This window comes from Heptranchias perlo, chromosome 14 (genome assembly GCF_035084215.1).
Source record: "Heptranchias perlo isolate sHepPer1 chromosome 14, sHepPer1.hap1, whole genome shotgun sequence".
Lineage (NCBI taxonomy): Eukaryota > Metazoa > Chordata > Chondrichthyes > Hexanchiformes > Hexanchidae > Heptranchias > Heptranchias perlo.
The window spans coordinates 40,599,204-40,671,292 of NC_090338.1; the positions used below are offsets into that span (position 1 = coordinate 40,599,204).

The following is a 72,089-nucleotide window of genomic DNA, read 5'->3' on the forward strand; positions in this document are numbered from 1 at the left end:
TGCCGGTCCGGTGTGGGGGGGGGGGGGAGGCAGTACAATTGGCACTGTGACAGGATCACAGACTCATCTCCATAATTTGATAATTTTATGGAAATTATTCTGGCCAACCAGGAAATGGTTATGTAGCAAACATAAATCCAAAGTGAGGCGTTCCCTGTGGTTGCCTCGGAATATTTAATGAGGCCAGCTTGAGGTGATGATGTCTGAAATGTACTTTGCGTAAAGTGCCCTTAATTTACTTTGTTCAGTAGTTTACAATATCTGTACATTGAGGTCATAATGCATTTAGAAAGGAAACTGAATAACATGAGTTTAAGCATTAGTTTATTTAGTTTGGTGGGAGTTATTATTTCAGTGTGTTGTATCCCACAGTCGTCTGGTAAGGAAATTACATCATTTTCCTGAGCTAGTCTAGAAAAGAAATTGCATTACAACACTGGTCAGGCTATTTTTACCTAAAAGATCGTTTGCAGTGTTTTTTTTTAAGTGTGTCTGTACTCTTTTGATTGTCTACATAACATTAGTGACTACAGTTCTAAAATAATGCATTGTATCGGAAGTCCTTTTCCTCTATTACTCCCTTTGTGGATACCCATCACAGAACTTGAAAGTGGGCAAATAGAGACTTCTCATACTGCTGGAGATCAACATCGAGAGCTAGTAAAGGAATCCATTTTGTAAAAGAATCCATTTTATATTAAGCTTTATAGTTAAAAGCTTAAAATGAAAAGCCTCAAATGTAGGTGACAGTGTAGTTTCTGTACAGAGGTCAGAAGCAGCCTGCTTTCTAGGTCAGGCTACATGTTGACATTTAGGCCTAACTCTTATCACTTTTTTACATGCCCGGATACTAAGTTATATTGTATAGCCCCTTTTATGCCTTGTTAGCCTTCTGAACCAACCTTGCTAACCAAAACCCTGAAAATCAGTATTTGCTGTTAACCTTCGGGACCACAGGATATCTGTTTAGGTAGCCTGGAACATCTTGATAAGGACCGGTACAGTGTGTGTAAGGGCCATGGAATGCAGAATGCATCGGGAGTAATGCTTGGAAAAGAGTATAAATGGGGTAAGATCGTGGCCATGAGTTAGAAAAAGGAAGAGAGAGGAGAGAAGATTGAGCTCAACTGACTGTAACGTATGTTGTTCTACAGCAAAGCACAGCTTGTAATCTCGGGGTTGGCTGTGAGTATATGTTCATTTAACCCTTAATAAACTTGTAAGTGTTTGATTCTTGCATTCAGAACTCTTATTTCTGGTAAATAGACCAGGACTGAAGTTCTCTCTATTATTACAAAAACACATTCTAACAATACGATTTTGACTCAGTGGATAGACATTCTATTCCTTTCTACAATAGTTTGGCTCATTTTGGGAGCTCATTGCAGTCACAGGTTAAACCTGTGTTCATTACATAGAATAACATGAATGTACCGCACAGAAACAGGCCATTTGGCCCAACAGGTCCATGCTGGTTTTTATGCTTTATACGAGCCTCCTCCCACCCTTCTTCATCTAACCCCATCAACATACCCTTCTTTCTCCCACACGTGTTTATCTAGCTTCCCCTTAAATGCATCTACGCTAGTCGCCTCAACTACTCCTTGTGGTAGCGAGTTCCACATTCTACCCACTCTCTGGGTAAAGAAGTTTCTCTTGAATTCCCTATTAGATTTATTAGTTACTATCTTATATTTATGCCCCAAGTTCTGGTTTCCCCGCAAGTGGAAACATCTTCTCTACTTCTACCCTATCAAGCCCTTTCATAATCTTAAAGACCTCGATCAGGTCACCCCTTGGTCTTCTCTTTTCTAGAGAAAATTGCCCCAGCCTGTTCATTCTTTCCTGCTAGGTATAACCTCTCAGTTTTGGTATCATCCTAGTAAATCTTTTTTGCACCTTCTCCAGTTCCTCTATCTCCTTTTTATAATATGGAGACCAGAACTGTTCACAGTACTCCAAGTGTGGTCTAACCAAGGTTCTATTCAAGTTTAACATAACTTCCCTGCTTTTCAATTCTATCCCTCTAGAAATGAACCCCAGTTTGCTTTTTTTCCTGGCCTTATTAACCTACATCACTACTTTTAGTGATTTGTGCATCTGTACCGCCAGATCTCTCTGTTCCTCTACCCTATTTAGACTCTTATTTTCTAAGGAGTATGTGGCCTCCTTATTCTTCCTACCAAAATATACCACCTCACATTTATCTATATTGAAATTAATTTGCCAATTACACACCCATTCTGCCTACCTTATCGAAGGCCTTTTGAAAATCCAAATATATTACATCTACTACATTACCCTTTCTGTTACTTCTTCAAAGAATTCAATAAGTTTGGTCAAGCATGACCTTCCCTTTTGAAATCCATGCTGATTATTCTTTATTATATTTTCAGTTTCTAGATATTTTTCTATTTCATCTTTGAGTAAGGATTCCATTACCTTTCCTACACCCGACGTTAAGCTAATTGGTCTAAAGTTTCCTGAATAGTTTCAGCTCCCTTTTTAAATAAATCACATTAGCTGTCCACCAGTCCTCTGGCACTATACCTTTTTCTAATGATTTTTTATATATATGTAATAGTGCCTATGCTATCTCTTCCGTAACTTCTTTTAACATGCATGGATGCAATCCACCTGGACCAGGGGTCTTAGCCCCTCTAAGTTTGATTAGTTTATTCACTAGTTAATACTATGTATTGGTTCTCCCGGATGTAGGGTCAACAATGTAGTTGAGGTTCAGAGCCACTGGGACCGCTGTTCCTGAAGTGTTGCATGCACCTCCGCTTATGACCAAATGAACCGGCCTCACACGATGGTGCAATCTCAGTTCATAATATTTTTTAATCATTCCCAGAACGTAGCACATGATGTGCTCGGTGCCGCATGTGGCTTGAAGTCTAGAATGTCGGGTGCTAGCTGCCAGAGAAAGGCTGTTGGCTGACAGTAATGTGCTGCCATTTTTAAAAAATGTGGTGAGGCAATCTCTTTACAGTCACTAGAAGTCTCCTGAAGGTGATCTGTAAAGTAAAGAAGGGCCTATGACAAAAAGATGATCACCGTGCACCAATAATTTTAATTTTTGAAGCGGACTTTCCCGAAGACCCTGTTGGGAATGGATGGTCAGTTACTGGAGTGCTGTCAGCCTCTTCAGCTGCATTATGGTGAAGCCCCTTAATTTGCGTAGTATTTGGGGCCTTAATGAGTTGGTGCACAGGCTCCTAGTGGTCTAGGCACTACCCACCTGCACTTTCCTGCGCTCAATGCATTGTGCAAAGAGTAAGCTTCAGGCCTCCACGTCCAATAATATAGGGCTCTAGTGCCTGAAGTACTACTGTGCTTTGGGCACCACAAGCTACATTTATTACATAGAATTACATAGAGTCTATAGCAGAGAAACAGGCCATTCGGCCCAACTGGTCTACGCCGGCATTTGTGCTCCACACGAGTCTCCTCCCACCCCTCTTCATCTAACCCTATCAGCATACCCTTCTATTCCTTTCTCCTTCATGTGCTTATCTAGCTTCTCCTTATATGCATCCATACTATTCGCCTCAACTACTCCTTGTGGTAGCGCATTCCACATTCTTACCACTCTTTGGGTAAAGAAGTTTCTCCTGAATTTCCTATTGGATTTATTAGTGACTATCTTATATTTAAGACTTCTAGACATATTCATGAGCTGTGTATCGTCACCACATTACTCCTACAGCAATTAATTTTATAGATGAATGTATGTTTTCTTAATCATTCTTTACAGCTTTAGAAATATTTCTAGTTATAAGGTTTCAAAATGCATAAATATGAGCAACTACAGAGTATATTTTCCAATCATTTAGCTCAGCATTTGCCAAAATCCCCTATGACTGATCTCACACAATTTCATAGTGAGCTCCCAGTCCACATCGGATTTTTGTTGGGAGCTCTCCATCAGTTCGGGCTAGGAAATTGTGCACGACTACATCTGCTATTTAAAGGGGCTGTACTTCTTGTTGGCTGGTGAGGAAATTGCTAGCTGAAAAGGTTTGCTGGTGAAAAGTAGGAATAGCTGGAGAATATCACAGAACACCTTCCTTTTCTGTTGCTGTGATGGAAGTGCAGTTGCAGAAGGTTTTGGAAAAGGAGAGCAATGGAGCAAATGCAGAAAAAGTTTAATGGCCTCAGGAAATTTGCCAAGGTAAGGCTAGCCAGCTTTTCTCTGTTCTAATTAAATGGGTAAATCATATGTACCTCAAAGAGCTACCTCTCAGCCTATTATACCATGACTGAGAATTGATGCCAAGCCTTCAAAAAATTTACAGTCCCAATTTTGACAGCACGGAGCGTCTCTCAGGATGAGCTAGGTCATGAAATCAAGCACACAGGCTAGCATGCCCAATTCACAATGCAACATATTTCATAATCAAAGCAAAATGTTCATCTGGATCTGTGCTTTTGGCTAGCGCAAGCTTCATTAAACATTCAAAAATTATTTAAATTGGTCCCATATCAGATACTATGCTTTCCTCACTGCCCGTGCTGTTTGTCCATTTGAAACAGATGCAGCAGCACGTGGATGGCCTGACCTGTAGAAAGGTCTCACTTGTTCATTGTTGGTTGGAAAGTTAATTTTTATGTTTCATTATATTGCTCAATCTGCATTAATTTTGGTTGCTGTTTGGACCATATTTTTTTGCATTGCTAGACTTTTAATTCCAAATCTGTTTCTTATAACCATCTTTCTTGCAGCTGCTATTTGCTTGCAGCAACCAAAGTGGCCAGGATAGAAATGCTGATCCAAAGGATGCAGAAGTAGTTGTTCTTGGTCATTGCCACAGCCTGCAGGCATAATGGTATGTGTACCCAGTCCATTTCCAGTGCCTGTTGATTTTCCTGGAATGCTTTCTTTCACCTTATACAACTTTACCCATAAAATACTTGCTGGGAATTTCCTCGGACGTTCTCCTGATAGGTCGCGTAACGTAACTCCAGCAGAAACCCCATTTATGCATTTATCTGGAGTTTAGAATTTTAAAAAATCAGTAGAAAAAGTAAATAAAACCAGCACTATAAGGAAATAAAAAACTGATTTTTAAAAAAAATCGCAAAACTCAGCTGCCCCTTTAAGAATTCAATTACATATGGATCTTTCCGTATGTCCACCCCAGAGAAGTAAACATGGATGATAATTTGTGCTTTGCTTAAATTAAATGCATTTTAAGATTTAAATTAAGCTTTCACAAATATCGGTGGAAGCTAGCCTGAAGTTGTGCATTTCAAGCACTGAAATCCCTCAGTGCTTGAAATGCACAACTTCCATTGGTTAGACAAGGGCTGAGCACTACATGCTGTGCTACAGGTCATGTAGAATGGAAAATATACTCAGATTGTTTCCCCCTTTTGTCCCCTCCTGAAGCTAGTGACTGAAGTGGGAACCTTGGCTATTTTTGTTTACGCTCCCTGGATTATAGTGACACTGAGGCCAATTGCAGTAACTGCTCTGCGCTCTGGCTAAGATTAGATAACTGTCTTAAAGATTTTATCTGTGGTTGGTAGCTTCCCTCAAGAAATTGAGTAAAGTGGTTCGGACTTTGATAGGGCAAATTGTCTATAGAGGGAATGAGCTTATAACGTACAGGGTGGATAAAGGGGAACCAGTGGACGTAGTGTATTTAGACTTCCAGAAGGCATTCGACAAGGTGCCACATAAAAGATTATTGCTCAAGATAAAGAATCACTGGATTGGGGGTAATATTCTGGCATGAGTGGAGGATTGGTTATCTAACAGGAAGCAGAAAGTTGGGATAAATGGTTCATTCTCGGACTGGCAACCAGTAGCCAGTGGTGTTCCGCAGGGGTCGGTGCTGGGTCCCCAACTCTTTACAATCTATATTAACGATTTGGAGGAGGGGACCGAGTGTAACATATCAAAGTTTGCAGATGATACAAAGATGGGAGGGAAAGTAGAGAGTGAGGAGGAAATAAAAAACCTACAGGGGGATATAGACAGGCTGGGTGAGTGGGCAGAGATTTGGCAGATGCAATACAATATTGGAAAATATGAGGTTATGCACTTTGGCAGGAAAAATCAGAGAGCAAGTTATTATCTTAATGGCGAGAAACTGGAAAGTACTGCAGTACAAAGGGATCTGGGGGTCCTAGTGCAAGAAAATCAAAAAGTTAGTATGCAGGTGCAGCAGGTGATCAAGAAGGCCAACGGAATGTTGGTGTTTATTGCTCGGGGGATAGAATATAAAAACAAGGAGGTATTGCTGCAGTTATATAAGGTATTGGTGAGACCACACCTGGAATACTGCATACAGTTTTGGTGTCCATACTTAAGAAAAGACATACTTGCTCTTGAGGCAGTACAAAGAAGGTTCACTCGGCTAATCCCGGGGATGAGGGGGTGGACATATGAGGAGAGGTTGAGTAGATTGGGATTGTACTCATTGGAGTTCAGAAGAATGAGAGGCGATCTTATTGAAACATATAAGATTGTGAAGGGGCTTGATCGGGTGGATGCGGTAAGGATGTTCCCAAGGATGGGTGAAACTAGAACGAGGGGGCATAATCTTAGAATAAGGGGCTGTTCTTTCAAAACTGAGATGAGGAGAAACTTCTTCACTCAGAGGATAGTAGGTCTGTGGAATTTGCTGCCCCAGGAAGCTGTGGAAGCTACATCATTAAATAAATTTAAATCAGAAATAGACAGTTTCCTAGAAGTAAAGGGAATTAGGGGTTACGGGGAGCAGGTAGGAAATTGGACATAAAGCTGAGTTCGGATCGGTCAAGGCCCTGTGGGTGGCGGAGCGGGCCCAGGGGCTGAGTGGCCGGGTCCTGTTCCTACTTCTTGTGTTCTTTAGATTTGAGGTTAGGATCAGATCAGCCATGAACTTATTGAATGGCGGAGCAGGCTCGAGGGGCCGATTGGCCTACTCCTGCTCCTATTTCTTATGTTCTTATGATCTTAAAATACCAAATGGCTTCTTTTTCCATATTTTCTGTTATTATACATAACTGAAATTCAGATTATCTGACTTGAAAAGTATAAAGCTGAATGGAATGACTGGAAAATTCTCAGGCTGTGTCAGAAGATGAATTGCAATGATCTCTCTCAACTGGCACAAAATGACTGGTTGGCAAAGACGTGTGAAGAAGTATTTGATCTTTTGGGAGAATGGCCAGTGGAGCGCATGAGCTGACCGCCTGGGAGGTGCAGCAAGAGACCTGGACTATATGAGGCCTGGACCTCATTTACAAAGAACGGGCGAGCCGCTTGCCCCAAATGGGCATCCCGATGCAGCTTGCTGGATTTGGGCCAGGGCAATATCAGGCAGCCCAAAGAGTGCCCGGCTGGCAGCAAGGTAACCACATAACTAACATCATTTTTCTCTGCTGCTCCTCCTGGCCCCACAAAAATATCTTTTTCCACCTACCTTTGAGGGCCTTTGCTTCTTGGCCGACAGATTCTACTGAGTGGAGTGTCCACGGCGGGCGCTTCACCCAGTAGGCCGTAAAAATGGTTTTGGGGTCATGTCTATTTAATAGGACCTCGATTTAAATGTATTCACGAGGCTCCTGCCTGAGTCAGGCAGGCACCTCAGATGCCTATTAAACCAGCAGCTGGAATATGGCTGCAGGGCACAATGTGAAAGGTAAGTGTACCGCTTTGATTTTAATTCCCATACCATCTGCTTTTCACCAGGCGGATGGAGTTAAAATCCCCCCTTTGAAAGGCCATTGTAAACCAGCACATTAATACTAGCTGGCGTAGTTTTGTGATGTATTCAGAAAAGCCCTGTAGTGGATATCTTATGTGCTGGCGTCCTATAATTAGTTGCCAACTTTTGGAATATATTGGAATAAGCTCTGAGGCAGATTGCACACATAACTCTCTGTTGTCTGGTGCAGTGCAGTGCAACTGAAGGAGTAGATGGTCTTTGATATGTACATAATGGAGCAGAAAACTGAAGTAAAGTGAGTAAAAAAAGGGAGAGACAGACAAGGACAAGTTCTGAGAATGAACATCAGAAAGTATCTAGAGATAGGAACATAGGAACAGGAACAGGAGTAGGCCATTCAGCCCCTCGTGCCTGCTCCGCCATTTGATAATATCATGGCTGATCTGTGATCTAACTCCATATACCTGCCTTTGGCCCATATCCCTTAATACCTTTGGTTGCCAAAAAGCTATCTATCTCAGATTTAAATTGAGCTAGTATCAATTGCAGTTTGCGGAAGAGAGTTCCAAACTTCTACAACCCTTTGTGTGTAGAAATGTTTTCTAATCTCGCTCCTGGAAGGTCTGGCTCTAATTAAGGAGTTTTCAGCAAGAGAGAGAAGCATAGAAAAAACAGTCACATCCAATAGATGGAAATAAAGCAGAGTGTCAATTATAACTTACTTTCCTGACAATATAATATATATTTTAAAAACTTTTTCCTGTAGTTATGTTGTGTATTCTGTTTCAGAATAGACTTAAAAAAAAACAAATAATGCACGGAAAAATTTGGAACAGGCTCTTACAAACATGGAATAGACATTTTACTTATATGCTATTGATAATTTTAAAAAGGAGCTGGCCTTCAACTAATAAAGAAATGGTGCCAAATCATTGTGAAGTTTTAGATGTAAGATTCCCACACCCTGTGAATCAGAACAGAGGATTAGATAAGCAAATGGTCCATGGTGTTAATTCCCATGTGAGTTCATGCTACTTCCTCCTATTCTTTGAAAGGAAACACCAGAAATAATCAGTGCAGACCCATGCATTTATACACCTTTTCCACTTGCAAACCAAACCAAGACTCAGGGAAGTACATTTCAGTCAAGCTTTCTGCATAGAAAAATGGCAACTTTAAAAGTTACTGTCTTCCTGCTTTTCAGCTTGTTTCACATTTTAAAAGGTAGGAGTGTTTTATTCATAGCTTCTTTTGATCCTGTTGTTAGTAAAAAGGAAATTCTAAAAGTGTTGTAAGTTAGTTTTCTGACAACCTATTTTAATTAACTACAATACTGCTTCTGTGCCTATCCATGTGTTTTAAAAGGTCCACATACTACAGCTCGGTAGGGTATTGACTGGAAACAAAAGGAAATATTCAGCCTTCCCCACCAGCATTATATTTTTTTCTACAAACAAATCCATGTTTATAACTTGTTCTTCATTTCTTACATCTCAAACTAGGGTTAGAGAAAGAGAAAAGAATTAGTTTTAAGTTTGTCCCTTCAAAAAATGTTCATTAAAAAAAAATATTTTTTTTCTTGTGTTCCCCTCAGACAACTGTGATTTTCTGTTTAAAAATCACATATGAACAATAGTTATTGCAATTTTACTCAGATACTTAAAATAAAAAATGTTTTCTTTCACTGAAAATAGCTATCTCAGTACGCTATGGTTTATGTTTCTCAGTTCACTGGAAATTACAGTTTCATACATAGTTACAAGGCAGTTGTAGTGATTATTGTCCTGTGTTTGTGCTTGAAATGCCTTTCAAAAGGCACATAAAAGGTTGTTACGCAAGACGAGGGCTCATGGGGTTGGGGGTAACATATTAGCATGGATAGAGGATTGGTTAACGGACAGAAAACAGAGAGTAGGGATAAATGGGTCATTTTCAGGTTGGCAGGCTGTCATTAGTGTGGTATCACAAGGATCGGTGCTTGGGCCTCAGCTATTTACAATCTATATTAATGACTTGGATGAAGGGACTGAGTGTAATGTATCCAAGTTTGCTGATGATACAAAGCTAGGTGGGAAAGTAAGCAGTGAGGAGGACACAAAGAGTCTGCAATGGGATATAGACAGGTTACGTGAGATGGCAAGAAGGTGGCAGATGGATTATAATGTGGGGAAATGTGAGGTTATTCACTTTGGTAGGAAGAATAGAAAAACAGAATATTTTTTAAATGATGAGAAACTATTAAATGTTGGTGTCCAGAGAGACTTGGGTGTCCTGGTACAAGAAACACAAAAAGTTAGCATGCAGGTACAGCAGGCAATTAGGAAAGCAAATGGCATGTTGGCCTTTATTGGAAGGAGGTTGGAGTACAAGAGAAAGGAAGTCTTACTACAATTGTCCAGGGCTTTGGTGAGACCTCATCTGGAGTACTGCATACAGTTTTGGTCTCCTTATTTAAGGAAGGATATACTTGCCTTCGAGGCAGTGCAACAGAGGTTCACTAGATTAATTCCTGGGATAAGAGGGTTGTCCTATGAGGAGCGGTTGAATAGAATGGGCCTATACTCTCTGGAGTTTAGAAGAATTAGAGGTGATCTCAGTGAAACATATAAGATTCTGAGGGGGCTTGACAGGGTAGATGCTGAGAGGTTGCTTCCCCTGGCTGGACAGTCTAGAACTAGAGGGCATTGTCGCAGGATAAGGGGTCGGCCATTTAAGACTGAGATGAGGAGGAATTTCTTCACTCAGAGGGTCGTGAATCTTTGGAATTCTCTACCCCAGAGGGCTGTGGATGCTGAGTCATTGAGTATATTCAAGGCTGAGATAGATAGATTTTTCAACTCTCGGAGAATCAAAGGATATGGGGATCGGGCAGGAAAGTGGAGTTGAGGTTGAAGATCAGCCATGATCTGATTGAATGGCGGAGAAGGCTCGAGGGGCCGTATGGCCTACTCCTGCTCCTATTTCTTATGTTCTTAGGAGCAGTCAAAATTAACAAAGCACCTGTTTCTTTCAACTTAATTTTCCTTTATTTGTTTGTGAATTTGTGCCCATTAAGTTGAGGGATGAATAAGTTGGGAAATTGCAAACTGAACCTGGGGCTTGCTAGTTGCTCAACCCCAAAGCAATACGTTATTGAAGGAACTGCAAAGGGAAGGAGAACTGTTCGACAAAAGCAAGTTACCTTTAAAGACAAAGGAACGTTGTATTTTTATTACACCTTATCATATCCTCACATGCAATGAGTTACTTTTTGAAGTGCGGTCACTTGTTATGGCAGCCAATTTGAGTACAGCAAGTTTCCATAAACAGCAATTGAGATGAATAACCAGTTACTGTGTTTTTGATGGTCTTGGTCTTGAGGGAGGAATGTTGGCTAGAACACAGGGAGAACCCTCTGCTCTTCTTCAAAAAGTACCAGGGGATCTTTTATGTTCACCTGATCGGGGAGATGGGGCCTTGGGTTAATGTATCATCGGAATGACGTTGGCCTAGACTTTTTGGCTTTGTCTCGCTGATCTCTCGGGGAATCTAGGGCAGATAGGCTGGAAATGTGCTAAGCCCAAGCCCCGTTCCCCGTGTTTTCTGGAGGGAAATCCTAGCAGTGTCAAATGTGCCTGCCCATATGCGGTCAAATGCTTTATTTCCTGCCTTTTGCACTGTTAGATGCTGGTGTCCAATGTTCACATGTGGGTGGAGGGAGCCGCAGCCCAAAGCGAGAGAAGAGCTTCTGAAAGAGCTTTCAGAGCATTGCCATGCACAGACCCCACCAAGGAAGGTTGAGATTCAAAGATCTTGAAAAACATTTTTACGTAGGCAATCTCTTTCTCTGGCTGCAGTAGATCCCTGGAGCATATTTCCACTCCCAGATTGGCATGATTATGTGGCCGAGGCCAGCAAAACCCACCTCCTCTTTCATATTTGTTCTTGAGATATGGGCAACACTAGCAAGGCAGTATTTATTGCCCATCCCCAGTTGCCCTGAGGGCATTAAGAGTCAACCAAATAGTGTGGGACTGCAGTGATGTGTAGGTCAGACCAGGTAGGGGTGGCAAGTTCACCTTTTCTGAATGATGTTAGTGAATTAGTTGGATTTTTGCAACAATTGTACATTTTCCATGGTGGGATTTGAACTTGTGACATCTGGGTTGCTAGTCCAGTGCCATAATCACTAGACTACCGTACCCTCCTGTGTTTAATGACCTCATGGATGCAAGTACTGTTGGGATTGGGAAGCATCTTGGGGACAGAAGGAGATCCTGCCTGCCGGAGATGCGCCTCAATTAAAGGGGAGGCAGAAAGCCTAGGCTTTACCTCTGACAATGCAACACTACCTAAGTGCACTGAAATATCAGCTTAGACTATATCCTGGAATGAGACTTAAACCCACAAGTTTCTGACTCAGAGGCAAGAGTACTCCAGATGAGCTAAGCTGGCACCTAAAGCAGTACTTGAAGCCACTTCAGGTGCTGCAATGATGGATTATGATTTGGTACATTGTGAGGCCAAGAGGGTTATTAGGCAGTTGAAGTTGGATCAATTGGTTATATTCATCTGCAAGGGTGCAAAATTACACAAAATGATCGTAAATTGTTTTTCCAATGCCTTAAGTCTGTTATCAGCCATGTCCAAAGGGCTTCCTGCAGGTGATTGTCAATGACTGACAAGTCTGGTGCTCCCCATCAAAACCGTGAGAGTATCCTGGAGTCTGTAAAGCATTATACTGAGATAAGTCCCGATTTTATCTCAAAGTGGGAATAAGGTGGGTGGGGCTGTGGTGAGCAACAAACCCTCTTTGACCTCGGCAGCTTGAGGCTCGGGAGATTTTAACTCTCAGATCGTATCTGCATGCCCCGTGGTCAGTTGCCCACCAGAAACTGGCAAGAAGTGGCAGCTGGCCGGCGTGTGGGAGTGGAATGTTGGACAACAGGAGGCCTCAGGCAAGTCACAGGGAGGGGATTTCAAGAGGATTTTGTGATTGAGAAGTGAGGGACCCTGAGGCAGGGGACGCCTAAACTTTCCTTGTGGGGCCTGGAAGAGTAATCCTGCATATTTAAAGAAGGATCTTGCCAGTTTCAGCCGGGTGTCCTTTCTGTCTGTTCAGAGGAGCAGGTTAAAATTAAAGACCGCAGGAAGGGAGCAGGATGTTGGCAGTTAAGAATCTTGTCTGATTTTAACTGCCTGACCGCTGTTTTTGCCAGGCAGGCAGGGTTAAAATCACCCTTACAGTGTTTGACCTAACAAGGTATAATAATGATTCATCTGTATGAATGCTGGAAAAACTAGTGGCCTGCGCTGTACTGATGGAATCAGTTTAAAGGGAAAAAGTGGATTGCATCACATAGCTACAGGTAGGACAGTAGGTGTGAGCAGTATTTATGCAGAATTCTTCAAATTTATTCTGGACAAAAGGTGATGGAATAGCAATGGTCTTAGGGGGCAAAGCTCCGATGCCTGAATATCGTTGGAAACATGTCTGACGCCATATTGGTTCGGGTGCTGTAGAGGTGTCCCTGGCGGTCGCATGAAACAGGCATTAGGCCTCTTGAATATGCTAATAAAAAGCCTAATGCCTGTTTTAGTACTCAAACCAGAAATTGGTGCACCTTAAACACAGCAGCTGTTCTTCCAGCTCCACATTAAAACTGCGGTCCACTGTCAGCCATCGATTGCCTGCCCCCCACCTCCCCATGCCCCCGCCACTGACAAGTTGCCTCTGGGGCTGCCATGGCACCTGCAGCTCCAAACTGGGCATGATCCAATTTCTGGACTAGTGTCTCATGCAAAAGCTGAAAGCTATGGGAGAACATGGCCAAATCCTGGGTTTTAGCTGAGGCGTGTATGAGTACATTGAGTTACAATGAAAATACAGCACAGAAACAAGCCATTCAGCCCAACTGGTCTATGCTGACATTTATGCTCCACACGAGTTTCCTCCCTCCCTACTTCATCTAACCCTATCAGCATACCCTTTTATTCCTGTCTCCCTCATGTGCTTATCTAGCTTCCCCTTAAATGTATCTATGCTATTTGCCTCAACTACCCCTTGCGGTAGCGCGTTCCACATTCTTACCACTCTTTGGGTGAAGAAGTTTCTCCTGAATTCACTACTGGATTTATTAGCAACTATTTTATATTTATGACCTCTAGTTTTGGACTCTAGATTGCTTTCTCTCTCAAAAGAGAAGTGAGGCAAAGTTGTCCACTTTCCACTATTTGGATAAAGTATATTTTACGGGTATATCTGAAAATATTCTCAGTCATTTATGCAGGCCACAAGATAAACATAAATGAGGAAGACAATTTAGCCCATTTTAGGTTATCCATTCAGAAAGGCCCAACACTCTCCCATTTCAACATCTAATTTTACTTCAATGATTTTAGAGTATTTGCCTTTGTTACTCTACCCATTCCATACATCATGGAATATGTATGAATGTGTATACATATGCTGTGTGTACGGCAAATATCTTCAGATTTTGTATGAAGAAGAACTTACTGATATCTATCTAAAATTTACCATTTACTAGTTTGAACCTGTCCTTTTCTTGCAAATTAATTTCATAGAATATTCCAGAATTGCCCTTTCTATAACATTTACTATAATATATATCAATAAGATCACCTCTCAGTTTTCTTCTTTCAAGGCTGAAAAAGTCCAGGTTTCTTTGTTTGTCTTCATAACTCAGACATTTGACAATGGAGGATACCTTTTAGAAATCCTTGGCTGTGGCAAGATAACTCACGGCAAGGAGGCATCAGAAAATTGTGGTTCCATGACCTTCAATTTTATAGCCAGTGATTTCAATGGATGAAAAATTTCAGTCAGTAGGCCTGTGATTTTTCCATGTGAGCTACCTCACCGTTGGCAAGTACTAGAAAAATGTGGCTTTGGGGATCATCCTTGTCGCTCTTCTCTGCATGGTCTCAGGCGCTTGAATGTCTTTTTTACAACTCAGTAACAAGAACTGGACACAGTACTCAAGGTGTGGTCACACTGGTGAACTTTAAACATGACTTCCTCTCACTTGTACCCTTCTATTTTGGCTATGTAGTTTAGCTTTCTATTTACTTTGTTGATTGCTGCTGAGTTATGTTGGAATGGGAGGAAGTGCCGAGTGGAGTGCCCCAGGGATTGGTATTGAGATTGTGATTGTTTCCAATTTACATCAATGACTTGGATTCAGAAACTCAATGCTAAGTGGTCAAAATTGGCAGAGGATGTTAAACTAGGAGGGGCAGTTGAATCTAAGGATGCAGCTCAGGAACTACAAAATGAGCTGGGCAAAATATGTAAGTGGACAAAACAATGGCAGATGAAATTTAATATAAATAAGTGTAAATTACTGCCCATGGGAAGAAAAAAAGTGAGATACATACTCACAAAACTGAGTGAAATCAAAAGAGTGTTGTAGACTTAATGTTTAAAACCTTCTGTTTTCTACCCGTCAACCAATTTATTATGCATTCCCAAGACTTTGTCTGCATCACCACATTTCTGAGCTTAACTAGTAGACTTTTGTGCAAATCTTCGTCAAAAGCTTTTTGGGAGTCGAGGAACACCACATCATAGGCTTTTCACAGTCCACTTGGGATGTCATTGGTCTTGCATGATCTTCCTGTTCTGAATCCATGTTGACTGATACTAGATAACTATTATACAGATAATCCTCAAGTTTACTCTTGTTAATTAATTTCAAGAATTTACACAGTATTAAAGTAAATCTAATGGGTCTGTAGTTACCTGCATCTGCTTTGTCAACATTTTTGAAAATGGTCAGCATATTAGCCTGTTTTCATTCTACTGATATCTTTCCAGTGATCAACAACTTCCTCAATATCACTGTCAATGCCTCACAAATCTACTGCCTTGTCTCATTTATTGCTCAGGGATAAATACTATGGCAGGGAATTTCTGTGGGAATTCCCTCAGCACATCATCAGGGTCATTTATTTATTAGGCCCCACTGCTTTCAGGTGGCTGCCCTGGACGACTAAAAGTTGCCTGAGTCAATATGGCATCCAGCACACATCTAGCGTAGTTCAGGCACGGCAGATCACAACGCATTATTTGGAGCTCTAATGCTGATTTTACGACAGAAAAACGGGCAGTCATGAGTTGAGTTTCCCTCCCACTGGGTCATGAAGCAGTCATACATTCTGTCACTATATCTTACCAGTGATCTCAGGATACAAAATGCATCCTCCTTGCATACCAGAACTGAATTTGTGACATGTTCACAAGTTACATTCAAAATTCACAACAAAAGGAGGAAAGTGGAGTGACTTCTTGCTGATTTTCTCTTCCTTTTGCACCTCCACTTGCAGTACCTGTCACCAATACTGCAGTCATCATCCTCATAGCCAGAGAGTGTGGGCAGATGACCGTGGTCGCAGGGTATCATGCATTGGGTGAGATGCAGTGCTGCTGGCCCTCATTATAATATATTTAAATAAGCTCAATCAGGTTTCAGCAGACGGATTGTAGGAAAGACCAAAACGTACCAGTGAAAATGCACCATATCAATGCAGGTTCTTTCTTAACCATTGGTATGATTTAATCTATAAATAACTTATTTTTACCATATTTGTGAAATGGATTCACCAAGCAGGTGTAAGGACTCATCATGTGGGAAATCCCAACATAAACTTGTAAGCTACCATGTCAAATTTTTTTCAACTTCAGCTTTTGCAGTCTTTCTACCTGCTTTTGTTTTTTTTTCTATTTTTATTTTTTCTGCATTTGTTTATTTTTATCCCTTTGTTTCTCATTTCATTCTGTATTTGACTGCCTCTTCCTTCACACATTAGCCACTATTGTGATACTGTGTTGTGACCACTTGAGGTAAAAGATTTTCATGTATTAGCCTTTGGTTGGCTTAATACACAGGTAATCAGTATTAAAATATTGGTAATACATGAATCCATTTCACAAATATGATAAAATATGGTAAATAATATGGCTCGCCATGTGATAGCCAAGCCTTTCCAAAGCAGAGGGTTCCCTATTGCACATTGCAGCTTAAGGTCTCTGTGGCAACAGGCTGAACATTCAGGAGAGATGCTATGATTGGTCTTAGGATCTCTGCTGCAGATGTCCCTGGATTTGTCACATGCACCTTGGCGGACAGCAGTGTTTCAATTCTGTGCATCAATATAAAACATTTGTAAGTTGTGGACTCCTGCATCATCTGTTGAAAGTGGTCTGGTGCAGTCTCCAATTACTACACCAAATTTTGATGGTCAGAAAGCAGCCTTCTTCTAAAAGCAGACTGCTAAGGTCCACATCCTTGCCCTAAGGATCGATGCAAGACAACGGGTTCCTGCTTCTCCTCTGCTACCGCCCGCTGGTCACTCATGCTTTGTGATCACCCAACTTACTCTCCTTTACTTGACTGTCAAAATCCCCAGGGTGGATACACCTGATCTGATGTTTTGCAAGTGAGCTGCTGGCTTCCTTCATTTCTCTGGATCCTGATTCAGCTTCATGTGACACACCTAGAGAAAGAGAATAGGAAGAATTGTTACAATGTGATCTCAATGACAACTTGAGATGTCACTTTCCATTGAAATACTGACATCAAAGTGTACTTCAGCATATGGCTTGGTTTCACTGAGTGAGGGAGACTATGCATAGGATGAGAAAAAGAGCAGGAGAAGTTTGGTACTAAACTTGAGTTAAGGCCAGAGCTCCTGCTTTTTGTCTGCCACGAATCTCTTGGGCTACATCCTCAGAGTCTTCTCCTGTAAACAGAGAATATATAGAGATGAACATATCAGCAGGTACCCCATAGTGGATGTGATCACTTGAACGTCCCTGAAACAAGTACAGTAGATGGAAGGATTTGTCAGTGAACAACAGGTGAAAATCTGAAGGAAGGAACACCTAGTTGAAGCGAGCTGCTGCGAGTGCACCTTGCTGCATAATGGGCATTTATGGGAACCACTCAAAATACTCTATGACTATGTAGATGGAAATTAACTACATACCATTCAGATTTAATACATATTATTAATATAAGGTTATGGAGTATTAATAAAGTATAATATGGTAGAATCTCCTACTTAGTACAACTTGTGAGATCATTAAATGTTTAGCAGCACTGCAGCCAGGTTTGCTGAATAATGCAGTTGACAGTAATACATGTTACCACCTCTTGTCAGGCATCCTGAGCCACTTGTCTTACCATCTGCCAACCATCTGCAGGAAAGTGGATCTCCCTTCTCTGGTACACTTGCTGCAATAATATTTCCACTGCCCCATCAGTAAATTGGGGTACTCTGCTACTAGACAGGATACATGTGAACATGGCCGTACTTTGACATGTATGATTGCCCTTTGGTGAATGAAACAAACATGACACTTTAAACTCTTTCAGGCCTTAATGGGCTGCAGCAGCATGTGATTCCAGCACCCTGCTCCCCCCACCGACCCTACTAATGTAGAGGAATTACTCACGCTAGGAGCTCACCCAATAAATGCTTATGTGAAGACAAAGTTTCACTGATTGCATTAAGTCAGCTAGATCATGACTGTTGTTATGTATATTCACTTGGTGTGAAATAAAACAGCTTAACGATTCATATCTGGCCTTGTCTTATCAAGAGTTTTCTCGGTCTGCCTTTGAAGAGATTGAAGAAGCACACATATGAAAGACATGATATTCAGTTCAGATCACAGTGGGATACTATTGTTTTATCTATGGTTGTGCTATCGTATAGGTATTGGACAGTACCAGTACATCTCTAAACATAACATGCTTAGAATGCTTTTCATAGTGACCAGCACTGTTGTACCCAAGAGAATATCAAAGGCAAACCCTGTAACACACACATACTGTCATCAAAATAATCGAAGAGAAAAGATTATACATTTTACTCTTGGATATCATATGATTTCTGTACCACAGTATACAGAAATGGTCTGATCACAGCCTGGGATTACTTACAGACTTTCCAGTTTCTGTGTTGGTTAGTTTCTCTGTGCAGACAATTAGATCAATGTTAAAAATCAGGTTGTGTCTTAATGTTATTCAGCTGTTGCCTTACTCTTTTAGTAGGTAGGTCACATCAACAAAATTCTCAAAGGTAAATTCCCCAATCTCGCAGACCCAATGGGGGGGCCATACTTGAAGGTCACGTGGGTGGGAAGTAGGGACACAACACTCGAGAGCTGATTCGCCAATCCCTGCTCCCTTCAGTCACAGCTGTATGCTGGGAGTGAAGGATCAATGAACTTATGCTATAAGTCATCAAACATGACTTTAGTTTTACTCACAAAGCCTTTCAAACTCACCTGCAGAACTATCTCTTAGAAATTGTGGGACCCTTTTGAAATTTTTTGAATAAAATATATATTCACTTTACATAACGCCAGTATTTATTCCAAACAATTTGTGCTGTGCTGTAAGTGGAACTTGTTTTCACAGCACCCTGGAAGTAATGGTTTTAGCACCACATTATAATTAAATATATTTGTGTAGGAAATTTTGAACAATAAAAAAAAGATTGACTATTGTATTTCAACAAAAGAAATAACAGTTGAATCCTCTGGGTACTTGGATTCGTTTGTATTTACAATGCACAAATACTTAGCCCTACCCAAGATGGGAAGCTGTATACTAGTAATGCTAAATATAGTAAAGAGCAGTGGGACAAAATAACACAGTGCAGTCTTTAACATGTTGGCATGCATATTCAGAAGTTATATTTTATTCACATTGCACTACCATCAGAAAGCATTAGTAGCACAGTGTCTGGAATCAGCATTATTTGCTAGGCAACCACAGCAAGAAATTTTTATTCCCCTCGTTAACAATGGTGTAGAGTTTTCATATAGAGGGCTAGGGAAAATTAAATCTTTATTGATGTGACACAGCAACGATTTCTGTAGCATTTTTATGATAGAGGAGCTGATAATATGATGCCTGTTGTGCTGCTGTACATTAGCTGCATTATAGGATACGATGTTCAGTACCTCATGCCTACAGAACACTATAATATTGTCCTAAAGTGCCTTTGGCATTCACAAAGGAGGTGTTTTCTCATAAAGGTGTAGGAGAAATGGAAAGAGGTTATGACAAGTCATTTTTAGACATGTTCCAGCAGCATGTTTACATAACCCAAAAAGTTTCTGATAGGTACCAGAATTGCAATGACTCTTAATATGCCACTAGGTGGAGGATTCTACCATAGAATAAAGCCTGACTGTGCGCATTATAATAAGCCAAAGAGAAAATTAAGCCTAATTAAAAGGATGATTCTAATATATGAACATATAACAAACAGAACCATTGAGCCACGCTACCAACCATCTAACCCATCACCTTGACTTAGCCCCCCAGCAATCTCCCGGGAGAGGCAAAATAAAAAAATTTTTGGGGCAAATTTAGGAAACAAAAATCTGCAAAATTCCTCTCCAAACCCAAAAGGAAATCAAGCAAGCTCCAGGAGGCAACAGTAACCGCCACCACGACCCTATCAACCCTCCTACCTTCTATAACTGGAGTTGTCTCCCACTCAAAGGAGCTAGTCCAGCTCTCTTTTGAACACTTGTAGTGAACCTGCACTCACCACCCGAACTGGGAACCTCAGAAGAATTTCCTGGTATCTAATCTAACTCTATGCTTGCATGGATTATACTGATGCTGCCCAAGCCTTCTCTGCTTATCTATCTCAAGTAACCTACTCACCTGGACAGCATCTTGTCCCTTCATATTAAACATTATCCCCTTGAAGGTAAAATGTCCCAACTCTAAATCTTTCCTGATAACTATGGGCCCTTAAACTAGGTACTAATTATGAACCACATAGGTCTCCCATGAGCCTTTTCCAGGCATTTGATATCCTCCACCACATGAGGGGACAAAAACTGCACAGTGTTCTAGATGTGACCAGACCAGGATCTTATATAATGTAAGGATCATACTTTTATTCTTGCATTTAATTGTCTTAGACTGTATCCTAACACCTGATTTATTTTCACAACAGCCTCACGACACTAGTCATGGACCTTCAGTGATCCATGAACTATAACCCTCAGGTCCATTTCCTGCTCAGTCGCCTGGAGCTCACAACCCTGCATGCATCACACTGCATTTGTTCACATTAAAAGGCATCTGCCAAGCAAGGATTCATTCCCCCATTATATCCAGATCGACCTATATCCTATCTCTCTCATTAATGTTCTTCTACACACCCATATCTTGGTATCATCTGCAAACTTGTAGATCTTTCCCCAGTGCCATCATCCTGAACGTTAATAAATGTGGTGAAAAGCAATGGCCCTAACACCAATCCTTGCAGGACTCCAGTAGTGACTGACCCCCTATCAGAGCCACTACCATTAATAACTGTTCTCTGCCGACTCAAATTCTTACTCCAGCCTAATAACTGCCCACCAATCCCAGAAGCGGCAACTTTGCTAAGTAGCCTTCAATGTGGCACCTTATCAAAGGCTTTTTGAAAGTCCATATACACGGTGGGGGGGGGGGGGGGGGTGCGGTGGAGGGGAGGAAGGAATTTGGCAGATCTGCTGTGGAGCCAAGCTGGAAGGGAGTCATTAAGGGTGGAGGCAATCCTGGAAAGGAAGGACATGCAGGAACGAGCATTCATGCTCCTCCTGGCTCCACAAAAATGAAAGGTACAGCTTTTTTATTGGTGATTGGGGGGAGTTTGGATTCTGAGCAGCCTGCAGCAGTCCCTTTAAGGACCATTGGTTTGGCCATTCAACACTCATGTACTCGACCCAATGGAAGGCTAAAATTGCATAGAGATCTTAGATTCAGCTTGGGACCCCAATTTAAATATTTTTATGAGACTCACATTCGTTTCGGGCAGCGCACAGGCCGCCTATTTTAAGGCTTGTTCGAAAAACATAGGTTTTTAAAAAAAAATTAAAAATTTTCTAGTGCCCCATTTATGCTGAAATACAAAATGGTAGGCAGACGAAAATCACCCCCACTATATCAGCTGGATTCCCTCATCCACCAGTGCTGTGACTTCTTCAAAAAATTCAATCGCCTTTTCCAGAAGCCAAGCTGAGATTCTCTAATAACACCAGTTCCTTCAAGATATTCATGTAGTACATCTCAAATAATCCTCTCTTGCACCTTGCCGATTACTAACGTTAAATGGGCTATAATTCTCTGGTTCCAACTTAATTGCCTTTTTAAATATAGGCACTCCATGACTCTTTCTTCAGTGCCTGAGAATAATTCTAGATTTCAATAAGCAATTAAATATATGAGCCAGTGGTTCACATAAAACGGCACGGGTTTCTTTGCTTGTCCTAGGATGAATGCCATCGGAGCCAACAGCCTGATCTGCTTCAAGGGCTGTAATTCTATCATGAACCAGTTCTGCATCTATTTTTACGTGATCAATTTGAGTATCAATCCTCTGCTGCAATACAGGTCGCTTAGCATCATCCTCTTTAGTAAAGTGCAATGCAAAATAACATTTAAGACCTCAGCCATGTCTAGGGACTCTACTCAAATCTGCCTGCAGAATCCCTCAAAGGTTCAATACATTCTTCAATGGCCCTCTGAGTCCTAACATAGCTGAAAAAAGATATTTCTATCACTACCACACCTACCCACTATCTTCTTCTCCATTACCACATCAGATGATCAAATAGCAGATTTGAAAATAGCAAATAACAACAACATTGACAACTTGCATTTATATAGCGCCTTTAACGTAGTAAAAAGTCCCAAGGTGTTTCACAAACAAAATTTGACACCATAAATGGCTATGGGAGAGAGCAAGGCAGTGGGATTACTTTTGAATTGCTCTAGGAAAGAGCTGACACAGACATGATGGACGAATAGCCTTCTTCTGTGCTGTAAACTTCTGTGGTTCCATGGTCAATGAAATATTGTAATATCTACAGTACAACATTAAAAATACATCAACAGAATTTATCTGGTGTACTTGTCAGTGAAATCATTCAAGTAAAAATGTCACAGGGATCAAAGGGAATCTCAGATCAACCACTCAATCCTGTATGCGGACTCACATCCTCCATAATGAAGAAATCTTAAGCAATAAATGTTATTGATTTTAGTAGTGTTTTCTGGCAAAACCATTGTGAAAATAAATTTTGAAAAATTCTGTCTCACCTCTAACTGATCAATGTGGGCAGGTATTTTATTTTAATTAAATAATGGCATACATTCTGTAACATGAATAGTATCACACCAAGCACCTCATGGTCTCAGCTGGATGTCTTTAGGGAATTTTTGGCTCCTGACCTCATTATAGCCTTGGTCCGAACATGGACATAAGAGCTGAATTCCAGAGGTGAGACGCAAGAGCGACTGCCCTTAACATCAAGGCGGCATTCAACCAAGTGTGGCACCAAGGAGCCCTAGTAAAACTGAAGTCAATGAAGAAAAGAGGGAAAACTCTCCAGTGCCTGGAGTCATACCTGGCACAAAGGAAGATGGTTGTGGTTTTTGGAGGTCAAGCATCTCAGATCAAGGACATCGCTGCAGGAGTTCCTCAGGGCAGCATCCTAGGCCCAAGTATCTTCAGCTGCTTCACCAATGACCTTCCCTCCAACATAAGATCAGAAGTGGGTCTGATGATTGCAGTGTTCAGCTCCAATAAAAATTCCTCAGATAATGAAGCAGTCCATGTCCACGTAAAGCAAAATCTAGACAGCATCCAGGCTTTGGACTGATAGGTGGTGAGTAACATTCAAGCCACACAAGTGCCAGGCAATGACTATCTCTAATTAGAGAGTCTAACCACTTCTCCATAACATTCAATGACATCACCATCACCAAATCCTTCACTATCAACATCCTGGAGGTCATCGTTGACAAGAAACTCAACTGGACCAGCCACATGAATGCTGTGGCTATTGGCGCAGGTCAGAGGCTGGGTATTCTGCAGCATGTGGCTCACCTCCTGACTCCTCAAAGTATCTCCACCACCTAGAAGGCAGAAGTCAGGAGTGTGATAGAATACCCTCCACTTGCCTGGATGGACGCAGCCGCAACAACACTCAAGAAGCTCAACACCATCCGGGACAAAGCAGTGGGTTGAGTGCTGGGCATGGGTTCTGCAATTACGCGTTAAAATGGTTTAAGGGTCCTAACTGCATCATAGCATCCTGGTTTGCATGTATTTATGAGGTCCCCACCTGTCTCTGGCAGGCACCTCAGCCAACTAAAAAAACTGTGTGTTAAAATGGCAGCCGGTGGGAATGGAGTGTTAAGTCCTCTACAACAATTTTAACAGCCTGCTTGCCCCATTCCTGGTAGGTGGTCAGAGTTAAAATCACACATCAGATCTTTTAAAAGCTAATCATTTATTTTTTGTTGAACTGTGACACTGCTCCCCTCTGCTCTCCCCGTTGTGCTGTTTTCAATGGACTGGTAATTATTTTTGCTTATAAAACCACTTAAATTTCATTAATTTTCAAGTCAATTTAAGAAATTAAATATGAGCAAGCATTACATTTGATAATTTTCAATATGGAGCCTAACACACACTAAGATTCATGGAAAATATTTTCCATGCCAGTTACACTACACAAGTTGCATAAATGCAAAGCATCAACACAAAACATCAGAAACTCCTGTTGATCATATTAATGGATGAGCAGTTAACACATTTATATGGCATTCTCTTCTCTGCTATTTTAATGGAGGTAATAGTCCACCATAGAGACATATTAAGTGACGTTCTTCTTTAAATAGTTTCACATTGCTTTGGCTTTGCACCAGCTACAGTATAGCTGCAACTGTGCTTAACCAATCTTTTTAAAGCTGCCAGGTAGTTTGTTCAATCACCTAGGAAGTTTTTAAATTTGACCTTCAGTCTTTTTTAATGTCAGCAGAGAACCAATAATAATGTTAACTCTTCACTAAGATTAAAATTTAACCAGCATCGGTCCTTGTTGAACTGCACTTTGCCTGTCCAAAGAGCAATGCCTCGCCAGCAATGTGATTTGGGTCTGTTGGCTCTGCATCACTGTAAGCAGGTACCAGTCTGAAGCTGGTAGCTGCTGTGTGATATCACCACTACAAATGTGTTAGATTCATTATAATAGCCAAAGTCTTTTGCTATTGATTTCTGTGGGGGTTCTCCTGATTGTCCGCCATAACTTAGTTTCTCCAGGGTTCCCATCGATCTTTCACTAAAGTTACGTAGGAGGATTATGGAGAATCCCTGCGGAAATTCTATCCTTTCATTTTTACATTTTTTTTCCTTTGGGTAAAATAAGTCAAACCATTTCAAGGAACAATACAAAAATAAATTATACAATATACTACTTCCATCTTTTATTATTGACAGGTTAAAGAAATGCCCTTTTAAACACAAATAGTATAGACTTTTAAATAATTTCCACAGTTCTGCGTTAAAATAGTGTTGGAGTCCTAATTGCATCATAGGAGCCTGATTTGCATGTATTCATGAGGTCCCCACCTGGCAGGCAGCTCAGCCGACTAAAAAATCTGTGTGGTATGGTATATTAAAGGCAGCTAAAGTTACATATCAGCTCATCACTGAAGAGTTCCATCTGAATGCATGATTTAATGTGTGAACTATATATTGCCAAATGGGACGTGTAGATAGAAACTCTAGTATAATAAAAATTTCTTGGTGAACGTGCAGAAGTGCTGATATTTGCAGAAAATCTGTAGTACCACAAGTATCCATCTCTGGTCAGCTGAAACAAATGCATTACATTTTTGATTTGTTGAAAAGCTCTATAAATTTTATTCCTGTTCTCAGTTTCTCTGAATTTATTTCTATTTATTAATTATTGATCTGTTCACATATAGGGGGTAATTTGTGTGATAGTGTAAAATGGGTGATAGCGAATCAGCAGCCCGTTTTACAACTCTCCTGACTTCAATGGAAATAAGAATCGGGAAAGATGTAAAACGGGCTCCCGATTAGTTATCACCCGATTTACACTATTGCACAAAGTCAAAATTACCCCCATAGTTTTGATATAACCCACTGGTGGGCTAATGTATTTTTAACCATTCTCTTTTGTTATGTATAAGTGGACTTTTAACTTCTTTAACTCCTTAAATCTCCCTTATGTGGAAATTACTAGGATTGCGTCTGCAAACCAACACAAATATAGTGATACAAGTATTGTACAGTAATGAATGAAGAAAGATAGCAAAGTATCGATCAAAAATAGCTAAAGTTAAAACTAATGCACCAGAATGTTTCAAATATCAGTTTGTTCTCATTAGATCCAATTCTCTTAAAGTTGCTGTATTCATTACAAATAAACAGATTACAAATGTTTAACCATTAATGGTCAAAATATGAGTATTCTGCTCATACAGAACCTAGCCCCCATGCCCTTATACCTGAATCTCCCAATAACCTTTGTAGTTCAAATACACAACATTCAGACCAAAGAGACAAAAATAACCAGAGCCAGAACCAAAACAGAGTGGATCCTGCAGGGGCACTGCCCATCAATCTTTGCTCATCAGATCATCTGAATAATGCAAGACCTTTGATAACGTCAAATTAATCCTCTGAAACAGGAATGCTGCATATAGAATGAGGTACCCCACAACATTCAGAATACTGATTGAAGATACAGCAATTTCCATCGCCATTCAAAAGCCAGCCAGGAACTATTTGTAGATCAAAGCTATTTCTAAACAACCTCCCCAAAGGTTGTCACCTTCCTATTTTCCTAGGCCTTCATCAAAATCTCTCAGAGTGCATAGAATTTATTTGAACTATTACTATGCAAATATTTCAATTCAATTTTTTTTGTATGAAGGGTACTTTCAATTTATTTGAATGTGCTTATTGACAGTTCTGTTAAATCTGTCTGTATATACAGAGAATAATCAAATTATAAAATTAAGCTAAAGTTTAAGATGAATTCTTAAAAGAAACTCTGCAGTTTTGATTAAATTAGTTAAAATAGCTCATGACATGTCTCTTCAATTCCTGTTTCAGGTACTATCGTAAATGACTCCACAAATTCTGTGGCAACTACCCAGACAAATCCAACAACACCAACAGGTATTTGTTACATTGTACTGTTTGTTCTAGATGGTGTAACATGATGAGTTTAATAAAATGAATGACACTGTCTGTATCACTAATCCCTCTTAAGAAATTGATTTACAATGATTTTATTTATGGTTATTTCCAGTTCAAACTATAAACAATTTAGCATTAACAACCACATCATTATTAGAAAGTGGAACAGCTTTGCACTTTAGGACGTTTTACTGTTGAAATTAAATAGTGGCTATTCCCTTTGCTGCGTATTCTCTTCAGTTAACATATTCCTTCTTTTAAAGTCTCATAATTGAACAGATAATTTTATATATTAAATTTCACCTCCTTTTGTGGCATTAATATAGCTTATAAATGAAAAAATGAATTACTATTGTGATATTTAATATAGAATCATTAATGGCCGATTTTCATTCCCACCAGTGGATAGAAAAGGGGCGGTAGTGCGATCAAAGTAGCAAGAAAGCACTTAACTGCCCCATTCCTGCCAATGTTCTGGTCTCTGCCTTCTTGGCGGGGCCTTAAAATGAGTGGTCCAACGCCCAGTGAAAGCAGCAGGGAGCCGCATAAGGCCATGAAATTCGGAGTCCTGTGAGATCAAATGGACCCCAATGCAATTTTGAAATACTAATGGACAGAACGGCATTACTTATGCTCCGCCCACCGGTGCTTGGCATTGTGAGGCTTAATCTGTGGTCCTTAAACGGACCACTGCAAGCTGCTCATAAAAAGTTTTAAAACATTTTTGCAAATGATTTTTGTAGCCCCATGATAATTAGTCCAGCCTTGGACCACTTTGATTAGGTGTTTGGCGAGCTTGCTCCAGTCACCTCTCGTCCGATGGGAATGCTCACATGAAAATCTACCCGTGCCTTTGTCCCCCCCATCGGCAGCCTTGGCTGTCTCCTTGCCCAGTCACCCCTGTGTCCCTCCTACGCCATGTCCCCCCATTGTGTTCAGTGCCCCCCCCACAATGTTGAACAATTGTCCAGTACACAGCTGGCAGCCAAAAGCACTCCACTGTTGTGACGGTCCCCCCACATCATGAGAGGTGCATCCAGAGCACCCCAAAATGATGCAAATAGAATCATAGAATCAAAGAAAGGTTACATGCAGAATCCAGAGCGTCTCACCCACCCGCCTTATTAAACACCACTTGCCCCACTTGTGGCAGAGTCTGCGGCTCAGGATTGGACTATTCAACCACCGCAGAACCCACCCTCCCGGAGTGGAAGCAAGTCATCCTCGACCCTGAGGGACTGCCAAAGAAGGAGAAGGAGAAGAAGATAGCATGGAAGGCAGGCCATTAGGCCCATCAAGTCCGTGCCGGCTCTATGCAACAGCAATCCAGCTAGTCCCACTCCTGCCGCCCTATCCCTGTAGCCCTGCAATTTGTTTCCTTTCAAGTACTTATCCAGTTCCCTTTTGAAAGCCACGATTGAATCTGCCTTAACCACCCCCTTTGATAGTGCATTCCAGATCAGAACCACTCGTGTAAAAAGTTTTTCCTCATGTCACCTTTGGTTCTTTTGCCAATCACTTTAAATCTATGTCCTCTGGTTCTTCACCCTTCCACCAATGGGAACAGTTTCTCTCTATCTATTCTGTCTAGACCCTTCATGATTTTAATTACCTCTATCAAACCTCCTCTCAACCTTCTCTGTTCCAAGAGAACAACCCCAGCTTCTCCAGTCTATCCACATAACTAAAGTCCCTCATCCCTGGAATCAGTCTAGTAAATCTCTTCTGCACCCTCTCTAAGGGCCTACACATCTTTCCTAAAGTGCGGTGCTCAGAACTGGACACAATACTCCAGTTATGGTCGAACCATGGATGGATGGACCTTGCTTTTTCTGGCAAGGTCAGCTTATTTGTGTGCAGGTACATGTAGCACCTGGAAACCTCTGGTACCTGTGGCAGGCATGGCATGGCATGGTGTGGTGAGCAAGACACATTCTCAGTCCCAATGTATATTTCTAGGATTTATTTTTTATTTCTGATTTCCAGCATTCACGGTTTTTCTTCTTATCTCTACTTAGTTTCTGTCCAATCAAGGAATAGGTATTAGCTTTTTGAGTGTAATAGCACTGAAGCTGGTTGTTAATCTTTCATTAATGGATAATAACAGAAAACTGTTGTATGAACATTATGCTCCAGGAACAATGAACAATGGTGAGACTACAGCTGTCACAACAGGTTATCCAAATTGGTCAGTGACAAGTGGCAAGACAGCTTCACAAGATGCAGGAAGACAACAATCAACTGTAACTGCAAGTGAGGCTAATGGTATTGTTACATTTTAACTTTCTACACAATAATTTGCTGATTTGGAATAATAGGAGCTAATTCTCTTATGGTCAGTTAGACTCCCAGGCCGAGTTTGAGTGCCAGTGTAGCAAGGATTCAAGATTCAGCTACCCTTACAAATTTCACCAATCCTGGGCCTGGCTTGTCCCACATGACCAAAAAAAGTTGCCCAGATGATTCCTGCTTTGCAAAAGTGCAACTCCTGCAGCAACTTGCCACCATGCAGCGGAGAAAGCAAATGCAGAGAAGCCCTCATCCTAATCATTCTATCCTCTGAATTAAAGAACGAAGTATAGCAACAATGGTAATGGTGGCAATCTGAAGGGGTATTATATAAAGAGTAAGGAACAAAAATTACAAATAACAAACAAAGGTCAACAATGTTGCAGATAAACACTGCCACAATGCAAATTCAATAGAAACTCTTGGCCTTTCATCCTATCCCACTAGCAGTCTTTGAGATATCATAGAGCTAAAGTTTACCTGCAAACAACACAAGGATAGATGGAAATACAGAGACAGACACAGAGGAAAAGAGGCTCCTGAAAATAAAGAGACAAACACAGGGGAAAGGAGGCTAATGAAAATGAATAGACCAACACAGGGCATGAACAAATCAATAACAAACTATATGATTTGTACAGTATCTCGTGATTTTAGCACTCAGAATCCAAGTACAACCAAAAATGTGCAGACAGGTATGTTGGCTTAAATTAGCTTCCCATGTTGGGAAAATTAAAAACGGTGGCCTCATTCACAAATAAAAATCTCTGAAGCAACAAAGAACAGTAGGAATCAGTTTGAAGTTAATCGGTAATGACATCACTAAATCTCGAGGATTTTTATTGCACACGTCAACTTTTAACTTTTTTTCCGGCAAATAATCATTTACCTTAAGAAGGCTCCAGTGTACGATCTAATGGAATAAACATTGTATCATAAAGTTTTTGTTGAGTGAGTGTAACAGTTGCTTTGAAGTGCAGATTTTTAATACTTTAAGCAGCTATAGGATGACTGGTGTGGAAAAAGGAAGATTCACTCTGGTGTTGACATAGGGTTTGAAGGATTTTGTTGAGACAAATTACTAGGAGCTCTACTCTGCATCTAAGCAGTAATTTTGCAATCCTGTACTCCCAATGGAGAGCCTTGTTTGCAAGGAGCACAGGTCAGGGATTTGGAAATGCATTGTTGTAGGCCTGTCTTTGACCTGCACTCCCTGCAAGCACACTCCCTGCTGGGAGCACAGGATCATAGAATTACCCCTCTGATGTAGGATACGCCTGATGCTAACACTAGGTATAAATTGAAATATTTTCCATTCCTCACCTTATTGAGTAGTCAGCTTTGTCTCAAAAATAGCAATTGAAAGAAAAACAGCAATTATTACCTTACTAATAAGTGCTTCTAGCTGCAGTTGTGATTATCATAATTATAATTACTTCTTTTCATTTGTAGTTGCCACAAACAGTTCTTCAGTGACAGGCACTTTCACCATTACACCATCTGCAGGAAGTGAAAACTCTACATCTGAAGTAACAAGCCTTGCGAGGAATGAAACAATAGGTAAAATCTATCACTCTATTAAAATATTGCTGTGCCATAATCTAGACTGTACTTCTGTGCAGTATAAACAACCAATATATGTGTGTGCATAAGTGTGTATGTGTGTGTTTGTGCACATGCATATTAGATGGTAAAATAAGAGAGTGAACCTGGGCATAGTTGTAACAAGCACTGAAATTTCACAAAATTATCCTTGGTTGTTGCTGGAAGGGCAATACACTTGAAGAGATTGTATTGTATTGAGTGCAAACAGTCAAGTCACAGGATTGAGAGACAGCATGAGTATAAGGAATAGGAAAAAGCCAAGGTTGAAATCTTGGGGCACATCACAGGTGACCATGTAATCACAGAATGAGAAGCCATTGCAGGAAATGAGCTGGCTACATTGGTGCAGGTTGGAATGGAATAGGTGTAGGGAGGTTTCTCCTCACCGAACTCTACCGGCCCCCAATTCCCCAATGCATTGACCTCAAAATTATCATGTACAAAATCAGCCTCAACCTCTCTCCATCCAACCTCTGCAATCTCCTCCAGTCCTACATGCCAGTTCATAACATGTGCTCTTTTGAGTCTGGACTACTGTGTGACCTTCTTCAATTGTTCCACCACAGGGATCTATTCCAATCCTGTGGTCACAGGAGTTAGATAAGTGCAAGAGGAGGGAGGAAATGGATGGAAGCATAAGAGGGGTAATAGGTGACATTGAAATGGTGGTGGGGGGGGTTGATGCCAGTGAAGGGGAGCAAGAATGTTAGTGAAAGGGAGAATGGGTAGCAGTGAAAGATGGGGAAATTGATGGCAGTGAAAGAGAGAAATGGATAACAGTGCAAGGGAGCATGGATGGGAGTGTAAGGGGGGCATGGGTGCTTGTGAAAGGTTGGGACAATGGATGACAATGAAAAGGGAAATGGATGGCAATGAAAAGACGAGGGTAGCGGGAAATAGATGGCACTTAAAGGGAGATGGAAGGGACAGAAGTACTTTGGATGGGAAGAGGGAGAAGCTGGGAGTTACACTAGGGTAGGGAGGGGGAAAATCTGAGAGCGGTGCTTTGGGGTGGGGGAGGAAAATGAATGGCAGCATTAACTGAAAATGAGTAGGAATGGAAAGTGGCAGCATGAACTGTGGGGGGGAGGGAAAAAGAGTCCCAGCGTGAACTTAGCTTGTGGAAGAAAAGTACTGATTTAACTGTAGAGAAGAAGGATTCTAGGTTGAATTGTTGAAGTAGAGGAGGAAGAGTGCTAATATTAACGGAGAGAGTTAGAGAAGAGAATGGTGCAGATTTTAACCGTGAGTGGGTTTCGGTTGGGCAGGGGACAGGGAGAGTGCAAAACGCACCCGCTGTCATAAATTTCAGGCTCGGGGTATTTTAGCTCCCAGGCTTCATTAACATTTGATTGTCGGGCTTCACACCTGATCACATCAGAAGTGATGTGGAGATGCCGGTGATGGACTGGGGTGGACAAATGTAAGGAATCTTACAACACCAGGTTATAGTCCAACAAGGATGCCCCGGAGCATGGTACATTGGCGAGACCATGCAGACACTGCGACAACGGATGAACGGACACCGCGCAACAATCGCCAGACAGGAGGGTTCCCTCCCAGTCGGGGAACACTTTAGCAGTCAAGGACATTCAGCCACCGATCTTCGGGTAAGCGGCCTTCGAGACATACGACAACGCAAAATCGTCGAGCAGAAATTGATAGCCAAGTTCCGCACCCATGAGGACGGCCTCAACCGGGATCTTGGGTTCATGTCACGCTACACGTAACCCCACCAGCAAGGGAAAAAAAAGTTATCTGTTTTGTAATACAACTGGAAATTCTCTCTCTCTCTGCCTTTCGGGTCTCTTTCTCTCTGTCTGTGTAATTTGACACATTGTGTATTCAGCATACTGGGACCTACTGTTTTCCGTGGCTAACCTGTTTGAACACCAACGACACCTTTGATTGGTGTGATGGTGTCCCAGCCTAATATAAGATATGCGATTTGAGAACCTCTCATTTACTACTCACCTGACGAAGGAGATAATCTCCGAAAGCTTGTGATTTTAAAATAAAATTGTTGGACTATAACCTGGTGTTGTAAGATTCCTTACACGTCAGGAGTGGGCAGCCCACCCACCTTCAGGACGTAATTTCCGGCGTCCAGAGCGCTATTTAAAGTAGGAAAGCAGGGGGGTGCATTCTCTTTACTGACATTGTTGTTTTTTAGTGCTGCAAACTAGGCGATGAGGCAGAAGCAAGTACCCAGATTTTTTGAACAACAAAGAATGTGCCTTCCCCTCATTGCCAATTTAATATTGACAGGTTGAGCACAAGGTACAATCCCTGCAAGAACATTAATGGATCGTGCCCAGCCTCAAATCAATATAATTAGTACACATTATAATATTAAAATAAAGCTTTCCCTCAGAATGTGTAACAACAATTTAGGCTGGCATAGAAGGTCAGCCCAATGATTCAGCAATGTTGATTCCAGAGAGATCTGGCAATATGGATCCTCGTCCAAGTTACTTGACCCCACTCATTTCTTCTGTGCTTCAACTAACGTCCAGCTATAAACCTTGCCCTCAGATCAGTTGTAAAGATATTGAAAATGTGACTGAAATGCTGTGGATTCCTTAGCCTTGAAACATGATACCGGGGCTAAAAGGATTAAATTATGAGGACAGGTTGCATAGACTTGGTGTATTCCCTTGAATATAGAAGATTAAGGGGTGATCTAATTGAGGTGTTTAAGATGATTAAAGGATTTGATAGGGTAGATAGAGAGATACTATTTCTTCCAGTGGGAGAGTCCAGAACAAGGGGGCATAACCTTAAAATTAGAGCTAGGTCATTCAGGGATGATGTCAAAAAACACTTCGTCACACAAAGGGTAGTGGAAATCTGGAACTCACTCCCCCGAAAAGCTGTTGAGGCTAGGTCAATTGAAAATTGCAAAACTGAGATTGATAGATTTTTGTTAGGTAAGGGCATAAAGGGTTACGGAATCAAGGCGGGTAGATGTAGTTAAGATACAGATCAGTCATGATCTAATTGAATGGCGGAACAGGCTCAAGGGACTGAACGGCCTACTCATGTTCCTATGATGTCATTTTCAGAATACTCTACCACCTTCTATGTTAATAAAAAAAGCTCAAATCGCACCTGGGTGGAGGCTTACACTCTGCCAAATTCCTTCAAATTAAAGATGTGATTGTGTTTCACAAAGAGTACAATTGTACTTCAGGGACAATTCATTTTTCAGAAATGATTATCTACCCATTGTTTGTCAGTGTTTGTAGTTAATAGTTACATTGCAGCTATATTTACTTGATTTTTCCCTTGCAGTTAACACAAGTGCTGCTGATAAGCCACCATCTCGCATTGTGACATCTACTGTACAGAGCACATACCTTATAACATCATCCAACAAGACTGAAGCAACAGGTAAAGACTATGACTGGATTAACTCTTGATTTCCTATTACAAACCCACATTTACATTCAAGATGACATTAATCTATCTTGTTTGTTTTACTAGCTTTAATTTTATTTAAACATTTCTGAATTATAAGTTATTTTAGGAATTAAATGGATGCAATTTAATTAAAAACTAATTTCCAGAATATAGAAGCTAACTACAAACATGACTTCATAATTATGAGAATTTATCAGTTTTTGGGTACAAGAAGTGACAGGTGAAAAGGATGCAAACATTCATCCTTATTGAAATATCTAAGCTAGAATGGATTGGCATGTTTCTATAGTGCAGTGCTGTCCAATAGACATTGCTGACTAGCCATAGGTGTGGTTATAGTCACACCCAATTAGCGGCATGCACTAATTTTAATAGAAAACGCCTTACTTACACTCACACAATACAGATAAGTGTACTTCGCATGTGCATATTTACTTAACATACATCCACCACTTTTTGGTAACCAAGGAAGAAAAGCACTCATAACAATCAAAAAACACTCACACTTTGCTTTTTGTCTTAATTTTTTACCAATAAACACACAAGATTAAAGTACACCTGCATACGTTGTGTGAATATGAGTGTTGAGATCACAGGCCTATAATTCCCATGGGAGTGTGCCAGAAGGGCCTCAAATCTGGGACCTGATTGTGCTGGGTCCCAGCCTTCCCCGGGAGTTTCTTATATGGCATGTTGGGGACGAAGCCTACGCCTAATCCCAAACAAGGCTACCAATGGGTGTGGCCAAGGGCAGGGATTCACTATATCAGGAGTTCCCCTCTTTCTAGCTCTCAAAAAACCCTGCATAGATTCAATGGTGACACCATGGCCCTGATATTTATGGGGAGGTGGGAAGGGTGCGAGGGAGGCCGAAAATGGCTGAAGAACCCAGCGACGCCGGGGACGCGGAGGTCCTGCTGAACTTAATGGCAGGACCTCATTATCATTTTTTTAAAATCGGGATGGGTGGGAAGCACGTGTTGGGGGCTAGATGGTTGTTGGGGGAGGGGTGGAGGGGGAGGTCAGCCTCAATTGCGGCATGGAGCGGTCGGCAATCAGGGCTTGGGGTGGGGGGAGGTAAAGCGAAACCATTGCAGGAGGGGGGATGGTCGGCGATCAGAGCAGGGGGAGAGAAAGGCTGCTATCGGCAAAGGGGAGGCCAAAGTCTTCCTTGAGAGGCTGGGAGGAGCAGTCCTGCTCCTCCTGGCCCACAAGGAGTGCTGTAAAAGGCACTGACCTTATGGAGCCGACAGCTTCCGCCTCTCTTTCGTTGCCGAGTTTCCTGACCGCTGGGAAACCTGCGCAGCAAAAGCAAATTTTAAATCAAGCTCCCAATTGCACTGTGGGAGCCTGATTTAAATATGTTAATGAAGTGTCCCGCCTCTCCATGGTGGGACACTCACACACCATGAAACCCGCAATGTAAAAACGGCTGCGGACACGTACATGCTGGGTTGGGGTCGCATTCCCCGTTTTTTCATTTTTAACCCCCACCCCCCGACCCTCTCCCGCCCATCGTGGGCGGAGCGGTGTTTTAATGTCGAAGCCCATATTTCTGGTAAGATCAGATGTACCTACCTGGCAAACAGTGGAAGAGGGGCTCATCTCAAGGGCCTGGCTGGAATTGAAGGCTTGGACCCCTGAAAAGGAAATGTACATTTTAAATATACACAAAGTGGGCCACCGGGGGCACCTGAAGATTATTTCTGGGGGGGAGGGGGGGATGGTAAACCTGATTCTTCCCTTCCCAGCTCAGGCCGGTCACTTTTCTGTCAGACTTTCTAGCCTGTTCAGTGAGTGGGCAACCTGATGTGACCTGATTGTGCAGGTGTCTACCACTGCCATTTAAATGAAGGGACCTTGTTAATTTTGGTGATTTTAGCAGTGGAAGTCCTGGGCAGGTTCATTTTAGCACTTACTCCAGAATGCAGCCCCTGCAGATTTTTGGGGCTCTTGTATTACTTTATGTCTAGATCAAAAAGATGTCAAAGTGTATATTATGTCCTCTCCTTATTGCTTTAATATAAATAAATTTTATTTAGAGTGTCCAAAATTGATGACAAATGTGAGCTGCATTTCCTAAAAATATAGTGAACATATTGTCAATGACATAATTCCAGTCATGATTTTTCAATTTTTCAGGCCAGAATGACATTGGCCCCGATATTAGCATGGAGGCGGGTTGGCAGCGGGGGGGCGATTGGGCTTGTGGGTAACCCGCCCAATAAAATCTGTCCGTTCCCTACGTGATTGCGGGTAAATTGGAGCCACTTAACGTGGCTTCCGGGTTTGCCGTCCGAAACCCGCGCAGCGGGCTGACTGCACACCGCATCACAGGCTGTCAGCTGGAGGAGCTCTATTTAAAGGGGCAGTTCTCCAATGGCAGCTCCTGGAGCAAACACCCAAATAGAACAATGGAGCAGCACAGGGGAAAGGCTGCTCCTAGATTCAGTGGTGGCTCACTTCAGGTGCTACTGGATGGGGTGAGGAGGAGGAGGAGGGAATTGTTCTACCCGGCGGACAGGAGGAAGTAGCCTGCCTCTGCCACCAAGAAGGCCTGGCCCAAGGTGGCAGAGGAGGTCACCAGCAGCAACAACATCTCCCGCACCTGTATCCAGTGCAGGAAGCGCTTCAATGGCCTAACTAGGTCAGTCAAAGTGAGTACCCTTACTCATTCTCCTACATTCCGTCTTCTATATCACCGCCCCACCCCCCAACTCATTCTGCACTGCCAACACTACTCTATCACATCACTCCTCATACCCACTCAAAGTTCATCCTCAACTTACCTGCACTTCCTCACCACTTCCTCACCTCCCCATTGCTCACCCCACCAATTATAGAACCATAGATAGAAACATAGAAAATAGGAGCAGGAGTAGACCATTCGGCCCTTCGAGCCTGCTCCGCCATTCAATATGATCATGGCTGATCCTCTATCTCAATACCATATTCCTGCTCTCTCCCCATACCCCTTGATGCCTTTTGTGTCCAGAAATCTATCTAGCTCTTTCTTAAATATATTCAGTGACTTGGCCTCCACAGCCTTCTGTGGTAGGGAATTCCACAGGTTCACCACCCTCTGAGTGAAGAAATTTCTCCTCATCTCAGTCCTAAATGTCCTACCCCATATCCTGAGACTGTGACCCCCTGTTCTGGACCCACCCAGCCAGGGGAAATATCCTCCCTGCATACAGTCTGTCCAGCCCTGTCAGAATTTTATATGTTTCAATGAGATCCCCTCTCATTCTTCTAAACTCGAGTGAATACAGGCCGAGTCGACACAATCTCTCTTCATACGACAGTCCTGCCATCCCAGGAATCAGTGTGGTGAACCTTTGCTGCACTCCCTTTATGGCAAATATATCCTTTCTTAGGTAAGGAGACCAAAACTGCGCACAATACTCCAGGTGTGGCCTCACCAAGGCCCTGTATAACTGCAGTAAGACATTCTTGCTCCTGTACTCAAATCCTCTTGCAATGAAGGCTAACATACCATTTGCTTTCCTAACTGCTTGCTGCACCTGCATGTTTGCTTTCAGAGACTGGTGTACAAGGACACCCAGGTCCCTTTGTACATCAACATTTCCCAATCTATCACCATTTAAATAATACTCTGCCTTTCTGTTTTTCCTTCCAAAGTGGATAACTTCACATTTATCCACATTATACTGCATCTGTCATGTATTTACACACTTACTCAACTTGTCTAAATCGCCAATCCTCATACAATGTCATGGCTCTGTCTCATACTCACCTTCTGATGCATCTCTTTCACGGTCAGCTGCACCCAAACCAATGCATTCATCAGTTGGCCACGTCACCATCACTGACTCATGTGTCTCCACTTTCTCCCCTTATAGGAGGACAGCCCAGAATGCACGGGAGACGGTGAGGAATGGAGGGGGAGGGCCGCAACAGATAGTCGTGCTCACAGATGCGGAGCAGGAGGCGCTGGAGCTGAGCTGCACCCTCGAGTGCCTGTCTGTCGGGGGTGCCGAGACTGGCACCCAACAAACGTCTAGTGACAGAACTTTAACATTCAGCACACACAATATGAATTGATGTTAACATGCCTTGCCATCTTCAGCACATCAACATCTGTGATCACGCTTAATATTGCCTTCTGTTCTCTTACAGGGCCTTCAGCAACCGCTGTGATGGCGGAGGGAGATTCCTCAGAGGACCTGCCGGCCTCTGAGGGTCCATCGTCACATCTGACCGAGCCATCCACCAGCGCAGATACACACACCTTGGTGGGTCCCCATCCGCAGTTAGTTGGGGTTGCACATGGTGAGTCACCATACACATGTGAGCACAAGCAGACACTGGTGGCAGGGGCAACTGTGGAGAGTCTGCGTTGGTGGGAGCACTCTTCTCCAGGCTCTGCTCAGCTGGACACAGATGCTGAACCCTGGGGGCCATCCTTTAAAAGGAGAATGATCAAGGGCCAGCAGCACATTTGCAAGGTGCTGGAACAGGAGCCACGCGCACTCTCCACAATCGCGCAGAGGATGGAGGAGTCCAACTCCTGCATGAGTGGAATGCTGGCACGGGTAAGGGAGGGAATCTCTGAGATACTGTCACAGGGACGTGAGGGCATCTCTGAGATAGTGTCGCGAGTAAGTGCGGGAACGTCTGCGATAGAGAGAAGGCGAACCTCCATCGAGCTTCAAGCACGGCTCACCAATGAGTCCATTCAGGCCCTGACAACGGTCATTTGGACTCAGGGTGAACAACATTCTGCCGCCTTAACACATGTCCTCCAAACTGTTGTCCAGCAGAGTGGTAGGAGTGCTGTGGGCCTGGCCCAGAGGAGGGATGATGGTGAAAGGATACATGGAAGTGGGGATGCCACTCAAAATGCCCCCACATCTCACCCGTTGCCCCCCTCTCGACCTGTACACGCAATGCTGCCTCCTCTCCAGGTGGCCAAGTCTGCCCCAGCACAGGTGCAGGTGGAACAGTCGTTGGAGGGGCCCTTACGGGCACCGAAAACCAGAGGGTGTAGGCCCAAAGCATCTAATCGGTCAGGGCATGGACAAGAGCTACCTGCCACTACTTCTGCCGCAGCCACAGGGGATGCACCACGTAGAATTAGTCTGAAGCGAAAGGCGAAGGTTTGTAAGCACAAAGGGGATACACAAGGGTGTTTGAGGTGTTTTTTATTTATATTTGCTTTTTGTTAAATGCACATTAAATATTATTATCATCACAACTACTGCCCTTGACATCAAGGCAGCATTTGACCGAGTGTGGCACCAAGGAGCCCTAGTAAAATTGAAGTCAATGGGAATCAGGGGGAAAACTCTCCAGTGGCTGGAGTCATACCTAGCAGAAAGGAAGATGGTAGTGGTTGTTGGAGGCCAAGCATCTCAGCCCCAGGGCATTGCTGCAGGAGTTCCTCAGGGCAGTGTCCTAGGCCCAACCATCTTCAGCTGCTTCATCAATGACCTTCCCTCCATCATAAGGTCAGAAATGGGGATGTTCGCTGATGACTGCACAGTGTTCAGTTCCATTCGCAACCCCTCAGATAATGAAGCAGTCCGAGCCTGCATGCAGCAAGACCTGGACAACATCCAGGCTTGGGCTGATAAGTGGCAAGTAACATTCGCGCCAGATAAGTGCCAGGCAATGACCATCTCCAACAAGAGAGAGTCTAACCACCTCCCCTTGACATTCAACGGCATTACCATTGCCGAATCCCCCACCATCAACATCCTGGGGGTCACCATTGACCAGAAACTTAACTGGACCAGCCATATAAATACTGTGGCTACGAGAGCAGGTCAGAGGCTGGGTATTCTGCGGCGAGTGACTCACCTCCTGACTCCCCAAAGCCTTTCCACCATCTACAAGGCACAAGTCAGGAGTGTGATGGAATACTCTCCACTTGTCTGGATGAGTGCAGCTCCAACAACACTCAAGAAGCTCGACACCATCCAAGATAAAGCAGCCCGCTTGATTGGCACCCCATCCACCACCCTAAACATTCACTCCCTTCACCACCGGCGCACTGTGGCTGCAGTGTGCACCATCCACAGGATGCACTGCAGCAACTCGCCAAGGCTTCTTCGACAGCACCTCCCAAACCCGCGACCTCTACCACCTAGAAGGACAAGGGCAGCAGGCGCATGGGAACAACACCACCTGCACGTTCCCCTCCAAGTCACACACCATCCCGACTTGGAAATATATCGCCATTCCTTCATTGTCGCTGGGTCAAAATCCTGGAACTCCCTTCCTAACAGCACTGTGGGAGAACCGTCACCACACGGACTGCAGCGGTTCAAGCAGGCGGCTCACCACCAACTTCTCGAGGGCAATTAGGGATGGGCAATAAATGCCGGCCTTGCCAGCGACGCCCACATCCCATGAACGAATAAAAAAAAAAAAAAACGTCTTGGCCATGCTTGATTGGCTTCTGTAATAAGGCCCTTTCATGAGGTTCACCATGAACGCCCACACTTAATGCGACCCATTGGGTCACTCTGCAGTGGGCGTATGTGTAGTTGCAGGACAGTTTTGTGCAGGGGGTGGAGGGGAGTGCGGCTGGTGTGGCCACCGCTCTATCCAGGTGGTGAGGACTGGACTCTTCACATTGTCTGATGTTAGGTGAACCGTTCACATATCAGTGACTCCCTGGCCTCACGAGAAGCCACGTGAAACGTTGTTCTGCCCATGGGTTGCTCCTGCTCCTCCTCCTCAATGTGGGTGGCAGATATGGATTGGGCCTCCTCAAGTGGCACCCCTCTCTATTGTGCCCTGTTGTGCAAGGCACAACTCACAACTATAATACGTCCCCACTCTGCCTGGTGCGTATTGAAACACTCCCCCAGAATGATCAAGGTATCTGATGTGCATCTTGAGCAGACCTATAGCATACTCAGTTGTACACCTGGTAGCGATGTGGCTGTGGTTATAGCGACGCTTTTGCTCAGTGGTGGGGTTCCTAAGAAGTGTCATGAGCCACGTGTGCAGGGGGTATCCCTTGCCCCCGAGGAGCCAGCCCTTAGGGGTGTTGAGTGAGTGGAAGAGGGGCGGGATGTTGGACTCCCGAAGGATGAAGGAATCATGGCAGCTGTCAGGGTATCTGGCGCACACATGAAGGAATCTCTTGCGATGGTCACAAACGAGCTGAGTGTTGATGGAATGATAGCCCTTCCTGTTGATGGACAGTCCTGGCTCATGTGGATGTGCTCGTATTGCTATATGGGTGCAATCGATTACACCCTGCACCTGTGGGAAGCCAGCCACAGCGTGGAATCCCACTGCCCGCTCCGTCTGGCTGAGGTTGTCCATGGGGAAGTTGACGTAGTGCAAGGCCCTATGAAACAAGCCGTCGGTGACCTGCCTTATGCACTTGTGTGCAGACGACTGAGAGACCCCGGCGATGTCCCCAGTGGCACCCTGGAATGATCCGGAGGCGAAGAAGTTGAGGGCAGTGGTGACTGACAGCGATAGGTAAGGAGATGCTGTTCGGCCCAGCCGGGAGCTGCTCGGCATGAAGGAGGCTGCAGATGTCTGCGACTACCTGGAGACTGACTCTGAGCCTCTGTATGCACTGCTCCTCAGAGAGGTCCAGGAAGCTGAGCCTCGGTCTGTAGACCCTGTTGCGAGGCGCCTCCTGTAGTGCCTCCTGTGACACTCTGTCTCTGTTGTTGCCCTCCGTGCTCTTGTGCAGGTGCTTGTGGCGCAGCATTGTGTTGTGGAGCTCCACATGGTGGAGGTGGACACCGTATCTGGCGAGGCTGGTGATGTTGCTCATCCTTGGATGAAGTGATGAATGCAGCCATGGCACCCCCCATCCTGATGGTATGAGTTTGAGGGGGTCCACAAAGTAGGTAACTATGTTTGCACAGCAGAGTTTTGGATGAAAAGTATGGATTTTGAGTGAAAACACAAAGGTGTTGCAGCTAAAACTTTGTCTGAAGTGACAGAGTGCCCTGCTGCAATAAATGAGATTTACTCCCCACCTGTCAAATAATCATTTGCATCTTCCACTGGCTGCTGGCTGAAACACGTCTGTTGCAACAGGGAGTGTTTCTCACAGCACGGGAAACACGCTGAGGATCCTTCAAAATCACACCCCTGCCAAAACGTCTACTCAATCAGGTATCTCGAGTACTTTAACTATCTGTAAAACTATGTAAACGATCATCCCACCGGCTTTAATTGCCAGTGGGACTCCCGCATTCGGGAGGCGGCACGCACCCGAACGCGTCATTGGGGAACCCGGAAGTCAGCAGGTTGGAGCCGGGCTCCGAACCCACTCCGGATTTGTATGACTTTAGGAGTCCCCTGGCCCCACTCCGCCATCCGAAAATCGGCCCCATTTACTCCTCTGCTGCCAGGACAGCAGGTTAGTGAACAGTTCTCAGGCTGTCGCAGATCGCCATTTTCCGAATTGGTCTCGAATGGCCTTCTACTTAAAAAAAATCCAGGTCGTGGTCTTCAAAATGGTTACTGGTCCTATGCATCAGCATACATCACGATGCTATTTGCATCGTGTCGTAAAGACACTGACACAATGCAAATCTGAGAACAAGAATAAGGAAGTCTTGCTACAATTGTACAGGGCTTTGGTGAGACCTCACCTGGAGTACTGTGTACAGTTTTGGTCTCCTTACCTAAGGAAGGATATACTTGCCTTTGAGGCGGTGAAACGAAGGTTCACTAGATTGATTCCTGGGATGAGAGGGTTGTCGTATGAGGAGAATGTGCCTATATTCTCTGGAGTTTAGAAGAATGAGAGGCGATCTCATTGAAATGTATACAATTCTTAGATGGTTTGACAGGGTAGATGTGGAGAAGCTGTTTCCCCTGGCTGGAGAGTCCAGAACTAGGGGTCATGGTCTCAGGATAAGGAGTGGGCGATTTAGGACTGAGATGACGAGGAATTTCTTCACTCAGACGGTTGTGAATCTTTGGAATTCTCTACCCCAGAGGGCTGTGGATGCTCAGTCATTGTGTATATTCAAGACTAAGATCGATAGATTTTTGGACTTTAAGGGAATCATGGAACATGGGGATCGGGCGAGAAAGTAGAGTTGAGGTCGAAGATCAGCCATGATCTTATTAAATGGTGGAGCAGGCTTGAGGGGCCGTATGGCCTACTCCTGCTCCTATTTCTTACGTTAACTGGTGGCAGATCTGTGGACCCAGGGAAAACCGTGTTTCGCCTGCTGTCAGGATCCCAATGCTTGGTAGGTACCCTTTTGGTAGTGCAGCTGACTGAGCAGGATCTGTTCATCAGGATTCATTGACAATATCGCACTGTAAAAACTACTTTACATTCTGTACTGACTCTTTCAAACCCTACTCCAAAGGAACTATGGAGCTAACCTAAGGAATCAATGGGGGCAGATTTAAATGGAGAGAAACTTGGACAGGCTCCATTATGAAAAAATCTGCCCCAAAGTGCAATCAATCAGTGCCATGGTAATTTGCAAGTATGAATTTGATGCAGTATTAGTGAAACAGGTGCTTCATATTTATTTGTGACTGTGAAAGCATTAGATAACTTCAAAAGCAAAATACTGCGGATGCTGGAAACCTGAAATGAAAACAGAAAATGTTGGAAATACTCAGCTGGTCACATGCTGCCTGAATATTTCCAACATTTTCTGTATAGATAACTTCAAGCCTGTTAAAGCAGGCTATAAAAGTCAACAAATATTAAACTGAAGGCTCAAATATGAAATTGTATATTTACAATTAAAATTAGATAAGTGCAGCTCAGACCAAAGTACTTTGGTTTGAAAGTTTTTATTAAATGTTAAATAAACAGCATGGAACACCTTATATGATATTGTTTTCTTTTTACAGATTCTACATCTGGGGTAGGGCCAACCACAGTTTCTGCTACTGGATCAACCTCTTTGTCTGTACTAGCCTTTGGTAATTTTCCGTTGTATCAAATACCCAGTTTATTTAATCAATTTAGCTCTGTCTTTTATATCTCTGGTTAATTATCAGAGGCGGTTGGTTGTATATATCTGCCAGGCTACGTAACAGAAGCAAAAACAGGGAGGTGCTCAAAATAAAGTTGGATACTGTGATAAGAGAATCAATTGGTTCCTAATTTTGATCTTGACCTCTTGTCTTATATTACAGTTGTAAACAATTTTACAACACCAAGTTATAGTCCAACAAATTTATTTTAAATTCCACAAGCTTTCGGAGGCTTCCTCCTTCCTCAGGTGAATGGTGTGGAAATGAAATTTTCGAATCCTTCGCATTTGAAAATCACAGAACAATGCCTGGTGATTACTGCCCGTTGCCAAGGCAATCACAGTGAGCAGACAGAAAGGTGTCACCTAAAAGGCCACCGAATATACAAACCCCCCAAAAAAAAGAGAGAGAGAGAAGGAAGACAGTCAATGACCCGTTATATTAAAAACAGATTACATTTGTTCGCTGGTGGGGTTACGTGTAGTGTGACATGAACCCAAGATCCCGGTTGAGGCCGTCCTCATGGGTGCGGAACTTGGCTATCAATTTCTGCTCGACGATTTTGCGTTGTCGTGTGTCTCGAAGGCCGAGACTACTCAAGGGAGTGACTGACTCCACTTACATTACAGGTTTAGGGGTAAATCTTGCAAGGCTCCACTCCTGAAATGGAGTCTCGCTGGATGAAGCACAGGTTTCAGAAAGGTCAGCTGACACTATAGAGTTGATTTAGTGACATATGCTTCTGTTCAGTGAAGCTTCACACCAGTAAGGTCTCCTCACAAAATTTACCGTTTGATATGAAGACTGATAGAAAGAAAGTTTTCCAGTTTTTGCAAATAAGGGGTTGATTCCCCTGACATTGTACAATTTAAGAAAATTGTTGCAGATCAAAGTTACATAATAATAAAGCGTTAGCATGCTTCTTTCATATTTCTCAAGTAGCTAAATTGTCACTTAACTGATATTACAAGTTCAGGTCTGCTGCAGGTACCTTCTCAGGTTCAGTGGAGTCAGTCACTCCCTTGAGTAGTCTGAGCATCTTACTTTTAAGCGAGTTGACTCACACAGACTCTACTTGTATGACTGCACAACCCAGGGATATAACAATAGCATCCTCTTATGTTCTGGACTGGATATTTACATGCATTTGCATGCATTTTTTCAATCTCTCTGATGGCAGAGTGAGTGAACATTTGGTGAGATGAGACTTGATATTAATCATTAAGCTATTTTATTTCCCATCAGGTGAACATATATGACAACATTTATGATCAAATTCACTTATTTCCATCAATACAACCCGTCTTTGCATAATAATATAAAAATGTAATTGATATATTAGCCCACTTCAGTGGGTTATCTGGCTTGACGTAAAATTAATTTTCTAACTCCTCTCTCTCTCTTGTCTTCCATCTTTTTCACAAGCCTTTGCTGCCTGACTGCCTCTAGCTTTTGAAGCTTCCTGTTTTTAACTCTAGTGTTAGCTTTTAGTCCAATTCACTAACCCCAAAGCAGAATCTACCAACCTAAATCAGCAATGACCCTTGCTGAGCTAAAATGAATATATATGCATTTAAACAACTGAGCACACCCTGTAGCATTTTTGTGAAATTCCAAAACGTGACAAGTAGTATAAAAGAGAAACATTGCATTCAAATGTTGAGTACAAATACAGTTTTAAAAAGGCACAACAAAGATTTAGGAACCTGGAAGTTCCAATTAACAATGTTTTAGAAAAATGCAATAATTTTTAGGGCCAGGGAGAGGCCTAAAGACAAGTATTGGACCCAAAGAACAAGGCAGTATGTCACCAACTGGATCAAATCAGCGTTTACTACAGCGAGCAGCTGGGAGGAAATCCAGAAGAAGTTTTGGTTATATATCTATGCAGGAAATATTTTTCTCACCTAGAGAAATTTTAAAAAGATGCAGTAAAGATGGTAGTGCAATTTAAAATACCAGTTTGACAGCAGAGCAAGGCAGCAGTGACATAGGGCCATCTAGTTTTACAGGGATGTTGGTTTTCCTAAGGTCCAGGATGAAATAGATGGCACCATTGCTTTGCAAGGTGATACAGAAAATTCCTAAAACATCCTCAAAATGAAGGACTTCCATTCCCTGAATATGCAGAGTGTGTGTGACAACATACGAAGGATTCTGCATGTCACTGCAAAGTTGTCTTGATCAATTCAACTTCCAAATTCAGCCCTGCTTAAGCTCTTCAAAGAAGAAAATCAGGTAAAAGGATGGCTTGCGTGTGATAAGAACTATCTGCTGCTCCCATGGATAATAACCCCACTCAGAGTAACCTGAACAGCAACAGAGGAGCGCTGTGGGAAACAAGACACAAGCCTCTACAAGAGTGGTCATCGAGATAACCATCAGGGTCCTGAAGAGGAGCTTTTGCTGCCTAGAAAGGTCAGCAGGGGCTCTGCAGAATGCTTATGTGTCATCTATAGTTGTAACTGGCTGTGCCCTGTATAACTTTGCCAATACAAAAAGGTCTGGACTTGGACATTTTTGTGGAGGTGACCCTAGCTGCTTTGGAGGCAGAAGTACATGGAGAGAGCATCACGATGACCTGCACTCAAAGGACTCGTCATTAACTGATGCAAGGGGCATCAGAGCACACCTGATCACTGAAGTCTTGTCTTTAGTTTTACACAGCTACTTTAGTCACAAATAGTTTTAGTTTTACATAGCTACTTTAGTCACAAATACCTTCAGTTCCACCTTCAAATAAGGGACTAATCCTTCAATCCAGTACCCATCCTAGAATATGACGACACATTAGCCCTTTTGATAAGATAGTGTAAAGCATTGGAATTTCCATAATTTCTGTCCTTATTGAACTTTGTCTAATTTATGACCAGGTAACAGAGGTCTAAATCGATGGAAGTTCTCCATTTAAAGTTGCCTATGTTTTTCTCCAGTAACATTGCCATTTTTTCAGTAATGTCGTTTTATCTCTCCCTAATTACCATTTTACTGATTCTTTGTATCTTTGATTCAATAATGCTCATTTTAAACGTGTTTCCTTGTCTATTATATTAACTTCTACTTCACTATTTAATTACCTAGCTCTTGAGTTTGCCCGCTGCATTGAAATTTACCTTTTTGTGATCCAGCGTTTTCACCTTACAGATGGGGTAATATTTAATTATTCCTTGTGTTTTCAGCTGTGATCATCCTGATCCTAATCCTTGTAATAGTTGTGGTGATCCTGGTCAGTGTGATCAGTCTGAGGTTTAAATGTTGTGATTGTCAGGACGCATCGCAAGGTAGCCAACCCATTTATAATGCTTTTCTGCCAACCTTATTTAAAGTTAACCAAAACATGTACAGTGTCATAAATCATATATTTTATCAATAAGACTGCCTTTAAAAACTAATATAGAATGACTCAACTTGCAATGAAAAAAATGCAGCTTTACACTTCTAGCAGGTTGATATCAAGCTATCATTTGGAAAGTGGTGCTTTGGGCATGATTTTTACCTGGAGCCGGGTACCTCACGTGTCCGCAGATATTAGCGTGGGGAACCCGGGAGCAAATTGAGTGCGTCGGAATCTGCGCTCACAACTCAATTGAAGGAGAGTATTTGAGCTTGCAGGTTTCCTACGCACCAGGCTGCCAGATTGATAGGCTGACTACCTGTTGGCAGTGAAAGGAGCTGCAAATCAGAGAGGGGGGGGCAGGGGTGGCGGGAGGGAGAGAGAGAGCATTGGCACTGCAAAAGGTGGTGGGGGGGGGGGGGTCAGCCGGCATCGGTGAATGGGGTGGGGGGGGAGGTGAGCCAGCATCAGTTATCAGGGGTGGAGGGGGGCAGCCAGCATCGGGGATCAGGGAGGGGGGTCAGCCAGCATCGGGGATCAGGGAGGGGGGGTCAGCCAGCATCGGTGATCGGGGGTGGGGGGGCGTCAGCCAGCATCGGTGATCGGGGGGGGGGGGGGGTCAGCCAGCTTCGGTGATCGGTGGGGGATCAGCCAGCATCAGAGATTGGGGGAGGAGGGGTCAGCCAGCATTGTGGATCGGGGTGGGGGCTGCCAACATCAGGGATTGGGGGGAAGGGTTCAGCTACCATTGGGGATCGGGGGAGGGGGTGCTGCCAGCATCGGGGATTGGGGGTGGGGCGGGGGGATCAGCCAGCATCAGGGATCTGGAGAGGGTGGTCAGCCAGCATTGGGGATTGGGGAGGGTTCAGCCAGCATCGGGGATCGGGGGGTGGGGGGTCCAGAATCGGCGGGGTGGGGGCTTCAACATCAGGCGGGGGGGAGGGAGGGTTCCAGCATCAGGGGTGGGGCGGAAGTGGGCGCATTGGAGCCGGGATGCGGTCGCGCTCCAAAAAGTTATTATTTTAACCTCCCACCCGTTCTTGGGTGTTGAAGATACCCCCTTTCGTTCAGCAGGTATTTTTAGATATTTTCTGTAATTTATTTCACTGTTAGAAACTATCAGCCATTTCACTTACAACACTTTCTAGAAAGAAATATACGCAGATAATTGTAAAATTATGATACATTTCCATTCAACAAAATGTTTTGCTCATACCTTGCTAGAATACCTTTTATTCTTTGATATTTTCACATATTTTATTGTTTATTATCTTAATAGATAAAAGGAAGAAAAGGAATGCAGCACCATCAGAAAGGTAGGTAAAATGCACTTAAAGACAATCAAATCTCATATTTAACTATTCATTAAAGATTGAAATATAATACCTGACAGCTCCTATTGATTTAAAAAAAAATCTATATATCTGTATTTTCCCTCAGCTCTCAAGCTAATGGGGAAAAAGAGAGCATCACGCTGGTTTCCATGCGAACTCTAAGTACGGAAGCTGGTGCGTAGTGCTGAATACAAATTTCGGAATTAGTTACAGCATGTTTTGTTCCTATTGTAAGTGCATTCTGCAGTGATTATATTTATTTTGTACTTTAGGAGGACAAGAATCGTCAGTGCAGGGGTCTCTTCAGAATGATTCCATTGAAGCTGGTGAGACTGATAAACACTTTCAACAAATAGATAATACAAAGGTGTGTCTTCTTTTTTAAAAAAAGTTAAAACTTGTTTTTGTGGACCATTGTAGGCTGAGCAGCAAACTGTGAAGATGAATTTACTTCCTTGTAAATTTCTCCATTCCCTTTAACTTTTCTATATGGAAAGCAAATATCCACTTCTTTGAAGTCATCATTTCATCCCAAGTTATTTTTCTACTTATGAAATATAATAGCATATTATTGCAGTACCGGTTTAGTGACAGTCTATATTACAAAACAGCCTGAATACACAATTGTAACAGGCCTCCAACGCATGCATTGCTTTCATCCTTCCCATAACTCTTCCTCCTTTTACCAGGTTTGAATGGAGTATAGGACACAACTAGTATAAATAATTTACATAAAATATAAGGGAAGCAACTTACTCACCTGGGGACATTTTCCCTTTTTTTGAAAAAAAAGGATTAATAACCCATCTTTTTTTACAGAGTTAAGGGAGCACCAATCAAAATGGCAGCCAGGTGTGATTTTCCTGCAGGAATGACAGAAATGGCTGTCTAATCATGACATGCCTGCAGTAAATTAGGGAGGAGGGGATAGTGGAGGAAAGAGACAAGGGGGGTGATTTTAACCCCCAAGAATGGGTGGATTGGGGGTGGGTGGGTTTAACGTCGGCGCAGAAAAGTACAGGCTTCCCACTGGGAATGTAAAGTCCGAAAATGTTGTGGTTGCGACCCAAAAAAACAATTATTTTCAACTCCCACCCGCCCCCAACCCACCCGTTCTTGGGGTTTAAAATCACCCCCAAGGAGAAGGAAGAGGGGGAAAGGGACAGAAGGGAGAATAGGAGAGGGAGAAGAGAAGGAGGGGGAGAAGGAGAGGGATGGAGGAGGAGGGGGGATATGGAAGTAGGAAGATGGGTGGGGGAGGAGGATAAGGGAGACGGAGGAGGGGAAGCGGAATGGGTGGAAGGGAAGAAAGAGGGGGAGAAGCCAGTGGGAGAGGGAAGCAGAGGTGAGAGGAAGAAGGTAGAGGGGGAGAGCCCGAGGAGGAGGGGGAGGGGGAGAGGAGGATGAGGAGGGAAGAATATAAGGGGGGAGGGGTAGGAGGGAGAGGGAGGGAGGAGGAGAACATTGCAGGGGAGGAGGAGAAGCAGAGGAGCAGGGACGATGAAAGAGAGCGAGGGAGGGGGGAGGATGGGAGGAGACTGGGGACAGAAAGAACGGGGAAGGATTTAAGGAGAAGAAAGTGTAAAAGGTGGCGAGAAAGGTGAAGAGGGAGGGAGGAAAAGGAGGGGGAAAGGAATGGAAGGAAAGGAGGGGGTGAGGGAAAGGGAGCGAGAAGAAGAGGGGAGATGTGGGAGGTGCATTTGGGGGTTGTTACTGTAATGTTAGGTGTTACACCATTAGTCTTAATTAGTTACGTAATGTTACATTCACAGGGGCCCCCACAGGTGCATTACCTTTGAAATACTGAGATCACTCACCATTTTTAATATATAATAGATTCTGTCATTTAAAAATCATTTATGTTTCCATAATTATAAGAGCCAGCCCTGGAAATGTTTGGAGATCCAAGATGGTGCGTAGCTTGAGCAATGTTTTTCTGCTTCTCATTATTGATTTATCCACAGTGATAGTGGCTATGTCATTACTCTAACCTGTTTCCTGTTACTGTTATTTATTAACCTTCCTGATATTTAATTTCAGCTGGTATAAAGAAACGGACAAAGCTCAATGTTGCAGATATGCATAAAGTACAGAGGAGCATGGAGGGAATCCCACAGTGCAACATGGAAAACTCTATTTTTTCACCTTACCTATTAGTACATGGTTCTGACAGATACTTTAAATGAAGCAACTTCTGAAAAGCTCCTCACATTGTATCATGGACTAATAGGTGAACTATTTTCCAGAGTGCTTCAACACTTTGGGTATTAAGTACTGAGTATATTATAGCACAGTACCATTTATACAACTTGTAACTTTGTAAATTATATTTTTGTAAATTATCATTTTTGTCAATTGATGTCTACAGAATAATGGTGACAAAACTAGATGAAACGCTAAGAATTTTAAATGTCTGCTACATTTTGAATATGTTTGGACTACTATGCTTGTTACAGAGGAATGAATTGACATCAGTTCAAAGGTTTGATTTGATTCAATATGATTGGACTCAGAGCAGGCTCCAGGCCTTAACTTTCTCTATAACTTTCTCTGCTTACCCACCCTGGCACATCTGTATTCACATATACACCACTGCTGCTAATGAAAAGAACATTGATCACAAATTGCAATACGTCAAATACATCCAGCCAAATACATGAAGGGAAATACTATAGCTGCTTATGTACTTTATTTTTAGATTTTTTTTCCACTCATGTCAAATTCCTTTAGGAAACATAAAGGAATCCTCCAGAAAAGACCCATGAAAATAAAGGGGCCAAAATTGTTTGGTTCTTCTAGAGCAGCAGAAGTGCTGCAGAAAAGCTTAGAATTTTGGCAGGCTCTATATAAACCAGGGCCCGGCCTACACTGCACTGGGAACGCCCGTTCGACCTTACAAGGGCAATGATGCAGGGCCAGGGCTGGGGACTCCCACAGTGGGAAGTTCTTTGGCTCTGGCCTGTCAGACACCTGGCATAAGTCTGGAGGCTGGTACAACCAATGAGATCAGACATACTGGCCTCCTGGTGGGTGCATGTGGGCCTCATCAAAGGGGATCCAGGCCAGAGAAGCGTCCTGGATCTTTGAAGGAGGGTTAAAAAATTTCTATTGTTCCCCTTTCACAAGGGATCAAGGGGGATCTATATGGAATCTCTTGGGGGGTGGTCTGAGCACCCCCCAATGACAGTCGGGTGCGGAAGTTTCCAGAGGTAGGCACTAGAGATGTGTCATGCACTGGCCCCATTGTAAATTAGCCACTCTCCCACTGACCCTGCAAGATCCGTGGAGGTCAGCATTGGAGGGCACTGGTTGACATAATCCCAGAGTGACTGTCATAATCACAACCTGCAGATTTTCTGGGCCAATTTATTTAGCTTTACCTATTCTTTAGGTAAAAAATGAAGAGAGAAACAAATAAGTGTTTCCTATTTTACTTTTTAATCCACAAATAGAATTTTATTTTCTTATTTCTGATGTACTATGGTATTTTGAAAATGACATGTCAAATCTATGCCCCCTGACTTCAGCACTGCATTGAAATAAACTACTGAAGTGCTCCAAAAATGCAAGTTTTGTCAGACCATCCCTGGGCAATCACAAGATTACAAGAGTCTAGAAATTATTGTTTGAGATATTAGTGTATGTATGTTCAACACGTTCATATGACATTCCGCTGCTTGTTTTAAAGGTGTTAATGCTCTGTCAAAATAATGAACACATCAGGCTTTTGCACGCTAACTTCACTCATGTTCATTTCTAGACAAGGATCACAGGATAGGTTCAAATGAAGAAGGCTCTCCAGGGCAGATGATCTCATCCTTCCAGAAGGATGCCTTTCCTACTATCCTTCCATTACAACAGTTTATTCTTTCTTAAATGACCCATTCCTGGCAACCAGCTATTGATCAGCTTGGTTCAGTTAACCCTGAGTCAGAAGATTATGGATTTAAGCCACTGAAGTATTTGAGTATATAATCTACACTGACATTTCAGTGCAACGAAAAGGAGTGCTGAATTGGAAGTGCAGTCCTGTAGAGGAAATATTAAACCAAGGATCCATCTGCCTATTCTGGAGGGTGTAAAAGAGTGCTATGCACTATTTGAAGAAAAGCAGTGAGTTCTTCAAGTGCCCTGGTCAGCATTCATCCCACAGCCATAAAAAAAGTAGATTCACTAATTAGCCACCTCATTTGCTATTTGTGGGACCTTACTGTCCACATTTGGCTGGCATGTTCGCCTATATAACAACAGTAATTGGACTTCTTTTTCTCTCTCTCTCTTCACTTCTCATCCACAGTTATCATATTTGATAAATTTATGTTGATTTAACAGTTACACTACTGATTAGTCGCTTAATAAGGAGGTAAAGTCTCACCTCAACCTAATTATTAAAAAATCAGCTTGACTAGACTAAGATAAACAGTCCCCTATTAGATTGTGTCTCTTTTCTGCTCTGTGTTGTATCCTGATTACAGAGAATAAAACAGCTCCTTTTTAAGGCCATATACTTTCTGCCATTGCAATACCCCAGTCGCGGTGCCATCATATAGTAATAGTACAGCTGGCAAGAAAAGCCTGGCATTTAAGCAGTCTCCTCATTTTAAATAATTTTATTAGGTTTTCAATGACCTATCAGGTCCTACACAGGCTTGAAGAAAAAGTAACATTTTCATAAAGTAAACCTTTTGACAGTATTATTTGAGATCTTTTAGAAAAGCAGAAATTGATTTGATTCAACTGAATATTAAAATCTATATTCATGATTATTATGAACCAATTTCACTTTTACATCGTCTTCATCAGCTATGCTATAATTAATTATATAAATATCCAAGAACTAATGTGCAATAGTTTAGGTTTGATCAAAATACACTTTATTTTGTAGGTGTTTAGGAAGTAGTTCGATTGTACAATGACACCATACCTACTAGAAATATGAAGAAATATATTAAACTTTTAACCATAAAAACCCTGTTAAATGTTGGCTAAAATAGTTTTCCTATAATTATAAAATGTTAACTTTAAGAACATATTATTACACATATGACACAGTACCACAGTATTAAATAGTGAATTACTCTTGAAAGTGGATATATTTGCCAACAAAGGCCTCTTAATTGCTATTGGTCAAATCCAAATGAGTTCACATCTGACCAAACCCATAGAATTCAAGTGTAAAAACCACTTCCCATTTACTCCTAATATAGAGACCCACTATTTCAAGCACAAAACCTTTATTATGTTATCGATTTTAATGATCTGTTAATTAACTGCCATCAATCCACCGTCACTGGTCACCTGAACATAGCAACTAAATTTAAAGAGTCATTTAGTGTTAAATGGAATTACATTAACTTTATTCTGGTTTTGTTTATATTGTTCAAGTGGGCAGTAGTTAAAATTTTCTTCATGTAGGTTTAAGAATTCTTCTATAAATAATTGCGTAGGAAGCAATGTTTTAGAGTTTATAAGAAATTTCACCTCCTGCACTGATAATAATTGAACCAGAATTTGGAACGCACAGCAATAGTAAAGTCCATTAACCTACTTTCTTTTAGGTTGATTAGTCTGGAAAACAGAACAGCAAATAGATTTTAAACTTACACAATTTGACTGGCTGGCAATCAGATAGTCCATTAGGGAAAATCCTAAAGATAACAATTTATACCATTGATAAAAGGAAGTATCAGATCAACTTCTATGTGCCTTTTATGGACAATATACTTGGTTGCATTGCAGAATGTTCAGACTTCGTATTAAAACTTACCTTATCCAATATGTTTTCATGTAGTCTTTACTCAAATTAAGCATACATTAAATAAAAGAGCACCAGGAAGCTGGATAATGAACGTGGGGCAACCCTGAATGTTTGACAAGCTGTGATCACTATTGGGAAGAAATTACTGTTCTTTAAAGTTGAAATATTAAAACAGATTATGTCAAAAAAAAGGAATTCAGTTTGTCACAGAAGCTTTCAAATGCTGCATTATGTATGTGTATGTGAATGATCTGATCGGAACAATTCTCAACTTGTCTTTTAAGCATATAATCATAGAATCATAGAAAGGTTACAGCACGGAAGGAGGCCATTCGGCCCATCAAGTCTGCACCGATTCTATGCATGAGCAATCCAGCTAGCCCCACTCCCCCGCCCTATCCCCGTAGCCCTGCACATTTTATTGTTTCAAGTACTTATCCAGTTCTCTTTTGAAGACCATGATTGAATCTGCCTCTACCATTTCCTCTGACAGTGCATTCCAGATCCTAACTACTCGCTGCGTAAAAAAGTTTTTCCTCATGTCACCTTTGGCTCTTTTGCCAATCACCTTAAATCTATGCCCTCTGGTTCTTGACCCTTCTGCCAATGGGAACAGTTTCTCTCTAACTACTCTGTCTAGACACTTCATGATTTTGAATACCTCTACCAAATCGCCTCTCAACCTTCTCTGTTCCAAGGAGAACAATCCCAGCTTCTCCAGTCTATCTATGTAATTTAAGCCCCTCAACCCTGGAATCATTCTAGTAAATCTCCTCTCCACCCTCTCTAAGACCTTCACACCTTTTCTAAAGTGCAGTGCCCAGAACTGGACACAATACTCCAGTTGTGGTCGAACTAGTGTTTCATAAAGGTTCATCATGACTTCCTTGCTTTTGTACTCTATGCCTCTATTTATAAAGCCCAGGATCCCGTACGCTTTTTTATCTGCTTTCTCAACCTGCCCTGCCACCTTAGCGATTTGTGCACATATACCCCCAGATCTCTCTGTTCCTCTACCCCTTTTAGAATTGTGTCCTCTAGTTTATATTGCCTCTCCTCATTTTTCCTACCGAAATGCATCGTCTCGCATTTTTCCGCGTTAAACTTCATCTGCCACGTGTCCGCCCATGCCACCAGCCTGACTATATATAATCATCTATAACATCAGCTGTAAGGATCTTTGTTATCTATTGTTTGGAATTGCATAGCCAAATATGTTTTCTATTCAGTTTTTATTTACAGTTTTCCCTCATTATTATTAATTCCATTCAGAAGCATCTGAACCAATAAACTACTGCCACATCATAAAGTGGTTCTACTGGCAGGCAATGGGATAAATAGAAGCCTTATTTCAACTTGCTGCATAAAATTATTACTTTCTGAAAATTTGATAGTTCATGAAGATGTTGCTTGTTTAATATATACTTTAATGTGTCCATGCTTTTTTATTATTGAAAAGATAAAGTGTAACATTGTTATTTATGAGAAAATACATTTAGGTGTGGATAAAAAATCTTCACAAGCTCAACTAAACCCTGCAGAGTTTCTGCAGAATTCTCTACATTTGAAGTGAACCTGCTCAAAATGCACATGCAGGTACGTGTCAGTAAATAGCACATAGCTACAGAACTCCCTTTCCTTACCTTCAGGAAAAGAATTCTGAAGGATCAACAACAACAACTACTTGTATTTATACAGCACCTTTAACATGGTAAAACGTCCCAAGTCGCTTCACAAGAGCGTTATGAATCAAAGTTTGCCACCGAACCAGATAAGGAGATATTAGGACAGGTGACTTGGTCAAAGAGGTAGGTTATAAGGAGCATCTTAAAGGAAGAGAGCGAGATAGAGAGGAGGAGAGATTTGGGGGGGGGGGGGAATTCCAGAGCTTAGGGCCTGGGCAGCTGAAGGCACAGCTCCAATGGTGGAGTGATTAAAATCAGGAATGCACAAGAGGCAAGAATTGGGAGGAATGCAGAGATCTTGGGGGGTTGTAGGGCTGGAGGAGGTTACAGAGATAGGGCAGGTTGAAGCCAAGGAGGGATTTGAAAACAAGGATGAGAATTTTAAAATCAAGGGAGCCAACGTAGGTCAGTGAGCACAGGGATGAAGGATGAACGGGACTTAGTGCGAGTTAGGATACGGGCAACAGAGTTTTGGATGAGCTCATGTCAGCGGCCGGCCAGGAGAGCTTTGGAATAGTCAAGTCTAGAGGTAACAAAGGTGTGGATGAAGGTTTCAGCAGAAGATGAGCTGAGGCAGGAGTGGAGATGGGCGATATTACGGAGGTAGAAGTAAGCAGTCTTGGTGATGGAGCCCACATACTATGTAGAGCATTGTAATAGTGCACCAGTGTGACCAGGTTGCCCTGTTGTGAATTTTCTTTAAAATATTCAGATGATTCTTTATAATTTCCTGTTATTTGAATCTTGTTGGTGCTTGTCATGTTTTGGGAATTTTTAACCATTTTTCCACAGAAAAGATTTGGAAAAATAGTTACTTTAAATGGGTTCTAAAGCATAGTGTATTCATGCAAGTTAAAAAAGGGGGGATGAGACGATAAGTAGTTAAGATGCTATTGAAGGAGCTTTGATATTGTTTCTTCATAGACTATAAATCATACGCAAGTCATTAGCTTGTTGGTAATTAATAAACACCTCACACCATTATATTGGAAAATCTTTGATCCCTCAGACCGAAGGTATCTAAGGCAGATCTGAATTTGTAACAGTCCGTTACTTCAGAACATTAATGGGGTCTGGTTCTGTTTGGAAAAAAACTTGACAAAAGCATTAACAACGTTTCATAAAATGAACTAAACTGAACTATTTGCTTTACTGACTGCACCTAAAGCTACAAACACTAAGGGAGTGAATTTTCACCATTAATGCCATTTTTCCAGGGTTTCTGCGATTCCTTTGCTAAGTTATGGTGGACGAGTGGGAGAATCCCGATGGAAATTCACCCCCATTGTCAATTTACAATAATAATGAAAACAACATAAATGTTCGGTCTCTGAAAAAAATCATAATTCACTTTTCCACCTGAAACATTGACCTGCCTTTTATATTTACAGATGCTATTGGGCCTGCAGTGTACTTCCAGCAATTTCTGTTTATACTTACTTTTAATCCAAAGATGTAAGACATTTAGAAGAGTCTGGAATTACATATTTCTATACTTTTCTAATTGGAAATTCCATAAATACTTAATAGTTAAAACCAAGGCCATCAGAATCTAACTTTCTAGGTTTGATGTACAAGATATTAGTTTATGCATAGAAGATATTCTGACAAAATGATCAGTTGGAAAATATAATACAGCAGCAAAAGAAATAGCTTTAAACGAGTTAAAATTAAAATGAATCAACAATAAAACCTATACCGTAACTGATAGGCAAATACACTAGTTAGGAGATTGAAATTCCTTTGTTAATTTTGTGCGTATGGGTTTTAACAAAGACAGTAATCTGTCTAAAATAAAGGGGCTAATGGCTTAATTCAAATAGTGCACACATTAATTTCTAACCTTGGTTAAACCACACTTGGAGTACTATGCACAGTATTGATCTCCATATTATAGAAAGGATATAGAGGCACTGGAGAGGGTACGAAAAAGATTCACAAGGATGATATCAGAACTGAGAGGATATACTTATCAGGAAAGGCGGAACAGGCGGGGCTCTTTTCTCTAGAAAAGGGAAGGCTGAGGGGTGACTTGATAAAGGTCTTTAAGATAATGAAATGGTTTGATAGGATAGATGTAGAGAAAATGTCCAAATGTAGAGATCATAAATATAAAACAGTCACTAATAAATCCAATAGGGAATTCAGGAGAAACTTCTTTACCCAAAGAGTGGTAAGAATGTGGAACATGCTACCACAAGAGGTAGTTGAGGCAAATAGCATAGATCAACACATGAGAGAGAAAGGAATAGAACGGTATGCTGATAGAGTTAGATGAAGTAGGGAGGGAGGAGGCTCATGTGGAGCATAAACACCGGCATAGACCAATTGGGCCAAATGGCCTGTTTCTGTGCTGTAGTTTCAATGTAACCTGATGTAACTAACTTCTAGCTTTCAGTGTTTTCATTATTAGTTATTTATTAAGTTAACAACAGCAGTTCACACAATATTTCCTGTTTTAGATAGCAAACATAGGTTACAATTGTAGATCTGAGTGTGACTGCGCACATGTCAGAGCTGCACCTCTCCATAGTCTCTTCCATACTTGCAGGAACCTCTGAAGATTCTCAAAGGACTGCATGGAGTGCTTCTGCTGATTAATAAATTCAGCTCTGTATGCAGCCCCTGTAAGGTACAAATCCATGGATTCTGCAGCAGATACACCTCTGGCCCAAGCGTCCTCTTAATCTTGCTGCTCTTTGTCTGTTGCCACCTCCACTTGTTCCTCCTAATTTGTCCCGGATACTTTACCAGGCGATATAACAACTTGCATTTATATAGCGCCTTTAATGTAGTTAAACGTCCCAAGGTGTTTCGCAGGAATATAATCAGACAAAAATTGACACCAAGTCAAAGGGGGAGATATTGAATCATATAAGATTCTGATAGGGCTTGACAGGGTAGATGTTGAGAGGCTGTTTCCCCTGGTTGGAGTGTCTAGAACTAGGGGGCATGATTTCAGGATAAGGGGTTGGCCATTTGGGACTCAGATGAGGAGAAATTTCTTCATTCAGAGGGTTGAGAATCTTTGAAATTCTCTACCCCGGAGGGCTGTGGATGTTCAGTCATTGAGTATATTCATTGCTGAGATCGATAGATTTTTGGACTCTGAGGGAATCAAGGGATATGGGGATCGTGTGGGAAAGTGGAGTTGAGGTCAAAGATCAGCCATGATCTTATTGAAAGGCGCAGCAGGCTTGAAGGGCTGTATGTCCTACTCCTGCTCTTATGTTCTTAAGTTCTTATATGAGGACAGGTGAATAAAAAGTTGGTCAAAGAGCTAGGTTTTAAGAAGTGTCTTAAAGGAGGAGAGGTGGATAGGTTTCGGGAGGAATTTCAGAGCTTAGGCTGCAGATGACTGAAGGCATGGCCACCACTGGTGGGGAGAAGGAAATGGAGCATGCACAAAAGTCTAGAGTTCTTGGAGGATTACAGGGCTGAAGGAGGCTACAGAGATAAGGAGGGGCGAGGCCATAGAGGCGATTTGAAAACATGGATGAGAATTTTAAAATTTACCTCTTACCTTTTCTTTCAGATTTTCCCTTGGTAGATGTATATGAGCTGGTGCTTGCCAGGTCCAGAGTACTTGGCGGGTGCTCATGAGAGGTGACAGATTCTTGTTCATCTTTTTTGCGAGGGGTATCTTCTTGACAGGCTCCTATACAAAGAGAAACGAAACACGTGTTAGCATGGGGTGTATGGGAAAAGGTTCTATGTGCAGTAGCAAGGCCAATAAATTGGTAGCAGGTTACTCACTGAATGAGTTTGAAGAACAAGCAAGAATTTACTGGCCTATAATTTGTAAGACAAACTCATCAGAGTGGGTGTGGCAGTGCAGGTTCTTGCTCAGTCAATGTGGCAGCCTCCTCTTTTAAAATTAGATGTTTTCAATGTTTGGATGTAACATAAGTACAGCCCAGTGCCCAGCCTACATTATATGTCATGTGAAGGGATGACTACACAACATACAAGTAGTTTGAGGTGTCATTTGGACTTGAGCCAAAACATTCAACGGAAGCCTTGTCTTTTAGTACCCACCAAATTCCAGTTAAAGCTTCATAGGCATGGTTATTTGTCAGTGCAGGTTGTGAGGGTCAGTGTTTTCCACGCTGCATTACTGATGCCACGTTGTGTTTTTGGAGGGGGGGTTTCAGTGTTCATTGAATGCATACTTCAAGCATTCATTTAATTTGCATTGGCAACTTATAATCAACCACACTTTGGTACTTCATGACGCCATAAAACTTCTTCCTCATCTGCTTCCACTATTTATAGGTGTAGGAGACTGCAGTCAAAATCCTGGAACTCCCTTCCTAACAGCACTGTGGGAGAACCTTCACCACACGGACTGCAGCGGTTCAAGAAGGTGGCTAACCACCACCTTCTCAAGGGCAATTAAGGATGGGCAATAAATGCCGGCCTCACCAGCGACGCCCACATCCCATGAACGAATAAAAAAAAAAGTTACTCTGTGGGTGACTTCTTGTCATTCTTGCTGCACATTGACTCTGAGAGAAGAGTTCCCCTCTGTCCCAAACATGGACGCCTTCCCTGCTGCACTTCCTTCAGCACCACAACTTGTGTCTTCTCAACAAAAGAGACAGTTTGACACTTGGCCCTTAGCCAGACTTCAAATTCTTCTCAACAGTCAGCAAAACAGCCCTTTAAGAGCTGCCAGACTCAATATTGCTTGTCTACTTGCAGCTATAGCATTCTCTCCACACATGCAAGATATGTAGAGGACATATTGAAATTATATAAATTAGCTGACATCGCTGAATTAACCATCATGAAACTGCTGATGCATGGAATCATTATCCCTAGGATTGTGGAATTGACCATGATAATTCAAACTTTAAAAATTGTGTGTTATTTGGTATCTGCATAATTTATTTCATAGTATCACAGTATTATAGTGGGTACAGCACAGGAGGAGGCCATTTGGCCCATCGTGCCTGTGATGGCTCTTTGAAAGAGCTATCCAATTAGTCCCATTCCCCTGTAAACTTTTTCCCTTCAAGTATTTATTCAACTCCCTTTTGAAAGTTACTATTGAATCTGCTTCCACCAGCCTTCCAGGCAGTACATTCCAGATCATTACAACTCACTGCGTAAAAAAATGTTTCTTCATGTCACCTCTGGTTCTTTTGCCGATCACCTTAAATCTATGTCCTCTGGTTACCAACCCTTCTGCCACTGGAAACAATTTCTCCTTATTTACTCTGTCAAAACCATTCATGATTTTGAACAGCTCTATCAAATCTCTCCTTAACCTTCTCTGTTCTAAGGAGAACAACCTCGGATTCTCCAGTCTCTCCACATAACTGAAGTCCCTCATCTCTGGTACCGTTCTAGTTAATCTCTTCCGCACCCTCTCTAAGTTCTTGACATCCTTCCTAAAGTGTGGTGCCCAGAATTGAAAACAATACCCCAGCTGAAGTCTAAACAGTGTTTTATAAAGGTTTAGCATAACTTCCTTGCTTTTGTACTCTATGCCTCTATTAATAAAGCCAAGGATACCATATGCTTTTTTAACAGCCTTCTCAACTTGTCCTGCCACTTTCAAAGATTTGTATATGTGCACCACCAGGTCTCTCTGTTCCTGCACCCATTTTAGAATTGTACCATTTAGTTTATATTGCCTCTCCTCATTCTTCCTACCAAAATGTATCACTTCTTACATCTCTCCATTAAATTTCACCTGCCATGTGTCTGCCCATTTCACCAGTCTGTCTATGTCCTTCTGAAGTCTGTTACTATCTTCCATTTAATTAATGCATTTCCTAGTTTCATGTCATCTGCAAACTTTGAAATTATACCCTCTAGACCCAAGTTCATGTTATTAATTATATCAAAAAAGGCAGTGGTCCTAATATTAACCCCTGGGGAACACCACTTGTACTTCCCTCCAGTCTGAAAAGCAACCCTTCACCACTACTCTCTGCCTTCTGACCCTTAGTCAATTTTGTATCCACGCTGCCACTGCCTCTTTAATTTTGCTTTAATTTTGCTAACTAGTCTATTATGTGGTACTTTATTAAATGTTTTTTGAAAGTCCATATACACAAAATCAACCGCACTACCCTCATCAACCCTCTCTGTTATTTCATCACAGAGCTCAATCAAGTTAGTCAAACATGATTTTCCTTTAACAAAACCGTGTTGACTTGTGTCGAAAATTGTACTTAATTTAGGGGTAAAATTTCACTGTGCCACTCCTGGTGCATGCAGGAGTGCATATCAGAAAACTGCACATGCCTGTGATTTTCTATCCATTAATGTTAATGAATGAAGAATCACACACTTGGTGTATGCAGTTTTCTGATATTCCCTCACAGCATGTGCCTAGAGCGACACAGCCCAACATTTACATGTAAACTACTTGTTTTGTCCTTACCTGCTTGTGGTTGTAATGCCTTATTGGATCAAGCAAACTTTGAGGCCGATGTCCAGGTGATGGAGCGGGTGCGTTGGGGGCGGGGGGGCTCCGAAAATCGCTGAAATGCTGACCGAGTTCAGAGCTTGGCTCCAACCCGCTGACTTCCGGGTTTCCCAGTGACTCGTCTGGGTGTGCACGCGCCTCCCGAATGCGGGAGACCCACCGGCAATTAAAGCCGGCGGGATGATAATTTACATAGTTTGTCCAATAGTTGAGGTACTTGAACTACTTGATTGACTAGACATTTTGGCAGGGGTGCAAATTTGAAACATCCTCAGCGTGTTTCCCGTGCTGTGGGAAACACTCCCTGTTGCAACAGATGTGTTTCAGCCAGCAGCCAGTGGGAGATGCAAATGCTTATTTGACAGGGGGGGAGAAAACGTCATTTATTGCAGCAGGGCATTCTGTCACTTCAGACAAAGTTTTGGCTGCAAGACCTTTGTGTCTACACTCAAAATTCTTACTTTCCACCCAAAACTCTGCTGTACAAACATATTTAACTACTTTGCGGACCCCCTCAAACTCACACCGTCAGCAACATCACCAGCCTCGCCAGGCATGGCGTCCACCTTCGCCACGTGGAGCTCCACCACACAGTGCTGCACCACAGGCATCTGCACAAGAGCACGGAGGGCAACAACAGAGAGAGCGATGTCGCAGGAGGCACTACCCTCGCAACAGGGTCTACAGACCAAGGTTCAGCTTCCTGGACCTCTCTGAGGAGCAGTGCATACGGAGGCTCAGAGTCAGTCGCCAGGTAGTCTCAGACATCTGCAGTCTCCTTCATGCTGAGCTGCTCCCGGCTGGGCCGAACAGCATCTCCTTACCTATCACTGTCAAAGTCACCACTGCCCTCAACCTCTTCACCCCCGGATCATTCCAGGGTGCCACCGGGACATTGCCGGGGTCTCTCAGTCGTCTGCACACAAGTGCAACAGGCAGGTCACCGACAGCTTGTTTCGCTGGGCTTCGCACTACGTCAACTTCCCCATGGATGACCTCAGCCAGACGGAGAGGGCAGTGGGATTCCACGCTGTGGCTGGATTCCCACGGGTGCAGGGTGTAATCGATTGCACCCATATAGCAATACGAGCACCTCCACACGCACCAGGATTGTTCATCAACAGGAAGGGCGATCACTCCATCAACACTCAGCTCGTTTGTGACCACCGCAAAAGATTCCTTCACGTGTATGCCAGATACCCTGGCAGCTGCCACGATTCCTTCATCCTTCGGGAATCCAACTTCCCTCACCTCTTCCACGCGCCAAACACCCTTAAGGGCTGGCTCCTCAGGGACAAGGTATACGCCCTGCACACGTGGCTCATGACACCTCTGAGGAACCCTATCACCGACCAACAGTGTCGATATAACGACAGCCACATCGCTATTAGGTCTACAATTGAACATGCTATAGGGCTGCTCAAGATGCGCTTCAGGTGCCTTGATCATTCTGGGGGAGCGCTTCAAAATTCACCAGAGTGTGACGCATTATAGTTGTGTGTTGTGCCCTGCACAACATGGCACAACAGAGAGGGGTGCCGCTTGAGGAGGCCCCATCCACATCTGCCACCCACACTGAGGAGGAGGAGGTGGAGGAGGAGGAGGAGGCAGAGGGGGAGGCAGAGGTGGAGGAGGAGCAATCCAAGGGCAGAACAGCGGCTCACCTGGCTGCTCGTGAGGCCAGGGAGTCACTGATATGTGAACGGTTCTCTTAACATCAGACAGTGTGAAGAGTCCAGTCCTCACACCACCTGGATAGAGCAGCGCCCACACCAGCCGCACCCCCCCCCCCGCCTCCCTGCAACTACACATACACCCACTGTAGAGTGACCCAATGGGGGGCATCGAGTGTCAGCATCCATGGTGAACCTCATGAAAGGGCCTTATTACAGAAGCCAGTCAAGAATGGCCAAGACATGGCAGCAGTGGTGACAATAATAATATTTAATGTGAGTTTAACAAAAAGCAAATATAAATAAAAAACATGACCAACCTTCAAACACCCTTGTGCATCCCCTTCGTGCTTACAAAACCTTCGTCTTTTTCTTCCGACTACTTCTATGTGGTGCATCCCCTGTGGCTGCAGCAGAGGTAGTGGCAGGTTGCTCTTGTTCATGCCCTGAGCGATTAGATGCTTTGGGCCATGGAGGCTAGCCTTTCCTCCATCGCAGACATTCCTGCACTTACCCGCGACACTATCTCAGAGATTCCCTCCCGTACCTGTGCCACCATTCCACTCATGCAGGAGTTGGACTCCTCCATCCTCTGCGCGATTCTGTAGAGTGCGCGTGGCACCTGTTCCAGCACCTCGCAAATGTGCTGCTACCCCTCATTCATTCTCCTTTTAAAGGATGGCCCCCAGGGTTCATCATCTGTGTCCAGCTGAGCAGAGCCTGGAGAGGAGTGCTTCCACCAATGCGGACTTTCTAGAGCTGCCCCTGCCATCAGTGTCTGCTCGTGCTCACATGTGTGGTAACTCACCATGTGTGGCTCCAACTAACTGCGGACTGGGACCCACCGAGGTGTGAGTATCTGCGCTGGTGGATGGCTCGCTCAGATGTGACGGTGCACCCTCAGAGGCCGGCAGGTCCTCTGAGGAATCGCCCTCTGCCGTCACAGTGGTTGCTGAAGGCCCTGTAAGAGAACAGAAGGCAATATTAAGCATGATCACAGATGTATCATGTTGCGATGAGTATACTGAGGTGCTGGAGATGGCAAGGCATGTTAACATCAATTCATATTGTGTGTGCTGAATGTTAAACTTCTGTCACCAGATGTTTGTCGGGTGCCAGTCTTGGCGTCCCCGATGGACAGGCACTCGATGGTGCGGCTCAGGTAAGTTGAGGATGAGCTTTCAGTGGGTGTGAGGAGTGATGTGAGTAGTATTAGCAGTGCAAAATGAGTTGGGGGGGTGGGGCCGGTGATGTGGAAGACGGAATCTAGGAGAATAGTAAGTGTACTCACTTTGGTTGACCTAGTTAGGTCATTGAAGCGCTTCCTGCACTGGATCCAGGTGCGGGATATGTTGCTGCTGCTGGTGAGCTCCTCTGCCACCTCGAGCCAGGCCTTCTTGATGGCAGAGGCAGGCTACTTCCTCCCATCCGCTGAATAGAAGACATCCCTCCTCCTCCTCACCCCACCCAGTAGCACCTGGAGTGAGGCATCATTAAATCTTAGAGCAGCCTTTCCCCTGTGCAGCTCCATTGTGCTGTGTGGGTGTTTGCTCCAGGAGCAGCCATTGGAGGACTGCCCCTTTACGTAGAGCTTCTCCAGCTGACAGCCTGTGATGCGGGTGCGCAGTCCACCCCCTGCGCAGCTTTCGGACTGCAAACCCGGAAGCCACGTTAAGTGGCTCCAATTGACCTGCGATCGCGTGGGAACTGGACAGATTTTATTTGGCGGGTTACCCACGCATCCAATCACCCCCACCCCCCGCCATCCCGCCTCCCCCATAATATCGGGGCCTTTGAGATTTTCTTTTTACATGAGGGAGAATAAAATACACAGATGAGCAGCACATATTCGCTTTTAAACAATTTAGTGCGGTGTTCATCGGCGGGGCACTGTTCAGTTGATTGAATTGCTTATCAGCACAGCACAGTAATCTGTTTAAAAACCCATATGGTGGTTAGTGTGGTGGGTTCTTAGTCACTGGTGGAATATGCTCCTGGACAGTCCTCCCCCGTGAACAACACCACTGAACCAGTTAATTAAATTACAGCAAAAGGCCGTGTTGAAGGAATAGTCTGTCGCAGAATTTAGCTGCTCCAATGTTGAATGAACTCCAGCTCAGCAGGTGAGATAATTCCTACAAAAAGCAAAAAAATTGCAAATGCTGGAAGTCTGAAACAAATAAAGTGTTGGAAACACTCAGCGGGTCAGCATCTGTGGAGTAAACAGGCAAGTTGAAGTTTCAGGTGTGGACCTTTCATCAGAGCAGAAAGCTATTACAGCTGAACAGCATTTAAAAAGGAACGGAACAAAGGGGAGGTGGATGGAAAACACACATGCACACACATGAGGGAAGAAGTAGAATGACTTGTAAAGTCAAAAACAGAAGATGGTTAAATACAGAAGTGATGTTAATATGAGAGAATAAGAGGCATAATGAAAGAAATCAAAGACATTTACGAGACCCAGAGAATGTGTGAATAACTGAAGTGGGAAATAAGGCAGATAGAAATGGAAGCACGAAAGACTGATAATGTAGAGCTTTTATTCTTCATTTTCTACCTGAAGCTAATTCCAGCTGGTATCTTAAATTTTCCCCAAGGGAAAACTGTCATTTTTTTCTGAAAGTTCATTTGCTGCACCCAAATTTTTGACTATTTAATGATCATAAAATCCTGCACACAGCATGCTTGAATTCCTAGTATGCACACCTGGTGGGTGAGGCTCCCTGCCCACAGCACACAGTCAGAAAAATAACCTTTAATGGTGCAGTAACAGTACAACATCAGTGTCAGTGTGAAGCAGTTTCCGCTTTGCAGGAATACGAAAGTTGTAGCATAAATCCGGAGTCAGGGCTTGACAAATGACCGGATGATCCTACCTTTATTGCAGGTGATAATAGGCTGCATTGGATATGAGGTGATCACATGGCAGTGAGTCAGGTGATCTGCACTATTAATAATTCCTTTAAGAAAAGTAGTGTGAGACTCCTTCGAGGGGTATTCTCACACCACTTTATTTTGAGAGTACATGGTTCCTTGGATCTCCTGGGCACTTTCTAAACTTATCTGCAATTACTTTACATTTTTAATATTCTACACACTGCTCAAAATGCTGTCTACATATTTAAACCTCTCAGTGGTAGCACTCTCACCTCTGAGTCAGAAGGTTGTGGATACAAATCCCACACCAGTGCAGTACTGAGGGAATGCTGCACTGTTGGAGATGCCATTTATCAGATGAGAGGTAAAACTGTACCAAGACACTATTTGAAGAAATGCAAGGAAGTTCTCCCAGTGTCCTGGCCAACATTTATCCCTCAACCAACCCCACCAAAACAGATTATCTGGACATTTATCTAAAAGCAGTTTGTGGGACCTTGCTGTGCGCAAATTGAATGCCACGTTTCCTGCATTACAACAGTGATACACTTCAACAGTACTTAACTGTCTGAGAAGCGCTAAGGGACTTCCTGAGGTAATTGAAAGCACACTATAAATGCAAGTTCTTTCTTTAACTACCTGAAAGGAGCTCTGCATGTGTATAATCATATATGCACAAAGCTCTCTGCTGAGCAAATAAAAGCCGAGTTCCAGCCAGGGTGTAACCACAGTACTGCCTGGCTAGAACCAGAGACCAGCAGCTGCTGTGTAAATGCATTATAAAATTTTATGCTGGTGTCACACTAGATGTGAATTAAATGTGGACAGGTGCAGGTCAGCTGTATTTGAGAATTGCAAAATAAATTGTTCATAGGAAAAAAACATTCAAAGCTTATCTCACATGGAGAGCTTTTAGGTCTCAGCTTCTGGCCTTCAATGTTCTTTCTGCAAATCATTAACATGGTTCATAAATAACTAGGTTCATAACTGACGCAAATGTCAAGTACAGGAGGTGTAGCCAGTCTAGACGGTGCCTGCTCCCTGATGTGTAATCAGAAACCGTCACTGGAATCTATTGGAAAGATGATCAGATGATCCTGCTTTTACTGGAAACAGTAGGTTGCATTTGATATGGGCTGGTCGCATGACAGGGTCAGGTGATTTGCACTATGAATGACTCATTCCTTTAAGAAACTAGGGCAGCGCAATTGAGATGATGTGTTACATCAGCTGTAATCAAAGCCCCATCTTAATCAATCAAAGTTACTCTATACTACAGTACAGCCTTGTGTTTTTAATAGAAGTGTATCACTTGCAAACTTAAAGGCACTATGTGTCATTTTTCCAGCTTGTGAACTGATTTACATTTATTAAAATAGATAGAAAGTAGTGTGGAGAAGCTGGAAAAAATACATGGAATTTTACTCAGTATTAGCTTATGGTATTACTGTATAACTCAGCCACAACATTTTAAATGAACTGACACCAATAGCCAAAACATCAGTTAACTATCTGGAAGATACAGTATTGCATAACAAATAATATTTCTATTTACCATACAAGATGAAATGGGTCTTGCGTGATATTCCCTAAACTACAGCCCAGTATTCCCTGGAACTTTTCAGTTTAACAATGGTGTAAGAGTGGCATTGCGCTATTTCTCCCCCAAGGAAATTTGATTTATGCCGGTTTTACATCGTAACATCGGTATGTGCGAATTTCCTCAATCATTAGCACCGCTTCCGAGATACATCCGCCGAGGCCCCTGCTGCTCATTCATATAGCTCCGACCCCATGCAAAAGATTAGCTCACGCAAGTTTCCTGCATTTACGCCAGTAGTGCGCATAGATTTATGCCCAAAATGTAAGCATTGCACAGCCTGTAGTCACCTGATACCAGCATATCTGAGCTCTCTGGAGTTTGATTTGCAATTTTCTTTGCAATTTTTTTGTATTTTACTGAGACCTGCACTATATTTAACCAAAGTGCTATCAGTCCCAGTGCACCTGAGATTTTACAGAGCCATGCTTCCCACCCCTGCGTTCAGAAGGACTAAGCAGCTGGAATGGCCTCCCCAATGGCATACACCCGTTCTGCATAACAATAGAACATGAAGAGGAGCAGCAGAGGCAACAGCCTTTGAGAGTGAGGCGCCGTGGCAGAGGACGACAGTCCACTTGCTATTACACCGGATTTTAGGTTTCGGCATTAGCAAATAAGCTCTGCAGGAAACTTTGGCATAAATTCCCATCAGCAAGATCGGCATAGAAACTGACATAATTTCTGTGTAAATGCAGTCCAGAAAATTCCAGGCCTAATCTCAAAACTTTAGAGCAGCACAGTGCCATATTGTGTTGGAGCAATTCACTAATATGGGTGATATTGGATCTTCACACCATTTTACACCATCACCGAAAGTTAAAATTATCCCTACTGTCTTTTCTCAACTTTACCCTGTCCTCATTCTCTCCTGTCTCTGCTTGTCAGTCTTTAACTGCTGTTCATTTCTCCAGTCTCTGTTTCTCAGTCTTTAGCTTGCTCTCATTCTCAATGTGAGCTGTCTTCACTTAGCCAATTCTAATTTTCTCATATAACCTGTATAACCTGTACTCATTCTCTCCACAGTCTGTTTCTCACTGTTTAACCTGTCCCCATTATTTCCACCGTCTCTGTTTCCTGCTGTTTAACGCATCCTTATTCTCTCCACAGAATCTGTCTCTCACTGTCTAACATGCTCATTCTCTCTAGTCTCTGTTTCTCACTGTTTAATTGGTCCTTATTCACTCCACAATCTATTTCTCATGGGGGGAAAAAAATTGGATAAGGCCTATTATTGGGTGTAGGCAGCGTGATCCGCTATTAACCCACGCCCAGTGGCCCCTGCGCAGGCAGGATGAGAACTTCGTCCGGCCTCAGAACTCACCTTCAAGCAGCGTTGAAATCTAGGCCTTACACGTTGATTCAAGTAAATGCTCACTTTCCACTAGCAATCTCTTAAAGGGAGGATGTCTCTTAAAATCTCTTAAAGGTAGCCAGTACTTGTTATTTGCTAAAAATAACAGTCTGCTGTCTGCATGAAGTCTGAACGGAGATCAGACATTGCACACGTAAAACACAGATACAGGTCACATCCCTACGTTTACAAACTGATTAATTTTGTTAAAACATTGAATAAAGGTTGCGTACTACTAAATCCCATATCCTCCAATCTGCATGCCAGACCTCACCAATCTGCTGATTGAGTTGGTACCAGGCCTGCGAGATTGCGTGCACCAAGGTTCTTTGCTGATGCACTAGAGGCCTTGGTGCAATAGGTGGGCAGAAGGAGAGACATCCTATATCCACGGGGGGGGGGGGGGGGGGGGGGGTGGGGGGAGATGCAAGAGGCCCTCCAGACATATGCCCAAATGGCAGTGGGAGGCAGCGGGGGACAAAGATAATGCCAGGCGCACAGCGCCACGAACATTGATGCAGTGCAGGAAGTGGTCAAGATGAGTGAGGTCAACTGTCAAGTGGCGACTCCTACCAACTGCACCACTAGCCGCATCCACTGCTCCATGTATTACATTCCCCATCACCCACATACCAACAAACTCTTTCCATCAGTACTCAACTCTTCCAATCAGATGCTTCCTCTTGCCCTTACACATTACCACTGTTGCAAGCCACCCACCAACAACTCACAGGCCACACACACTGGCCGCTATTCAACCATGACAGGCACATCACCCAGACATACGTCCTGCTTTCTTGCAGGAGAAGGTGGTGCATAACAAGAGGCAGCAAGTGGCAGTGGCATTTAGCCCCTCGAGACCTCCCATTCAATGAGATCATGGTTGATCTGTGACCTAACTCCATATACCTGTCTTAGCCCCATATCCCTTAATACCCTTGGTTCAAAGAAATCCATCAATCTCAGATTTAGAATTCACAAGTGAGCTAGCATCAGCTGCCATTTGCAGAAGAGCGTTCCAAACTTCTCCCACCCTTTGCGTGTAGAAGCATTTCCTAATTACACTCCTGCACGTCCTGGCTCTAAATGTTAGGCTATGTTCCCGCGTCCTACAATTCAAGTCTAGGAGACCTTCAAAAACAGTTACAAATGCATCAGCAGCCAGAAGCAATAATCCAGCCACTAATCTGTAAATCCTGCATGGTCTCTTTAAATAGCACTGGTGGGGGGTCCTCCAGGCACTCTAAGATATGTTCAGATGGTGGTGGTTAAGATTGTGAGTTGAGTTGAGCGTTAAGTCCCAAAATGGTGTGTATCACTTTAAATCAGCATCGCACGCTGATTGTATCCATTTTCTCCTTACTTTACATGCTGACGGCATTCGGTATTTGAGCACGCGCTAATACCTATACCAAGATGGCGTCCGGCGCATGTCACGCTGGAAATGTGCGTGCACAGCCAAGACACCATCTTGGCACTTCGGCAGAGCGCGTAGCGCCGAAACAACGGGCGTTACACGGCCCAATTTCTCGCCCTCATTGTTTAAGTTGTGCTTATTCTCCAGTCTCTGATTCTTACTGCCTAATTTGCTCTCAATTTCTCCATCCTTTCTCTTTCTCACTCTTCATCCAGTCCCTCTTTTCTCCACAGACTCTGTTCACTGTCTATTTCTCAGTTTTTTTAGCCATCCATGTATTTTTTGTAAAATAGTTAATTTTAAAACTGGAGACTAAAAATTATGATCCTAATATGCAGTAACAACATCACAGATAATAAATTCTCAACGGAAATAGTACCATGTGCCAGTGACGTGAAATATGCAGGCAGTCAGTGCCCGTACAGCCGAATAGAACTATGTCCAACAACGACAACTTATTTTGAAACCACACCCCAGCAAAGAGTCAATACCTTTAGGAAAGGAAGGGAGGGAGAAAGTTGGTGGAGACAATTGCATGTAAAAAAAGAATAGAATATATCAGGGTAAATTTTTGTATTCACCAGATGGATGATAATCATCCACCCTTTAAAAATCAATGGAATGAAAATCGGAGTGGTT

At 42.9% G+C, this 72,089-nt stretch overlaps 1 protein-coding gene across 3 annotated transcripts; it reads left to right on the top strand.

Annotated features, from left to right (window-relative positions):
• Positions 1–8,777: 8,777 nt before the first annotated feature.
• Positions 8,778–54,565, top strand: LOC137332465 (endothelial cell-specific chemotaxis regulator-like). Of its 3 annotated transcripts, none has more exons than XM_067996332.1 (11): positions 8,778–8,888; positions 26,616–26,681; positions 28,839–28,967; positions 30,444–30,551; positions 33,891–33,989; positions 43,848–43,919; positions 47,153–47,254; positions 48,587–48,623; positions 48,748–48,815; positions 48,914–49,008; positions 50,682–54,565. In XM_067996332.1, exons 1-11 carry the CDS (start codon positions 8,831–8,833, stop codon positions 50,688–50,690), a joined length of 843 nt encoding a protein of 280 aa, XP_067852433.1. In that variant the 5' UTR covers positions 8,778–8,830; the 3' UTR covers positions 50,691–54,565. The 3 variants fall into 3 exon arrangements, with proteins under 3 accessions (XP_067852433.1, XP_067852434.1, XP_067852435.1); XM_067996333.1 differs by having other exon boundaries at positions 28,839–28,955; XM_067996334.1 differs by lacking the exon at positions 47,153–47,254.
• Positions 54,566–72,089: the final 17,524 nt, after the last annotated feature.

Excerpts from the sequence above, each read along its gene's own strand:
- LOC137332465 (XM_067996332.1), top strand. The coding sequence starts at position 8,831 with ATGGCAACTTTAAAAGTTACTGTCTTCCTGCTTTTCAGCTTGTTTCAC. Across the intron at positions 26,682-28,838 it reads AAATCCAACAACACCAACAG|GAACAATGAACAATGGTGAG; the intron begins GTATTTGTTACA and ends ATTATGCTCCAG. Across the intron at positions 47,255-48,586 it reads TTGTCAGGACGCATCGCAAG|ATAAAAGGAAGAAAAGGAAT; the intron begins GTAGCCAACCCA and ends TTATCTTAATAG.